General features: G+C 39.4%; 3 pseudogenes; 2 read left to right on the plus strand and 1 right to left on the minus strand.

Annotated features, from left to right (window-relative positions):
• The window catches only part of LOC138382427 (protein phosphatase inhibitor 2 pseudogene), a 10578-nt pseudogene extending 9099 nt beyond the window's left edge, over positions 1-1479 (plus strand).
• A 3919-nt stretch (positions 1480-5398) lies between these two features.
• On the plus strand, positions 5399-39565 carry LOC138382429 (zinc finger protein 98-like; annotated as a pseudogene).
• Positions 29199-33218, minus strand: LOC138382862 (UBX domain-containing protein 7 pseudogene; annotated as a pseudogene).
• Positions 39566-72089: the final 32524 nt, after the last annotated feature.

The raw sequence follows: 72089 nt of genomic DNA on the forward strand, positions 1-72089 counted from the left end.
TGTTTTTTTTAAAAAATTGAATCTGGTTTTCCTAAATTCAAAGGAAAATTGAAACAGCATTGATTAACTTTGCAACACACAAACCATGAGGTAAGTCACTTGTCACTACTACCTATACTATTCTTTATTCTCCTTCTCAAGTTTGATTTATGTAGTATAGTATTTTTAGACCCATATTATTACCTTTATATTAGAAATCTTCTCTTTAAAAATGTTCTGATATCTGTAGTGATTTTTATAATTTAACTTAATCTGTACATGATGGGCTTCATGCCTTCCTGTATATTTTGATACTACTTTATTCCGATTTATGAATTTAATGTAGTCCAGTTTCTGCAGTACAATTCAGAATAACCTCTTCTACTTTAGTATGTGGATGACATCCTTTCTGACCCTTTGTCGATCTAAGTGTCTTCTTGCTATTCTTACGTACACACTTAGATGTGTGCAGAATTCTGGAGCCACGTTTTATCTCAAAACTCTGTGGATATTGTTCTACTGTCTTGCAGTGTTTAATGTTGCAAGGAAGTTCGATGTCATTCTGATCAATCCTTTGAAGGTCATTGTTTTTTCCATCTGGATAACTTTTGGACATTTTATTTGGCCTTAAATTTTTAAAAACTCTGCTACAATGCCTTTGACCTTGACTTTGTGGTGTGTAGGCGTGTTTCATCTGCAGTCTTATGTCTTACTTTGCTTTAGAAAATTTTTCTTCTATAGTTTTAAAAAACATATTATTGTTCTAGTCTACTCTTTACTCTAGGGACTACTATTAAATATATTTTGTATGTTCTTGTTTTTTTCATGTTTCATATCTTATATCCTATTCATTTTTCTCATTTGTTCTGTGTACTTAAAGAAATTCTCAAGTTATCTTCTACTTCACTGATTAGATCTTCTGTAGTATCTACTTAGTATTCAATACCACATTTAATCTTCAAATTCAGAAGTCATAGTTTTCATCACCATTTTCTTTTCTGGTCTCAAATAATTTCATTTTTTTATATATACCTGATATAATCTCATATCTGCAGTGCCCTTTTAAAACTGAAAAAAAGATTACACAATTTCTTTTAAAATGCCTCTGTTTCTGAAAATAACTGTAGATTTCAGAAGGTGACATTTGCTCCTCTTGCTATTAAATGTGGTAGTTTCAATGGCTTTCTGTTTATTCCCCCTGAAGGAAGGAGGTCTAGGCTTGGTGTATAGAGTTAGGATTTAATGGGGTTTTCTAGTGTGGGTTTTGTTTAAGAATGGATGGTTCTAGTCTCTTTCTGAACCTTTCAGTTGTCCAGTTGGAGGGAGATGGGGCAGCTGGGCTTTGCTGTGGTTTACTTCACTGTAGTGCTGGACTTCCGGATCACTGTGCAGCCTCTGGAAGCTGGAGCTGGGGCTGTAGGACGTCTGGGCAGGGAGCGAGCCCTCCAGGAGGCAGTTTCTTCCCTGATGTGCCCCTTCCATGCAGCTGCGGCTTGGTAGAACTTTCCACAGGTGCAGCAGAGTGCAAATATTTCACCACCCACACCCAGGTTCCTCCGAAGTACCCCAGGGTTCGTTAGCACCACATGTTTCCTCCCCTATGTTACAGGATTTTAATGTAGGTTTGCTGGATTCCCTTGCACTTACCTTGTGGGCAGACAGCGCGGTAGTAGGTCCTTCTTTCTTTTCATGCAATCCCCTCTCACTTCACTATTTCTAAATGATTTCATGAGTGATGCTTCTGGAATGTGTGTGTGATCTTTCCTTGAACTGCAACACTGGATATTGATTGTTTCTTCTTTTCATAATCTTTGTAGTTATTTAATTAGGAATTGGGGAGGGGCAATGCAATGTTCACGCACACACCATCGTCTTGGCTGGTCTGCACATTGTTTCGGAATATTTTCTGTGCATCTTGTTTATATCTCCAAGTAGAGAGCAGAGAGCCAGGCTTAGGTTTCCTTGTACTTCCCACAGCCTAACCAGTGCTTTGAATATCATTTACATTTTATAAACACTGGTGGAATTGAATTGAATTCCAATGCACTCTCCCCCACCTCCCAACCCCCACATCCAGGCTTTAAATATCAATATTTTGCTGGCAGAGATTCTTCTAAAATAAGAATTCTTTCTCCAGTTTTTTCTTTTTCAGTTTCAGGAAGAAAAAAGGTCATATTAGAGCACTAGATAAGAGAAATTTTCTGTAATTCATTAAATAAAATAATTGGGTTAATATGCCTGGGTCTGTAGCATTACAAGGGAAATCCATGCTTCATTGCTTTCATATTGGGAGAATTACCCAGGAAAGCCGAGAGACTGAAAATGAGAATAACAGCCTATCTTTCTCCATCTGCGCCTGCCACCACCACCTTCATAGCCAGCTTGTGCCCAAAGCACAATACAACAGCAGAATACTGCTTAAATCTCTTCTGAAATGTTCACGTAGATATGATCCTGATAGCTGTTATAAAAGTCAAATCTAAGCCACTGAATTAGTTGACCAAGTCATCTGTGAAGGCTGTGTCTGAGAAGGTTAGCTGACTAAAGATGGTTAGCCACAGGAAAGACATCATGTATAGCCCATTTTCCAGTTATCCTTATTTCCCTCTTAGAGATTGATTTATCCACCTGGCTGTGCAGATGAGCAGTTTGACTCCTGTTTATAAGGGCCTGTGTGATGGGAGGGTCGGCTGGGCTGCTATAAAGTAACAACAGACCACGGGCTAGGCAGCTTACGCAGCAGACATTTAAATCTCACAGTTTTGGAGGCTAGGAAGTCCAAGGTCAAGGTTACAGTCAGATTTGGTTCCTGGGGAAGCTTCTTATCCCAGCCTATAGATGACAGCTTCTCCCTGTGTCCTCACATGGCAGGAGAGAAAGTGCTTTCTGGGGTCTCTTCTTCTGAGGACACCAGTCCTATCATTGTATCAGGGCCCTACCCTTACTCATTTAACCTTAACGACCTTCTCAAAGGCCCCATTTCCAGATACAGCCACATTGGGAGTCAGGGTGTCAACATATAAATCTTGGGAGAATATTATTCAGCCCATAGCCGGTAGGCTGGAGGATATGGGTATATGTGAAGAGATTTGGACCAGGAATCAGAAAATTCCTTCTCTTACCTAGTTGCTATGTGAATTCAATGAGTTTTTGCAGGTTTTTGTCTTAATGCTCTCCTCTGGAGCATGTGCATGAGAAAATCGCAAGACTTCCGCCAGCTGGTTCCCCCAGGGTTCCATGGTTCACACTAACATCGCACACGTTCCAGCATGTCCAGTGAGGCCAGTGGCCGAGCATCCCACATGCACGCTGTCCTTGACCAGCCAGCCTCCCTTTGCCCATGGACATCTCGATGTCCAGAAAACCCTTCTGTTACCAGATTACCCGATGAGATCCCTCTTGCCTTTCAGAATACTTCCGCACATCATTCATTACTCTGTACTTTTCTCCATCATTTTGTTCCAGGTGCTGTTCTAGGTGTTGGGGATGTCCCTGCTCTGATGCAGCTTAAGCTCCAGTGGGTGTGCATGGAGACAAGGAAAATAAACAAACAAAGAAATATATAGTATGTCCAGATGGTGATAAGTTCTATGGAGAAAAATAGAGTAAAGGGGTGGGCCATCCTGGGCAGGGTGCAAGAGTGGAAGTTGTTATTTATATCTGATGGTCAGGAAAAGTCTTTGTGCAGGTATGCAAAGGACGTGAGCTACCCAAGCATGTGTCGGGTGAAGAGGGCTCTGGGTGGGCAGGGCAGGAAGTATCTAGAGTGTGCTTGGTGTGGCCAGAGAAGAATGAGCAAGGCGGGGCAATAAAATAAAAATGAAATAAGGTCAGACAGGTGATGGGGCCCAGAGTCAGCCAGCCTTTGTTCAGTCTTCAGAGACTCAGGTAGCGCCTTTTCCATTTTGACCAGAATTTACACTATTCTTTGCAGGAGGATGGTTTGTTAGGAGCTCACTCCTCTATATCAAAAGCAAAATTGTCTAGATTGATATTTTTTAAATGTAAATTGAATCATGTTAGTCACTTGCTTAAAACACTTCATTTTTTTTCCATTTTATTATATATATAAAAATCAAAACCTCTCACCATGACTCCACATGGGCTGTTTCTTACCATCCTAACCCCATTTTGCCTGCTCCCCCATCCAATCCACCCACCCGTGGCTTCTAAAGCTCCAGTCACTGGGGCCTCCTTCCGGTTCCGTGAATCTTGGGATTTTATCTTCCCTGCAGCTATTGATGTTAAAGGTTTCCCCATCTGGTCTTCGCTTCCTACCCTACGGGGCTCAGCTTCAATGTCCTCTTCTGAATCAGGCTGAAAGCATCTTTTTACTGGAATTTTGAATAATCTGTAATTACTTAATTTGTTGCTTTTCCACTTGCTTTTTCCACCCCCTACTAAATTTACACTTCATGAGGGCAGGGACCAGTTGCAAGCATTGTTTCTGGAACATCACGGGTACTCTAAATATTTGTTGATTACATAATCCATGACTAGATGAATTCGGTATTTGATAGCACTGCCTAAAGCAGACTGGAATTTTCTGTGGGTCTCCAGGAAAGCTGAGGAAATAGGTGAGTTCTCTGCCCTCATCTTCCTTCATTTCTCAGCTGCATGTTACTCAGCTGATCATAGCCTCCTCTAGATCTGACATTACTTAGACTCATTGATCGACCTTAACATAAATAAATTTGGAAAAACCAGCTGTGTATCCAAATGTGCTTTCTGAATCCAGCTGGGCTGGAAGCTTAAAATACAAAGAGACTTTGAGAGATTTAATACCAAAATCAAAAAAATACTTCATTAATAATATTATATTGATTACATAGAGAAACAATATTTTAGATATATTGGGTTATATTATCACAATCAAATGCACGTGTTTCTTTGCCTTTTCTTTTATGTTGCCAGTAGAAAGTTTAAAATGACACAGGTGGCTCATATTTTATTTCTACTGAACATTGCAACCTGAGAGGATCACATCCGTCTTTAAAATTTAGAGTGCGTCTTCAAAAGACCAGAGGCCAAGAAGGTTAGAAAATCTGAAATTTAAAAATAATTTTATTATATTGTTTCCAATTTTGAGCATCATATATGTTATACATAGATGGATGTAACCATATATACAAGGTTAAATGCAAACATCTTCAAGGAAGGGGCAGGTCCCAGCAGAGACAGGAAGCTCTGGTCACAGCCATGAATGTGTGGGATCCCATCACCTGTCACTCAGGGCCCAAAAGGGTGGGCTTGGGGCCTTATTCAATGAGGGCACCGCTGCGGGAACTGTCCAATCGGCGAGCAGCGGAAGAGGCGGGGTCTTCCACCATCTTGGCGGGGCCTTTTTCTCTTGCGTCAGGTCGTTAAGCTTCCTCCTGTTCACTGCTCCTTCGCCGTTGCTCTGGGAGGTCGGGGTGGCTCTGCTGCAGCTTCTCCTCTGGGGGTTACTGGAAGGCTCTGTGGAGGATGGCGGGATACCCCCGAATCCAGGAACCGGTGAGTATGCAGGCCAGGTGTCCTGAGGGGGGCGAGGGCTAGTTGGAACCCACTGGAAGTGGCTGTGGTGGACCTAGGCTTCCCCACAGTCAGCCGCGTTGTCTGCGGATCGGAGTCCCTGCTGGTACAGCTCGGTGCTCAGTCCCCTTCAGCCAAAGGGTGGCGCTGGGCCTGGGCCGGCAGCCGGACCCCGAGCGTCCTGTCCATCCGCTGAGGCGTATGTGGCCCAGCAGGAGCCGTGTGTGGGCCGGTCTGCGCCCGCGGCTCCGCGTCTTCCTCAGCGTGCGGTGAGGACGCAGGAGGGTCGTCATGGGAGGATGCTGCTCGGTGTGCGGGGGCTCGTGTGTGGGAGGAGCTATGCTCATTGGGGTCCCCAGTCCTCCTCGCATTGAAAATTAGACTAAGGCTCTGTTAAAACATTAAAGAGTTCATAAGGGCAAACGGCACTTTATGAATCCGGAATCAGCCAGCAATGGTTTGTGCTTTGGGGTGATCGGGGGCCTTGAAGGGAAGGCTTTTATAAGGTGCATGAAGAAGAAAACCTAATTCAATAATTGGTTACAGTTTTGTAGTCACCTCTCTTGGACTATGACAGTGGCTATTTTCTTGTTTTGTAATCAGAGGTGCTGTTACATGTAATTGGTTCTTTGTGGTTGGTTAAGCCTGAATTTTGCTTCGCACTAAGGTAATAATTTATAAAAAAATACATTTGAGTTACATTTCTGTATTAGGTAGGAACCCAGGGCACTAGAGTCACTTCAGTCTAATTGCCTCCTATTTAGTTATTTTAAAACTCCACAGAGGGACTGGTGTTTTCGTATGTTTTCCAGATGTATGGCATGCAGGGTCTCAAATCCAACACTATGTCCCCAGTGTTAACTCTTCTAGGGCTTACAGTGAAATCCTAAATTTCCAGTTCTTTCCCCAGATTCCCAAATGCCAGCTTCCCCTCAGAAGTCAAAAAATTATCAATTATTTATTTTTTTCCTTGTGTTGTCCAAGGGGAAAGAGTATTTTAATTGTTTAATATTATTTCACAAAACAGTAATTGTCTTTTAAGAACATTTGTTTTCTCTTGCTGAAAATTTCAGATCAGAGGAAATCAGAAAATATTCACTTGACACCCCTTTTAAAACCTCTTTGTGCCTCTCCTGCTTTTATCTTTCCTAGGCACAGACATCTTACCAGCATGTCTTTAGGTTGAGTTTCTTTTTTTTTTTTTTTTTTTTTTTTGAGACAGAGTCTCACTCTGTTGCCCAGGCTAGAGTGAGTGCCGTGGCGTCAACCTAGCTCACAGCAACCTCAAACTCCTGAGCTCAAGCGATCCTCCTGTCTCAGCCTCCCGAGTAGCTGGGACTACAGGCATGCGCCACCATGCCCGGCTAATTTTTTCTATATATTTTTAGCTGTCCATATAATTTCTTTCTATTTTTAGTAGAGGTGGGGTCTCGCTCTTGCTGAGGCTGGTCTCGAACTCCTGAGCTCAAACGATCCGCCCACCTCGGCCTCCCAGAGTGCTAGGATTACAGGCGTGAGCCACCGCGCCCGGCCAAGGTTGAGTTTCTTCTCTGGAGACTTTACAGGGTGATGTGTCCTAAGCCACCGTCCTGTTTTTTTCTGGTCATGGGTTCCACAGCTATCTGAGGATGAGCCAGGACACCCACGGAAGCCATGTGTCCTGGAGTGTCTAGTGAATATCATGAGCCCTGGGTCACCTCCTTGCACAGGACAGCCTTAGGTATGGGGCTGGAGCCTATGGGGACCAGCTTGCTGGATGTCCTGGGACTGAGAGAGTCTTCTGGTGTACCTTTCACCTGAAAAGCTAACCCCTTGAGATTTTAATATTTTCTTCTCCCAGCCCTAGTTTTCATTTCTTGGAGACACGTTGGTGGCCAACCAATCAGTTGCTGGTTTTAAGGGAAAAAGACAAAAATGATTCCTGTTCTTTGGATTTTTCTAACACTTGTGAGGGATAAAACTATCCCCAAGGACAAGAAAAACCCTCCCCAGTGAGCTGGTACAAGAACCTGCAAAGCAATTTGCACTTCAGGCACTCAGTGTGGTGCAGGAATGGTGCAGTGGCTCCTGAGAGGGTGGTCTTTGAGCAGTATGGTGAGCAGGCTGGGTGTGGGAGTGCGTCCCAAGTGATAGGACGGCCTGACTTGTCACTTGAGTCAGACATGACTGTGTTTCTGTCATCACTGCTCTTCCCTGGGCGTGTCACCTTGAAAAGATTTGTTCCCTCATTGCAACTTCGGTTTTTCATTAACAGTAAAATCAAGTTTGGCAGTCCAGCTTGAAAGATAAAAAATACTTTCAAAGCGGCATGAAAGTGGTGGGTTTCAGAAAATAAATACTACTCATATATTCCATTTGTTAAAAATTATTATTTACTTATTTTCTTCCCTAGAGTGAGTGTAGTTAAGTTTCTCAGGTCCAATTTTGGTTTGTTGTTGTTTGTTGTTGTTGTTGTTGTTGTTCATTTGTTTTAGCAGAGTTTCAATGTTTTGCACAGGCCAGAGAGGGCAGTGGCTGATTGTAGCTCACTGCAGCCCTCAGTGACTAGGCTCAAACAATCCTCTTGCGTTGGCCTCCTTAATAGTAGAACTATAGGTATGTGGCATCATGCTGGATAATTTGTAAACATTTTTTGTAGAGACAGGTCTCACTATGTTGCCCAGACTGGTCTCAAACTCCTGGCCTAAAGCAATCCTCCCACCTTGGGCTCCCAAAGTGCTAGAATTACAGGTGCGAGCCACCACTCACTCTGGCCTCACTGTGGTGGCTCTTATTTAGAGATCTGTCTTATTTGGCAGTAATTTTCAATAGAATTTCAGGACTTTGTTTTGGGAATGCTACTCAGGGAAGGAAATAGAAAAAATCTCTTCCATTTTTGTTGCAGAAAAATTAATATATTTCCACAAGAAAGCTCAGTAGAAAAATTGGTGAATTACAAAGATTTACCCAGACATCAGTTTCTCTCTTGTGCTTGGTGGAGAACTTGTGACAGTGGGTAATTCTGTTTTGTATCCTGTTAGCTGGGTGTTGGAGTTCAATGATAAATCCTAGGAGATAGGATTTGGCAAATCCTAGAAGTATTCACACATGATTGTTTACAAAATAATTTTTACCATGAAGATAACAATTAAATGACCTGTTTATTTTCTGAAATGGCTAGGTACTTTTGATTTTCCTGTTGAGGTATAAAATTTAAATGCCTTACAATTTCTGTGATATTATAATACATACACCCTTTGTTTTTGTCCATGTTTCCTGGCTCTCAGCTCCTATAAGCCTTTTTATTTGCTAAATGACTAGAGCAATAAGAATTTCTTTTCATTAAATATTTGGTCTTCTGTTCTTGGTTCCTGAAGGAGCTCCTGAATGGTAAATGTGAAAGGCAGTCTTTTGTTATTTACAATAAGCCTTTCAAACCCACCTTAGCTTATGTTCATGTGTGGTTTGTTTTGCAAAGCCCCTAGAAACAAACCACTGGATGGGAGGCTTGTTGACAGGGGAAGCAGCCATGTGCTTAGAGGGATGGAATTTTCAGTCTCACCCCCAAACTTTGGGCTGAAGGTTAAGTTGATTGAAAATGGCCTATTGTTAAATTAGTTATGCCCATGAAATGAAACTTCAATTTAAAAAAAAGAACTGGGTTTGGGCAGCTTCCAGACAGCTGAACGCATGGTAGTTTCTGGAAGGTGGTGAGCCTAGCAAGGACTCAAAACTCTGCACCCCTTCCCCCATACCTTGCTGTATGTATCTCTTCATCTGGCTGTTTGTGTGTATCTTTTAATATGTCATTCATAATGAACTGGAAATATAAGTGTTTCCCTGAGTTCTTTCAGATGGTCTAGCAAATGAGTCAAATCTACAAAGGGAGTCATGGAACTGTGCATGGAAAAACGCAAACTCTAAAATGTTTGAAAGAGGTTTATTCAGAGCCAAATTTGAGGACACGGCCTGGAGTCACTCCAGGCTCAAGAAGCCTTGAGCAAGTGGACTCGCTGTGGTTGGGTTATAGTTTGGTTTTATACATTTCAGAGAGGCAGGGGTTACAGGTAAAGTCATAAGTCAATATGTGGGAGGCATACATTGGTTTGGCCCAAAAAAGGTGGGACACCTCGAAGCAGTGAGGGTGCTTACAGGTTATGGGTGGGTTTAAAGATTCTTTGGCTGAGTTAGGCTTTATCTAAAAGACCAGAAAGGAAATGCTTAATTTAAGATAAAGGTGTGAACACTCTGGGAGGTCCAGACAGGAGAATCTTTCAAGATAAGGATCTTCTAGGATGCTTGAGTTAAGATGGGGGGGTTTTCTATCTTTTAGGTGATGCTAATGCTATACCAAAGTCAGTTTGGGAAATAAACTACACTGTATTTGGTTCACAAAACCTGCCTAGTGGGATTTTACCATTTGTGAGCATGACTTATCAGGCCACCTTAGGAAGGAATTTTGAGCAAAAGAACAGATCAGAGTTCAGTCCTCAGACCTGTTATTTGAAGCTGGTTACTCAGACGTTTTGGAGGCCTGGATTTGCAACTGGTGTCTGAAGTGGGGACAGTTTTGTAGGACTGAGTCCTCATTCTGTGTGATTTGATGCTATGTCCAGGTAGATAGTGTCACAATTTAATTGTATTTGAAGATATCTAGCTGGCATCTCCTGCAAAATTGATTGCTTCTGTAGTGGTAGGGTGAAATTGTACATTTTTTGTCAGAGAAGTCTTCTGTGCTGATTGATGTTGTGTGAGAGAAGAGAAAAAATACTTGTGGTTTGAGATTTTTTCCTTCAGAATTTCCTTCCCTTTTATAAACATAAAATCTGAGTTTTAGTGATTTTGCTGGATTCTTGAAACACTCTGTATTTTCTCATTTGCAATTAAATGAATAACCCTGACTGAGAAGCAGAGACATAAGCCCAGTGACTTGAAGCCAAAGCCAGTCTTGAGTTTGCAAGAGGAGGTCTGGAAGGCCCAATTATTTCTCCTGGGGAGCCACCCTGGGAGGTGTCCCTGCCTGCTCAAAACGTCATGGAAGGAGCCCTTTATCCTGAGAAGCTATAGAGCCCTGGAAATCTGGGGATCCAGAGGAAAGTTTGGTTGGGTTTGGGATGGCAGGAGTGTGTGATGCCCCATCTATGATTGCAACTCATTGTCTTGGGGCTGTTTTTATACATTGACAAGTGAAACAAATTCAGATTTAGGTGGGAAGTGACTATGTTGTAAAGTAGTATTGCAATATGAGAAAAGCACCAAATAGAAGATCTACAAGCTTCTTTCACAGGCAGGAGTAAATAAGTTTGGAAGACAGGTGGGAGAGGGAAGGGAGAATATGGTGTAGCAAAATCAGAAACTGATTTACTGAGTGACCACTGGTGAAAATTGAGAAAATGGAAGAGGGAGCATTTCCATCCTGTGAGGAGGGGCAGTAGGATGTGTGGAGCTCCCAGAATTAAATTTCCCAGCTTCTCAGGTTTCTCTTGCTCACTACCTAATAGTGAGCCACACTAGACTGTATCTCCCCAGTAGGAGTGGTCCCCAAGCTTGAAAATGTGTTCAACCTACTGAATATAGGGTCCTTGTGAACTGTGGATGCAACAGGCTGCTTGTCTGAGCTGTTTCCCTTTTGCTTCCTTTATAAAATCTTCCTACCATATAATTCCAGTTTTCCCAAGTATTTGTGAATTTTATTCAATGATTTGAGTGTAAGATTCTTATTTTCTTGCCGGAAAATCAGAGTGGATTGAGTGATATGATCTGAAGAAGTAAAGAGTATTCTTAAAATAAATAGTTTCATGCAGAATTTAAGTAATAAGAATATGGACATCCAGGTAAATAAACAGCCTCAGGCAGCTGTGGTGTGCCCCCTGATCTCACCTCCCTTCTGCACCCAGAGGCCGCTGCCATCCTGATTGTTTTTGTGACCCTTTGTAGCTTAAATATCTATCATGAGCAGAGGATGGCTCAGTTTTGCTCTTTGAGCTCTCATAATTTAATGTTACCTTTAATATTCTGTTAATATTATGCTGTAAAGGTTTTTCTGTGGCTTCTGTGCCTCAGTTTGTGGCACTTGTACTGCTGTCTGAGGCTGTGGCTCACCCAGTTTGCTCACACATTCCACTGTTAATGGGACTTTGTTTCAAGTTCAGTTTTTGATGTTGTAGACAAGACCATTTTTGGTGTTGTCCCCCAGGCATTAACACTTTGTAAATTTTTGAACCTAAAAGAAGAAACTGAGGCACAAAATATAATTTTGAAGAGTTTACCAGAGCCAGAGTAAGTACAGACCGAAGTAACCTTGGCTATGAGATCCTTTTGGTATTTGTTATAAGCAGGTTTTTAAAGGCAAAAGAGGGGATATGGAGAGGGCAAACGCAAACTTGTTTGTCAGGAATTCTTATTAATTTACACAAACATTGATTAGTGATTGGCTGTAAGTTGTTGAAGTATGCGGTGAATGATGTTCAGCATGTGGCGTTTTAGGTTGATTTATAGATACTTGTGTCATTCTAGAGGCCACATAGAGCAAGCAGTTTCCAGAGATGATTAATTAGCTTAATACTCAAGGTGGGGAGTGGAACATGACTGCCGCCTCATTTCTGTGCTTCTCTGAGCCTGATGATTTAGAGGAGGCTTGCATTTTTCAGACAGAAAGTTTCTTTTCTTTCATATTTCTCCCCTTTAATCAAAATATTTCACTTCAGGAGCTCTGTGGCTCAAAGTGTCAGTGTCTAGGTGTCCCTCATCACCAGGTATTCTCATTCTTAGACAGTCCTGTCCCACACTGGGAAAGGAGGAAGAGGATGTAGCTTAGTGAGATATTTTAAGAGCACCCAAAAGCAAAATTGAAATGGCATCACAGAGTGCCAAGAATGAGACTTCAGTCCAGTCATTGGTTTATATAGCTGCTGTTGCTTGTTTTATTATGTCTAATCTTTGGAATACCATGATTTTGATTTTCTTGGAAGAAGTAAAACCATGAGATCCATAGCAGTAATAATTTGAATAGTAGAAACATAATGCTCATAAGGATAATCAAAAGAGGATTTGTATGCCAGCACAACAACAAAAACCTATCCCATTGTGAGCCAGTTAAAAACATCAGGAAGAAAAGTAAATCTAGGTTCTTTCTTAGAGACTTGTGTCTAAAAGTGTCATCTTTTATGATTTTTCCTAGATTAGTTTTTATTTCATGAGAACTATTTATGTATACATGAGAGGTATTTTCCACGGTACATATGTCTCCTTGCTCAGATAATATATAATCTAAAGCAACATGATGTCTAATACAACCTCTGCCAGCAAATCAGTTGCTTTTTGTTGATGTGTGATAGAGGTAGCACTTTGACCTACCAGCAATTTTTCCTAAGGTTACAGGAAAATGTCTATTTATGTGTTCATGGGAAGTGGCACCTTGTTAAGGCAAAAGCACTCTAAATTGCATGCAGCTATCTTGATGGCCAGGCAGGCAATTGATAGTTTTCCCCCAAATAGAATCTCCATCTATAATAGATAGGTGGTCATTCTTAGAGAAAAATTTGAGGTAAATAGTCCAGTGTTGGGTTTTGTCAGAGCCATTTTTAGATGGAGGGGTGACAAAATGTTATGAAATAGTGACCTTTAATTTAGCATTACAAAGATTGGTCAGCAGTACCTGATATGGTTTCTACCACCAGGGATAGAGGGAATGTGTTTTTGATGGTATTTTCAATAAACATAATTTCTAGGTTGAAGTTGTGATAATGAAGACTATCACCTTTAAGGAGATCTTGTTTATGTGCTACTTAATGAAGGTGCATGGGCTTTTATGTTGTTATTTTGAAGGGAGAAAGCTAATGTTTTCCAAAGGGGGTAGAACATTTTTTTTTTCTTAATGAGACAGAGTCTAGCTCTGTCACCTGGGCTAGAGTGCCGTGGTGTCAGCCTAGTTCACAGCAAACTGAAACTCCTGGGCTCAAGCAATCTTCCTACCTCAGCATCCTGAGTAGCTGGGACTATAGGTGTGCACCACGACGCCTGGGTAATTTTTTCTATTTTTGGTAGAAACGGGGTCTCACTCTTGGCTCAGGCTGGTCTCAAACTCCTGACCTCAAGTGATCCTCCTGCCTCGGCCTTCGAGAGTGGTAGGATTATAGGCATTAGCCACCACGCCTGGCCTAGAACATATATTAAACATACCAATAGGAGAGCATTAGTCCAGAGAAGGTTAAAAGTTTCTGTAAACTTTGTCAGTTGATGTGGTAGTACCTCATTTATATATTCCATTGGTCTGGAGGACTGAGGGTAGTGTCCCCAATAGAAATGCTGAGAAATTGGTCACATGTTGCAAATAGACTGAATTATTTGACCAGTGAAAGGAGTTTCTCAGTCTCTGTGAAGCTCAGAAGGAAATCCCCAAGAAGGAAGAGGAAAAGAGTAGAGGGTCATAGTTAAACAAAAATTGAACTAAGGAATTTGGTCATTTTCTTTCTTCCTTTTTTCTTTTCTTTTTCTTTTTTTTTACAGTTTACTGAAAAGTTGAAGCAAATACTTTTATTATCTCCAATTAATACTTCATGAAAATCTTGTTGAAATGAGAAAGCCAAATTTTTCCCTTGAATTTCTGTATTATCAATATTAAAGCTAATTCTAATAAAACCTTATAAACAAATGTATCCAATCTCAGTCAGTTTTGGCCACACAAGATAAGATCTCTATACACCTTTTATAATGTTATGTTTCCATTCTCTTTTTTCTCTAACTTTCTATACCCACTGAGTTTATCTCTTTCATTTTTTTGTTTTATTCTTTCAATTGAATTCAACCTTTAAATAACTTCTAAACCAGGCAAAGTTACTTTTTTAAACCAGAAATCACATACTTATGTATATTTCAGTAACCTTTTGCACACTCAAAAACATATATCTTATTTTATTTATACACACTCGATGTAGAATTGTTTCTCTTTTCTCTAGTTTTAGTTACCATATGTTAGTAAGAATTTTAAGTCTTAGTAACTTAAATTCATAGTGAAAACATAAGATGTAGGGAAGTTTAACAGTGGCTCACCTGCTAAAAATTTATGAATATGTATTTTATAATGTTTAGAAGAATAGCCTTTGTAATGGAATAATTTTTCAATGTAGAAAAGAACATATTTACTACCATATCTAAATATATTTTATCTGTGAAATAAGAAACCAAAAGTGTATAAGCTTAAACTCATATTTAGTAATTAATGTCTTAGCATTATATCTTATTTGGAAATGATCAATATATTCAATGAATATTCATCATTTAATTTACCATTGCAAAACTCTAAGAGTATAGTTGCCAAAAATATTTGAAAAACATTTTTAAATAAACATATTATGAAGCATAATTATTATTATAGGTTCATTTATTAACTTCCATTCCATTTATGTCTGCTTTATTCATTGTTAACAATTATGTTTATAAAAATTCATGAGACATAAAAAAAATCTAGCCATCATCTCAGGTTAAACTTTTTATTATAACCATTTTTGTACTACTCTTAGGCAAATATTATAAAAGCAATAATCTTAAAGTTAAGTAAATGAGTATTTTGCTGATATATCAGAAGACATGATTGTTTTTATTAAACTAAACATATTAAATAGTCATATTCACCAAAATATTTATTCAAGTCCTGTGAAATTGGAAAATATTTGTTCTTATTTATTTAATTATGAGCACTCATTCATTTTTAGGTTAATTGGGTACCACGTAGACAATATACAATCACATGTATAAATGTATGGATACATGTAGTCACAATATATAACTTACATATGTACACATGCATGCATATAAAAGAAGAGAATGTGGAGTTAAACATAAAAGACAGTAGAACTTTAGACCGTGGAGGAGGAGTGATGGGAGACAGTGAGTGATTTGACAGGAGGCAGAACTCAGGTGGTGATGCCAATGATGGGGAGCGGCACCTGCATGAACTTGAGCAAGTCATTTCCTTTCCAGGCCTGTTCCTTTTTCACTGAGAGCCTTTCCACTCCCCTGTCCTTCTAGTAGTCATGAACTTGAAACTCTCTGATTTGGTGTCCACTCCCTTTAACTATTTTTACTGAGCTTTCCTATATTCTCCCTTCTGCCAAGGGGGAAATGGAACTGTGTGAGATGTATTTTCTTTTGCAGGAGAAATTTATATGTAGTGTAATTATTCCTTACATGTGTTTTGGTCTGTAAACTGGTTTATAGAGTTACCTATGTTTGTATTTTAAACTGTATGTTAGGAAAATCCATCGAACTTTTCAAAATAAATAATACTTTTGTTTACATAAAAGTAGGAATACCTTTAGTATCATAGTAAGCTTCTTGTGGGCTTAATGTGCTCTTATCTGAGAGGCTTCATGAGTATTCACAAATAATTGCAAAATACACCAAACAAATGAGAATGATTACCATGAAATCAGGTTTCTGACTTATGTTTTTGCAATTAGTGGGGAAGCATTACATGTCCATTCATATCATTCAGACTGGGGAAATTCTTTTTAAAGTGTAAACCAGATTATATACATTTTCAAGAATTACTCAGTAGGGCTTCTTGAAAAGATATTATGAAAAATAAGTAAAATTAGGTTTGAAAAAATTGGACCAGGTATGTCTATAGATTTCGGGCCCAAAAAGGCCACAGTGTGGAGAGTACCATATTTTGTTAGAAAAGAATGATTCTTATGTTTGTTTTTCTCCAAGTCATAAAGGAGAGATTTTTTTGTTTGTTTCCACTTCCTACTTCACAGATGGAGCAAGTTTTTTAACAAGAGGCTATGTGCATTGGGGCATATAGGTTGTGTTAAAATAGATGAGGTGCTACATGCATTGGAGCAGGTTAGTGAGGGATGGTGAGTCTTGGCATCAGAAAGTCTGCACAGGGGCCTTTGGAATCTCAACTCCTTTGTCTTGCGGAAAATCTGCCATTTCTGGGAAACAACTCAAAAAGGCTAAGTAATTAAAAATTACAGGGTTCTCTTTTTCAGGCCCCACTGGACTGAGAATCTATTATAAAACGAGAGAATAGGACTATAAAAACATATGGAGATCATTGAAATTTGTTCATAGATCCAGTTATACAATAGCACAGAGATATTTATTTTTGAGATCATCTAATTTATTAGCCTTTTCAATGATAGTTTTATATTTTGTATCTAGTTTAAAATGGGCTTCTATTCGCCATGGAAATGAACATTTTCTCCCACATCATCAGGTCATAACCGTAACTATAGCTTTTTTTGCATATTCTCTTAAATTGTCTGAAAGATTTGAGGAAATAATCTCATTTTATATTTTCTCAGTTGATATACAAGTCTCTGGACACTGTGTAATAATCTAACTTCTGTCATACATTTCAAATGTATCTTTTATCAGACACTCCTATTTTCTTTAAGTGGATTCTTTCTCATACATCTTATGGATGTATGGATAGAAAATAAATAAACAGATCATATGTAGATATAAAGAGGTATCTGCTTAGACAATGCTCTTTTCACAGTCATGAACTATGATCACTATTTTCATCTCCTAAACTAACTTAACAACAGTTTACATCTTCAAGTATGTTTGCATTTCAATATGATACATATATGTATTATGTTTTTAATGAAATTTAATCTTATTTTATTAGAAATTCAGTACCTATTTTGACATTTGTGATTAACTTCAAGTTGTATTGTGCTGACTTTTCCGTTTTTTTGTCTGATATGCTACATCATAGAAACACTGAAAGCTTTCTATACTTGTATGTTTAGCATCAGTTTCTAGAACTTGGAAATTACATCATTTTAATGTCTCGTACAAATAGAATATGTATACTCCACTAAAGATCTCTTACTAGTGTACTGTGCTTTAAAGTCATGACAACTAAACTTTTCTCTTTGTGGTTATATTGATATGATATATAGTTTTCATTCATTTTAGTTTGCTTTTAATGATGTTGTGTCTGCATCCATTGGCTCCTAATGTTAATTTGTCCTATTATAGTTCATGCTAATTTTATTCACTTGATTAAGGTTCTCTGTGATAAATTTTTCCACTTTAGAGTTAATTATTTTTCTCTTAACTATTAATAGGTAACTTGTGAGGATTTACCAACTGATGTGCATAAACTATCACATTTAATCTGGAAGCTCCCTTTCTGTTTAGATTTTCTTTGCACATAGCTTGCTTTGGAAAATGAAGGCACTCATATTTATTTTCCAGTCAGATGAACTGGAGTAAAGCCAGGCCCTGCCACTTACTGGATATTTGAAAGACATTCCTCTTGGACCAGAAGCATTGACGTCACTAGTGAGCTTGTTAGAAATTCAGAAATTCAGGTCTCACTCCATATCTCTTGAAGCAAAATCTGCATTGTCGTAGACACTAAAGTTTGAGAGGTACCTTTTACCTCAGCATGACTTTTCCATCTGAAATATATACACAACTTATCCTGCATGATGTAATGTAGAACTTAAAAATGTAAATGTCTGTTTTGGTGCCTTGAGTTTTATACTGTATCATCCAGAAAACTATAATATCTACACTGGATTTGTTGATCTTATGTCAGTTTCATTCCTCAGAGTTACTGAATACATTACAGAATATTTTTGTGTTAAAATTGTCTTTTTGAACAACTCCAGTCACTCATATAATTAAGAAACTGTTATCTTCCCTCTCTCATTTCACCTGGAGCCAAATTAAGAACTCTTCCCATAGCCACTTTGCAAATATGTGCTTTTCTTTCAGGGACTGTTGACATTCAGGGATGTGACCATAGAATTTTCTCCAGAAGAGTGGGCATGCCTGGGCACTGTTCAGCGGAATTTGTATAGAGATGTGATGTTGGAGAACTACAGAAACCTGGTCTCCCTAGGTGAGGATAACTTCAATACACAATTTGTATTCCACACTAAGGATTTCATATCCTTCCTTTGTAGGAAGTTTTCTGGGAGTTTCTGCTTTATATGAATTAATTTTAGATCTTTGTTTCCAAGGAAATCTCGGGGATTTGTTGTACAGGAAAAATCTTCAAGATGTTTTATCTTGACTTTAATCTTACCCATTCTTGAGCTGATCTGTATCCTTCATTCTAGATGAGTGGTAATTTCAGAAATTTAGTGGCATAAAATATTATCTACACCTTAAAATTGAATTTCCATCATCAGTTTTTGATTCACTAGTGCTGGGTAATAGAGATAACAACCCACACATTTTGTTTTCTTTTATTTTAGTTTTGCTTTTGTGACAGAGTCTTCCTCTGTCACACTGGCTAAAGTGCAGTGGTGTCAACGTAGCTTACTGCAATCTCAAACTCTTGGGATCAAGCGATCCCCGTGCTTCACCCTCACTAGTTGCTGGGACTATAGGTGTGTGCTACCATGCCTGGCTAATTTTTTTAATTTTACTAGGGGTGGGGTCTTGCTCTTGCTCAGGCTGGTCTCAAACTCCTGACCTCAAGTGATTGTCTTACCTTGGCCTCACACAGTGCTAGGATTATAGGCATGAGCCAACACACCTCGTCAAGACCCACAAATTTTCAATATTTCCTAAGTATTCTAAAGTTTCCATCAGGGAATAGTAGTTTTTGATTAATTTTCTAAAATCTTATATAATCTTCTTTCTGTTCTACTGAGCACAATACTAGGTTGGTAATTGAAGAATCCTAGCAAGAGTGATATCATTTTTTCTCTCATGAAACAGGTCTTGCTGTCTTTAAGCCACACCTGATCGCCTGTCTGGAGCAAAGGAAAGGGCTCTGGACTGTGAAGAGGCATGGAACTGTAGCAGAACACCCAGGTAGGTGGGGGTGAATGAAGCAGATGACACAGGTGAGAGGTCAAGGAGAAAGCCAGACTTTAAATTGTGGTTTAGGCAGTTCTGCTCCAATGGAAATGGTTTCTGAGAAGTCTGTGTTTTTTTCTCTTAATCTCAGATATTGGCATCTCTGCCCTTTGTTATTATCTAAGGACTTGACTTAGTGATCTTCCTTCACATTTACAGTGAGAGTCAGAGTCCTTTTCAGAGTCAGGGTCCCTAATAAGGGACCACAGGATGTGACTGCTCTTCCATTACTTTTCAAGAGATGGGCATATCTGTGTATTTCTGAGGAACTCTATGACAAACTATTTTTTAATTTCCCTTTTTGCATCATATCTGAAAATGTCTTAATGTAGTGATGGTATTGGTACTTGGTTCAGAAATCCCATAACACCACAAGCAAATGTGTTTTCTGCTTTATTGTTTCATATCCTATGGAAGTGTTAAATGTGATTCTATAGAAATTCATACTCAGTAATATTATCAGAACACTGAGTATCTCCATAAATGAAATCTAATGTTATTTTACTTCTAAATTCTGTTTTAATGTGGACTATGATTAATAATAAACTCTACACACCCCAATTCCTCAACTTTAATGTAGTTCAATATATCTACTCCCTACATTTCTTAAATATTCTATGTCATTGGGCACCTTAGAATATTGCTCAGCCTATATTCAACTTCTGCATTTTACCTTTTCTTTTTTCAATTTTTTTGTTTTTTAATTTCAGCTTATTATGGGGGTACAAAAGTTCAGGTTATATATATTGCCCATGTACCGCCCATCCCCCCGAGTCAGAGCTTCAATCGTGTCCATTCCCCAGACAGTGCGCATCGCACTCATCATGTAGTTATTCCCCCATCCCCTCCCTCACCCCCCATCCCCCCGAGTCAGAACATTCAAGCATGACCATTCCCCAGACGGTGCGCGACGCACTCATCATGTAGGTATACACCCATCCCCTCACCCCACCCCTCATCTCAGTCTGATACCCAATTGGTGTCGTTCCCAAATGTGCATTTAGGTGATGATCAGGGAAACCAGTTTGCTGGTGAGTACATGTGGTGCTTGTTTTTCCATTCTTGGGATACTTCACTTAGTAGAATGGGTTCCAACTCTCTCCAGGAGAACAAAAGGGATTCTATATCACTGTTATTTCTTATAGCTGAGTAATTACTCCGGGAGAAATCAAGGGGAAACAGCTTGGACTCTAGGTGTTCTGCCAGGAGGGCACTTGGCGGGGCAGGGACGGAGCTGCGCTAAGGCGAAAGGCAGCGAAAGGCAGCTTGGAGATGCTGAATTACAGCTTTTATTCGGCGGCCCTCTAGCCAGGGAGCTAGTGTGGGCTCCTGAGCTCGCCAGGCCCCTGGCTCTGGTGCCTGCCAGAACCTGAACATTCACCCCCAGCGCTGGCAATCTGCGGGCAGGCAATTGCCATCGTGGGGTCCACAGCCTAGCCTCTGAGGAGCCATAGGGTGCGGAGCCATAGGGTGCCAGGCAGCTCCCTGGGCGGCTCCCTCCCCTAGTCTGTTGACCCTCTCTAGGAGTCCCACACTTGTGTGAACACTGAGTGCTTCCAGAGTGTGGAGTGCCAGAGTGTGGAGCCTGGACCTTGGGGACATTGGGGCGGGGCAGACTTTTGCCCATGGGAGCTGCAGCAGCTGGGGCCCTGAGCCAGCAAGGGCACTGCCCCCTCCCACTAGCCAGTGTCTTTCCTGCAGAAAGAGTCAGAAACCACCCCTCAAGAGGAAGAGCCAAAAAAAAAAAAAGAGAGAGAGACTTTTTTTTCAATTTTAAATAATCTTTACCATCTTCTTTATTTCTGAATAACTATCATTTTATAATTTTCTCTTGTTTAGTATGAAGGTTACTGGGACTGTGTCATTCATATATGTGTATACACATTTATGTATATATGTCTGTGATATGGACTTTCTTCACAAATAAAAGTTATATAACTATACAATTATTGTATACAATGTAATGACTTGATATGTGTGTCCATTGTGAAATGATTGGTACATTCAAGTTAATGGACACATCTAGCACTTCACAGTTACCTTTTGTTGGTAGTCAGAACACTTAAGGGCTACTGTCATAGCAGATTTTTAAGATAAAAACTATTATTAGCTATAGTCACAATGCTATACATTAGGTCCATAAAACTTATTCATCATATTATATAAATGAATGTTTGTATCTTTTAAACAATAGCTCCTCATTTCCCCACCTCAGGGCCTGGCAACCACCTTTTCACCTTCTGCTTCTACCAGTACAACCTTTTTAGATTCCCCATATAAGGGAGATCATGCAATATTTGTCTTTCTGTACCTGACTTATTTCAGCTAGTGTAATGTCCTCCCTGCCCGTCTATGTTGTTGAAATGGTTGAATAATATTTTTATAACCAAATAATATTCTATTGTGTATATATACCACATTTTCTTTGTCCATTCAGCATTCACAAACATTTAAGTTGTTTTCATTTATTGGCAACTTTGAATAATTCTGCAAATGAACTTGGGCGTGCATGTATTTATTTGAGATGCTGATTTTATTTCCTTTGATTATATACACAAAAGTGGGATTGCTGAATTGTACGGTAATTGTATTTTTTTTTTTAAAGATCCTCCACACTTGCTTTAAAAATGAATATACCAATTTACAACTCACCAACAGTGATTTCTTTTTCTTCACATCATTGTCAAAACTTGTTCTTTTTTATATTACCCGTTCTAACAAGTATGAATGAAGTAATATCATGATTTTGATTTGTAATTCCCTGATAACTGGTGATCTTGAGCACCTTTTCATATACCTGTGGGCCACTTGTATGTCTTCGTTGGGAAAATATCAGTTCAGTCTTAGGCCTATTTTTCCACCAGTTATTACAGTCATTATTGTTATTGTCTTTGCCTTGATTTATGTTTCTTACATAATTTGGATATTAACTTCTTATCAGACATATGCTTTACAAATGTTTTCTCCCATCCTATAAATATTTTATAATTTGCTGTGCAAAACCATTTTAATTTGATGGAGTCCAACTTGTTTATCTTTCTTTTTATTTTTATACTTTTGGTGCTGTTTTTAAAAAAAATCCATTAGCAATATCAATATCAAGAAGGTTTTTTGGCCGGGCGCCATGGCTCATGCCTGTAATCCTCACACTCTGGGAGGCCCAGGTGGGCGGATTGTTTGAGCTCAGGAGTTCGAGACCAGCCTCAGCAAGAGCAAGACCCCGTCTCTACTAAAAATAGAAAGAAATTATATGGACAGCTAAAAATTAGCCAGGCATGATGGCACATGCCTGTAGTCCCAGCTACTTGGGAGGCTGAGGCAGAAGGATCGCTTAAGCCCAGGAGTTTGAGGTTGCTGTGAGCTTGACCCCATGGCACTCTAGCCCAGGCAACAGAGTGAGACTCTGTCAAAAAAAAAAAAAAAGGGGGTTTTTTCATACATTTTCTTTTCAGATTCTCAAGGATTCATATCTTACACAAGTCTTTATTTTATTTTGTGTTAATTTGGAGTCATGGTGTAAGATAAATGGTCCAATTTTATTCTTTTGACTGTGGATATCCAGTTTTTCTATTGCCCATTATTGGAGAGACTATACTTTTTGCATTGTGTATTCTTGTTGTGTCTGTCAAAGATGAGTGGACCTTGTAAGCATTGGTTGATTTCTGGGCTCTCTATTCTGTTCCATTGGTGCTGTGTCATTTTTAATATATATACCATTCTGTTTTTATTGCTATAGTTTTGAAATATAGTTCAAAATCAGAAAATATGATGCTTTCAGCTTTGTTTTTCCTCAAGATTACTTCAGCTATTCAAAGTCTGTTGTAGTTTGGCCAGGCATGGTGGCTCATGGCTGTAATCCTAGCACTCTGGGAGGCTGAGGTGAGAGATCGCTTGAGGTCAGGAGTTCCAGAGCGCCTGAGCAAGAGTAAGACCCTATCTCTACTAAAAACAGAAAAGATTAGCCGGACGACTGAAAATATTAATAGAAAAAATTAGCCAGGCATGGTGGTGCATGCCTATAGTTGCAGCTACTCAGGAGACTGAGGCAGGAGGATTGTTTGAGCCCAGGAGTTTGAGGATGCTGTGAGATAGGCTGACACCACTGCACTCTAGCCTGGGCAACAGAGCAAGACTGTTTCTAGAAAAAAAAAAGAAGAAGAAGAAAAGAAAACAAAGCCTATTGTACTTCCATAAAAGTGCTAACATGGCGTTTTTTATATTTATAGAAAATGCCATTAAAATTTTGGTAGGGAGTTAATTGAATCTATAGAACACATTGGATTATATGGCATTTTAAAAGTATTTATTCTTCCAATCCATAAACATGGGATATTTTTACATTTATTTGTGTCTTTTTCAATTTCTCTCATCAATATCTTGTATTCTTTCAGTGCAAAGCTTTTTCATCCTGGTAAAATTTATTGCTAAAAATTAATATTTTGATATTATTATACCCGAGATTGTTTTCCTTTTTTATTTGTTGTTAATGTATGGATTCACTGATATTTTTATGTTAATCTAATATTTTGCTCACCTGCACTTCATCTGAGTGCATATTTTAGTTTAAACCGTTTTTTCATGTACTATTTATAGTTTTCTGTATATAAGATCTTGTCATCCACAAACAGTGACAATTTTACTTCTTTCTTTATTTGGACAGCTGTTTTTTTTTTTTTTTTTTTCATTTTCTTTCCTAATACTTCTGCCTGGGATTTCCAATATTGTGTTAAAATAGAGGCATTGAAAATGGGTATAATATAAACTTGCTTTGTTATCTGAACATTTGAAGGAACACACACCTCTTCTAGTTTTTATAAGCCAGTTGCAGCAGGTAAAAATCTTCATTTTGGGGTACTAGGCTTATGGGGTCTCCTCTGGGTCAGATCAGAGGGGTGGTAACTGGGTTACAAGTCTGCCGCTGGGTATGCAGTTAGGTCTGCCTTGAGTGTGGGCCTGTTACCAGGGGCTTGGCTAGTTGAGAATTCTGTCTTATTCATAAGCAGGCTGGATTGCCTTCATGACTTTGATCTTTAGGGCAGGGACTTGCAGTTGGGTCTGCCTAGGGTGGACCTGACATCAGGCGTATGGACGAGTGTGGCTCCCACTGAGAAGTTTTCTCCATTTCACTGCATAGGCCCTTGGGTGGGCAGAACTGGGCAATAACTGTGTCTAAGAGGGCTGGAACTGGGTCACAGAACTGCTTCAGAGACCACAGTGAGTACCAAGTTGTGCAGGCTTGTCTCCATGACCACAAGTGGGCATCTCTCCCAGTTCTCTTGATAGGCAAGAGTACCACCAGATCATGGCTGGGAGAAGTTGGAGACGCCTACATGGTCACTTCAGAATTCTCAGTGGGACCAAGTTGACTGGGCCATTTCCTGGTCTGTAGCCAAGAACAGAGGTCCTCAAGTTTGGTAGCTGAATTAGGGCCTGTCTTTTTAAAATTACCTTCCTTGTTCTATGGCTTTAGTAGCTTTGGACTCCTCCTCCCTGGATCCCAAAGCTCTCATAAAAGCACTTTTTTAAAGATATGGTCTCGCTATATCACCCAGGCTAGTTTTAAGCTGCTAGACTGGAGTGATCTTCTTACCTCGGCCTTTTAGTAGCTAAGAGTACCAGCATGAGCCACTGTGCTGGGCTGTCATAAAGGTACTTTTTTCGATGTATGGCTGCAAAATGTTGTTGCTGCGGGAATATAAACAAGCAGGGGACTTCATATTCCATCATCTTGCTAATTTCACATTCTCCATGTATTTTCACTTTCTGTTTTGTTCTATATTAAAGTTTTTGTAATTTTAGATTCAATTATTCAGAACAATATACTAGAATTTCACATCATGCAAGATGTAAATTAGATAATTAGTAGGTGTCCCATATTTACTAAAACATTCACTTGAAAGTTTAAGTTTACTGTAGGCAAAAGGGAATCTTTAGAATTGTCGTCTACTTTCCTTAATTTTTCAGTTGCTAGTGGCTCCCTCTGGTATTTTTCCTAAGTGTATAAGTGAGCTCTCTGCTAGATAATAATCTTTAGTCCTGGGGATCAATAATCCTTTCCTACTTTGAGAGTTGTTATTTATTATTGACAAACTTTATGCCCTAAATCTAGTAGTTACAAAAGGTATGGCTGGGGAATATAGGTGAGTCAAAAGAAAGTTTAAACTACCATATTTGCCACCTTTCAGTCTTATGTCTTTGTGAAGACTTTCCTGACTGTACAGTTCAACCTCAGAGAGGTGAACATTTACATGTTCTCCGATTATCTCATCTATAGTGTGTCTTGTAACTGGATAAAACAAGAATCCGATCTTATATTTAAAAATATTTCCAACTTTGATTAAGGACGCGATAATTGTTGGTATATGAAGTCAAGGAAGCAGACTTTTATAAAAGATTGTAAAACATACTTATATAGGGTTCAATAATCAAGTATAGATGTTCACAGAAAAGGTCATTTTATCTTTTCTGAAAAATGGTTTAAAGATAAAATTCTTTTTCATCCCTTCCATTTATTCTTGGCAAATAATGCCACAGAGTTATTTTTCTTTCACATTTTCATGAGTGCATCATTTTTAAAAGCAATTGGTAATCGGCCTCTCAAAATAATGACATAAATAAGAATTTATAGTCATAGTGCAAATCCCACAAGCTTTCTTTCAACTACACTCCTTAGATTTAAGAAAACAAAACTTATGATAATTTACAAAGCAAAACAATGGGAAAACAATCGTTTGGGTAAATTGATTCTTCTATTGTAGGAGAACATACTATGGAAATAAAAAATAGCATGGATTCTGGGTTCCCATTCTGATTTGCCACTTACTAACTGTGACATCCTCAACCAGTTCTCTACACTTGTTTTATTCCTTATCTATAAAATGGGGAAAATATACATTTTGTAGGGTTTTTAGAAAGATTAAAGGAGAAAATGCACATAAATCACCTAACACATGGAAGTTACTTAAAATTAGTTCCCTCTTCTTCCCTCATTGGACACTGTTCTTTCTCTTCTCTTCTTCCTTTCTAAATCAAATTCAAAAAAAGTATACCTCTCATTTTCCCCCACTAGTTTTCATTCTGTCTCCTTGTAGTTTTCTCATCACTCTCAAAGGCTACCTTGTTCTTTTCCTCCCTATCTTTTAAACTCTCTTCCAAGGTGTTTAGAGCACCTGTAAGGAATGATTTTTAACTAACCTTACTGATTTCGTTTAATCTATTCAATAAAACCTCTCTCCCAAAGAGCAAAGGAACCTGCAGGAGAAATAAGGCAAACTGGAAGAAGTATACTCCATAAGTGGTTTAACTTCTGGATCAAGTCAATAATCCTTATTTACTCTTCCCATGTACAATCCATTACTCCTCCCCATGGGCCTCTATGTCAACCTCAAAATAATTATACTGCCTCAAAATAAAATGAAATCCTCTACCTTTGTACCCTAAACATCCCAGTTGTATCTAACTTGGATGAATGTCTCATGTTGTGTCTTGAATCACTTTATATATATTTAATCATCTCACAGTAACTCAAGTTGAAAAAGTCACTTTGGTTTCTCATAAATGAATATGGAAGTGCTGAGGAAAGCAAAAAGAACTATATTCTGATTAATGAACATGTTGTCTCAGGTTTTCTTGATATGTTTTTATCAAGAGAAGCTAGTAGGCAAGAGAATGAAATATAGAGAACTACAGGAAAAATTTTTGACTTCACATTTTTTCTTTATTGGGCTTCAGCTGTGACTTTGCTGGGAGTGGAGATGGATGCCATCAGAGCTGAAAAATGAGCATAACCTTCTTCACAATGTGCCTCTCTTAATTTTTAGATTTCTGATGTGTCCACTACCAACAAATTTTTTACCCTCCAATGCACCTTTGATAGCATATAGCTCTATTCCTCAAATAGCAAGTCTGTTATCCAAGTTCAGAGATACAATTGAGGAATTAACATGAAAACCATGTTTCCTCATAAATCAGAAACTGCTAATTAAGCCTCCAGACCCTATGAAAAGACACCAAAGTGGTATTACTCAGTCACCAATCTAAAGAGAGAACTTTGACTCAAGGTATAAATGAAACTAATTATGTAAATATGTTTATAATATTTATACAGTTACATACTTACACATAAGCACTTAAACAGACTTGGGAAAAAATGTAAGAACATTAAATCAAAATGACTCACTGAAGAATAAACAGAATTTTCTGTGATCTTCTTAAAGAAATTAATAACTCATTCTTTAGGGAGGATCCTTCAAAATCCAGCCATTAGAAACCATATTCTGTAACTGTGTACGAGCAACACGTAGCCTCTTCCCCCACCCCAATTCCCTAGTTGCCAAGAGAGGAATCTTAAATTAGATGGGAACTTAAAGGTCTCTGTGCAGTCGCAATTTATGTTCCTGAAGTAGAAGATTCAATCTAAAGCCCCAACTGACAAAATAGGTACATTCCATATTATGATTTTACAACAAGTTAAAGTTCCGATTTTGTCGCCAGAATTATACTACCCCTTCAGAGGACTCTATTTTAAGCACAAAATAAGAACTGGGCATATATAGAGTGAAACTGGTATGCAAATAGTATTATACAGATTCAAGATGGCCTCTTCTAAAAAATACTGAAAAAACCTTTCACTAACTACAATTTGAATGTGGCTTTTATTGGCAAAAGAAACTCAACAACATCTGAAGATTACTGGTAATCTCCACAAACCCCCTTAATTATGTTTTCTTATGAATTGAGTTTAAAGATCTTGCCCTCAGAGAGGCTTTCAGTTTTGATACCTTTAAAAAAAAAAAAAAAACACCATTTTTCAGGAATTATGCTCTTTCAGTCAACAGGGACTTTTAGAGACTATTCAACCAGGAGGAAAGAGTGAATCATTATTTCTAACCAAAGGCACTTGGTTAGCAACTCTCAGCTGCACATTTTCTTTTTCCCCAGGGGCATATCTAGTGTGCCTTAAAGAACACAGGACAATCAATAATGAGAGTGGTTACAATTATAAGCCACTGTTGTGCATGATTATTGACCAGCTGCCTTCCTATGGATCACTGGACCCAGACAGTGGAGGGGTCAAAGGAGCTAATATGTCGTACTGGCAGAACAGCAAGCACCTTCCTTTTCCGGTCACCACAGTTTGCTCACTGGATGTTCATTGTAGGGCCAGCAGGGTCAATATAGGTAATAGAGTAATAATAAAGAGAACTGTCTCAGGTTAGAGCACTGAAAGGTACCCCATGCTACACACTCCACATTTAACACTCATTCTGCCAATAACAGATGCCATGGAAATAATTCTTACAGCTGGGAAGATGGGAATCCTTTAAAAAAATTTAAATATGATTAATATTGATAAAGGATGCTTTTTCTATGTAAACCAAAGCCTAGATATTTTGTTATATGATATTTCCTACATGAAGAACAAAAGAAAACAAAATATGTTAGAGAATTTCTTCTCCCTACTGAAAATGGGAACTTACAAAAAAGGGAGTTTGTTCATATGCTGAATTTAGCCATTCCTTTGCCAAAGGAGTCTGGAGAGTAACATTGGATCCACAAGAAGTGCTGTGCAAGAGACCACTTATTGGAACACACATTTCCTGCTGATAGTTCTAGGAGAGATCTTATCCTTACACTTCTACACTTCTATTTGGTCACCGTATTAGGTAAGAAAAAAGTAAGCTGCGGATGGGGGAAGAAAAGAGAATAGAAAAGAAAAAGAGGTAGAAACAGACTGATCATAGGAGAGGACAAGAAATAAAAAAGAAGGCAGGTGACTTGTCTGCCCAACTTTGGCTCCATGGTCCTATGAGCCAAAATGCATACTTGGTGATATGGTATCACAGGAAAAGGGAAAAAAGGGGTAAACTGAAAGAATTCAGGCCATGGTGTTAATTTCTTTCCTGTACAAAGACAGTCTTTTAAGGACAAAGGTCTGCCTCTTGTAAGATAATGTCATAGTTCAGATGAGATAGTTTCCTTGGAGGGAAGTTGGTGAGAAGTTCAACATGTTCATTCGGGTATCCTTTACACTGGACATGCTTCACCAAAGCTAGCAGTTTAGGTTGCTCTGGATGAATGGTGTCTTCCCTTTTTTGATCTGGATACCACAACATCAGCTGTGCTTTTGGTGCATTTACATCTACCCCTTCCACTCCATTCCATCTGATTTTTCAGGTGACATCTCTAGTATATCTGAATTCACAACTGATAATGCTTGGTGGTTTGTGGCTGTTCCTGGCTGAGTTCTGCCAGGGGGCTGAGTTAATGGCCTTCTGTTCTCTTTTCTCTGCCCCAAATCTTTATGGGGAGACTTTCTGGACTTGGCGAGGTTTTCTACATTATCTTCTTCATTGGAGCCACAAACAGATATGAATTCCTCACTGCCAGAAAAAAGTTCAGATTCAGATTCTTCATCAGAGTGGCTTCCCTGTTTTGTCTGTATTGAATCAAAATGTGTCTCTTGCAAGGAGCCTCTGATAGAAGCTTCTAGCTGGCTGTCTTCACTTGCATCACATCTCTGGGCTGCTTCACTGTCATGATAAACCTATCCTGGCTGATTTTCAATGGTTGTTTTGTCTTGACTGGGTGAGTAGTCATGGAAATATTCTTAAATTTACCATGTATCAATATGTGTTGATGAATCTATATTAGCTTGGTGTGAGAGAAGCACTTTTGTGGTTTGAATGTAATTTTTGAAAAGCTTGACATCTATTTTGGTTATTCTTTTAAAAAATTTTAATTGGTAAAACATAAAATTTACCATCTTAAGTTTATTTACATGTACATTTTAGGAGTAGTAAGTATATTTACATTGTTATGCACAAGATCTCTAGAAATTTACATCTTGCAAAACTAAAACTGAATACCTATTAAGTAACAACTGCCCATTTTACCCTCTCTCCAGCCCTTGACAAACTTCATTCTACTTTCTGTTTCTATGAGTTTGACTAAAGATACAGCATATTAAGTGTAATCATACACTATCTAACATTGTTACTGGCTTATTTGAGTTAACATAGTAAACTTAAGGTTTGCTTTTATCATAGAATGTGCCAAGATTTTCCTTTTTTTTTTTTTTTTCCTGTGATTTTTTTTAAGACAGACAAGTTCTCATTCTCATGCCTGGGGTACAGTGCAGTGTGTCATGTTAGCTCACTGCAGCTTCAAATGCCTGGGCTCAAGTGTTTTCCTTCCTCAGCCTCATGAGTATCTGGAACTGTAGGTGCACATTACTATGATTAGCTGATTTTTCTATTTTTTTTGTAAAGACAGGGTCTCACTGTGTTGCTCAGGCTGGCCTTGAACTCCTGGCCTCAAACAATTCTCCTGCCTTGGTCTCTCAAAGGACTAGTATTACAGGTATGAGCCACTTCACCTGGCCTAAGATTTTCTTTTTGGATGCTAAATAATAGTGCATTGTCTATATACCATATTTTTTTAATGTGTTCATCAATTGAAGGCCATCTGGGTTTCTTGTGCCTCTTGGCTTTTGTGAATAATGCTGAAATGAACATGGGTGTGCACATGCCACTTCCAGATTCTGCATTGCATACTTTGGATAGATACCCAGAGTTGGGATTTCTGTATCATATACTAATTTTTATTTTTAATTATTTAAGGAACGCTTATATAGTTTTCAAAGTATCTGCATTATTTTTCAACACCAATATTGCAAAAGAGTTCCAATTTCTATACATCTTTGACAAGGTTTTTATATTGCCCATTCTGAGTGTGAGGTGATATTTCAATGTGATTTTGCTTTGCATTTCTCTAAAAATTATTAATTTTGAGTATCCTTTCAAATGTTTGTTGGCTATTTGTATATCTTCTTTGGAAAACTATCAGTTAAATTCTTTGTCCATTTTTTGATCAAGTTATTAACTTTATTGTTGAATTTTCAGAGTTTATATTAATATATTCTGAATATTAACTCCTGTAATGTGAATGTTTTACAAATATTTTTACCCATTTAGTATGTGGCATGCTGTCTCCACTAAATCTTTCCTTTGATGTATAGAAATTCTGAAATTTGCTGAAGTCCCATTGTTCTCTTATTTTCTTTGTTGCTTTTGCATTTGATATGATATCCAAGAAAACAGTGCCAATACTAATGTCATGATCTTTTTTCCTATATATTCTTCTAAGGGTTTTATTAGTTATATTTCTTCTATGTATTTAATCTATTTAAAATTTTTTTTATATCACAAGGGATTGATCCAACTTTATTTTTTATGTAGGTAATCCAGTTTTCAACACCATTTGTTGAACAGACTCTCTCCTTTCCCCATTGTGTGGTCATGGCCAGCTTGTGGAAAATCATTTGATCATATACACAAGGATTTATTTCTGGGCTCTCTTTTGTTTTCCTTGATCTGCTTACCTGTCTTAGTGCCAGTACCACATTGCTTTTATTTTTGTAGCTTTGTAATATGTTTTGAAATCAGGAAGTGTATTGTCTCTGTGTTCTTCTTTTGAAAGGGTATTTGGCTAGTCATAGTTGCTAAACAAGGTCTAGCATTTTTGCAAAAAATGTGCCAGTGGGATTTTGATAGATATAACATTGAATTTGTCCATCACTGTGGGTAGTATTGACATCTTAATAATATCAAATCATCTGATCCCTGGGCTAGAATATGTTCAAGAGTGTGTTTAATTTCCACATCTTTTTGGATTTGTCAGTTTTTTTCTGCTTTTTATTTCTGGTTTTATTTCATTTGGGTCAGAAAAGATACACTGTATGATTTCAGGCATCTCAAATTTGATTAGACTTATTATGATTATGTGTCCTAACGGAAGGCACCAGGTGTAATTGAAAATATTGTACATTTTGCTGCTTTCCACTGGAGAGTTCTGTACCTGTGTGTTGGGTCTAATTTGTGTATAATATTCAGGTTTTCTATTTTCTTATTGATCTTCTATCTGATTTTTCTATTTGTTATTGAAAGTGGAGTCTTAAAGTAAACAGTGACCATGTTGCTGTATATTTCTTGCTTCATTTCTGCCAATATTTGTTTCATATATTTGGAATCCTGATGTTATATATACATGTAATGTACACATTATACAACATAAATTATATAACATATATAATGTATATGTGTTTATATATTTTTATATATATAGCATACATATTATATGTGTTATATTTATATAATATATATTACTGTTATAGATTCCTGGTAAGTGGACCTATGCTGTCATTTTTTAACATCGATTTTTGTTTCTTGTGACAGTTTTGACCTAAAGTGTATTTTGTCTAATATAATTATGGCCACTGTACCCACTTGTGGTTACTATTTGCATGTTTTTTTTTTTCCATCCTTTATTTTCAGCCTACTTGACTCCTTAGAGGTAACATAAATTTCTTGTGGGCATAATATTATAGAAACTCAATTATTCTTAATCCATGCAGCCATATTATCTTCTTTAGATTTAAGAGTTTAATCCATTTATATTTAAAGTAGTTACTGAAAGAAATGAAGTTACTCTTCATGTCTTTTAGACATCCCTCATTTCTTCTCTTATAGCCTTCATTTTTGTTTTGCTGATTTTTTAGTTATGTGCTTTGGTTCCTCTCTCCTCTCCCGTTTTCTTTAGCGTAACTTTTTTTTTTTTTTGAGACAGAGTCTTGCTCTGTCACTCCACGTAGGATGCATAGAATGCAGTGGTACCATCATAGCTCACTGCACCCTCGAATTCCTGATATTAAGTGATTCTCCCACCTCAGACTCCCTAGTAGCTGTGACTCCAAACTCGCAACACAACATGTGGCTAATTTTTCTATTTTTGGTAGAGATGGGGTCTCGCTCTTGCTCATGCTGGTCTCAAACTCCTGAGCTTAAGCAGTCTTCTCGCCTCAGCCTCCCAGAGTGCTAGGATTATAGGCGTGAGGTGCCACACCTGGCCATGACTTCTGTAGATAATTTCTTTCTGAACACCTTGAGAAATAAAGAGTACAGGTACATCTTAAAGTTATAACAATATAGTTTAGTCTCATAACAAGTTAATTTTAATTTTATTGAAAAACCATACCTCTTTATATCCCTCACTTTGTTATTAATGTGACAAATTATATCATTTTATATTGATCATGTATTAATAGAGAACTTTTAGAAGATCTAAAATAATATGCTTGAATTTATATGTTTTATAAAAACTGAATTAGGGAATTAGTATGCACACCACATTTACTAAACTGATTGGTTTGTATGTTTCAGTTTACTGCATGTAAATAGCATTTCCATCCACTGAAATCAACCTCTATCTGCATGATAATATAATTTATTCCTAATTGTTCATTTTATGCATCAGTTTCACAACACATTTTACAATGTTGTTTCTGTATTTAGAAATGTAAGACTTTTCTTTGTTTCTGATAGCTGGATTGCTGTAGCCTTTCACTTTTGTGTAAGAAGAGTACCAACATACTAATAAGAAAGAAGTTTCTCTAGTATCATTTAAATGCCTAATGATTAAAATTTTATTATCAGTGCTTTTTATGAATGACAATAATGTGTTTTGTGAAATATTATTGCTCTAAAGTAGGCCACCTCACATCAGTCAACTAAGTTTTTAGGTTTATCTATATGTTATAATTTTGTATGACTGTATTTGACTCTGTATACTTTAAGACACGATGGGCAAAAGTCAAAGATAAATCACCTATGTGTCTATTGCCAGTGTAATTTTCTTTGTGTTTGCTTGCCTGTATAAATATTACTTCTGTTTTCTTTATGAATAATATATTTTTTTCTTGGTTGATGGTCTCAATGGTTATTTTATTCTGTCTAGGTAAATAGTCATAAAATTATCTTAATTTCAAAGTATATTTATTGATGAATATATATTGTCTTTGTGAAATATTTGTGTGACTTGAAGATAATTTTTGAATAGCTTCAAAAATCTATGTTTGGTATTATTTTTCATGTAAAAACACAACATTTAGAATCTTAAATATTTTAATTAGAGTTTAGTCATGTTAAGTGTATTGACATTGTTATGCAACATATATCTCTAGAATGTTTTTATCTTGCAAAGGTAAAACTCAACATGCATAAAACAGATACCTCTTTTTTTTGCATTTTCTGGTCCTTTACCAACATTATTGTATTTTTATTTTATTTCTAAAGCTGTAACTACTTTAGATATTTTGTATAACTGGATTCATGAAGTTTCTGTTTTGGGGGGTGGATTGGCTTATTTCATTTAGCATGTCAAGATTTATCTTTGTAGTAGATGTTACAAGATTTGCTGCCTTTTTTTTTTTTTTTTTTTTTTAAAGGATAAGTGAAGAGGCTTTATTGGGTCGCTTCCCCGGATGAGGGTAACAGGTCCCAAGGCTGGGGCCTGGGCGAGATTCTCGGGTCCTGGGAGAGAAGATTTTCTGCTTTTTAAAAGCTGAGTAATACTCCATTATTTTTATATCCTGAATTGAACCTATTTGTTCATTTTGTGAGGCAAGTTTGGGTTGTTTTCACCTATTGGCTTTTGTGAATAATGCTGTAATAAATATGGATGTGCAAATAAGTCTTCATTTGACCATACATGCAAGGGTTTTATGTCTGTCCTGCATTTTGTTTCATTCGTCTACATTGTCTGCCTTTATGCCAGTAGCAAACTGCTTTGATTACTGTACCTTTGTAACATGTCTTGAAATCAGAAAGTGTGATGCCTCCAACATTGTTTCTTTTTTTGAAGGTTGTTGGCTCTTCATGGTACTTTGCCTTCCATATAATTTTTGAGTTGCTTCTTGTTTGTTTGCATAATATGACATTGATAATTTTAAAGAGATCACTTTGAATTTGTAGATGAGTTTGGGCAGTATGGACATCTTCACAATATTCAGACTTCCAACCCTTGATTAAGACCATGCTCAAAAGTGTCCCATTTAATTTTCATTTATTTGTAGATGTTCTGGTTTTCCTTTTGTTATTGATTTCTAGTTTCATTCCATTTTGGTTATAAATAATAGTTTGTAAGATTTTAATTTTTAGAAATTTGTAAAGAATTGTTTTGTGGCCAACAGTTATACTATCCAGGGGAACTTTTTATGAGCTATTGAGAAGACTGTGTATTCTGTTGTTGTGTGGAGTGTTTTTCATAAGTCTATTAGATATAATTGTTGTATAGTGCTGTCAATTATTCCCTTATTAATATTGTCTTACATTGTTATTTATTACTGAAAGTGAGGTTATTGAAATATCCTAGCATTATTATATTGCTGTGTATTTCTTGTTTCAATTCTGTCAATGTTTGCTTTATATATTTGGGAAGCCTGAATTTAGACACACACGCACACACACACACACACACACAATGTGCATATATATATTTCAGATTTTACATATATTACATATATAATATGAAAATAAATCATAGGTTCTGAGTGAATCAACACTTATTTAATATCCTTCTGTGTCTTTTGTGACAGCTTTGACTTAAAGCATAGTTTATAAAATACGACAAGTTTTCCCTCAAAATACATTGTGCCTAATTGTGACCTCCCCGGCTCTCATTTGATTAATTTTTCCATGCAATATCTTTTTTTCTCCTGCCACTTTTAGTCCACTTTTGTTGTTTGATGTAAGGTAAGTCTCTTGGAAAGAGTATATAGTTGCATCTTGTTTTTTTTTTTTTTTTAATTTTATTTTCCTAAATCCCTATCTTTATTCAATTTATATCTTTTGATTGTGAAGTTTAGTCCATGAATGTTTACATAATTTTTTGAAAGGAAAGGACTTACTATTGGCATTTTATTAAATATTTTCTTTGATTCTTGTAGCTATTTTACCCACTCTTCCTGCCTTCCTTTGTATCTCACTGATTTTTGTAGTTATATACTTTGACTCCTTTCATATCATTTTAGTGTATCTCTATGATAGGTATTTTTATGGTGGTTACCATGGCAATTATACCAAACTTATAGTTAAAACATATTTTAAATTTTAGTTACATTTAAAAATTTGTCCTCATTACATCTGTCCTCAACTTTGTTATTGATATCACCAATTACATCTTGTTATATTCTGTACCTATTAACAGAGTTTTAGTATTATTTTTCTGTTTTTGTTTTCAAATTTTAAACCATGATTAACAGTGTTTTCTGCACCATTGTTTTAATACTACAGAATTTTACCTAGGTGTGCTTATACGTCTTTCCAAGAGATTCATTTATTTTCATATGATTTTGTGTTGTTTTCTAGCATTTTTAAATTTTTAATGAGAGGGAGTCCTTTTGACATTTCTTGTGGGAAAGGTCTATTGATAATAAAGTTTTTCAGCATCTAGTTATCTCTAGTCTCCATTTTTCTTTGCCTGGAAAAGCAGTTTTGATGAATATAGTATTTCTTTGAAGTTTTCCTTTCAGCATTTTGACTATATCACCCAACTCTTTTTCTGGCATGCAAAGTTTCTATTGAAAAACTCACTAATAATCTCATAGGAGCATGCTTATAGATGACACATCACTTTTCTCTTGCTGCTTTGAAGATTCTCTTCTTTCATGTGATTTTCATAACTTTGCTTATTATCTGTCTTATTAGAGCTCACTTTATGCTTACCCTAGCTGAAGTATGCTAAGATTTTAATTTTTTATGGCTTTTTTCTTATATTTGAGAATATCTCAGTCATTTCTTACTGTATTCTTCAGCTCAACAATGTATGTTTTCTATGACTTTATTTTTTGTGATATTGTCATTTTCCTGATTTTATTTTGCTGTTTGTATTGTTCCCACTTGGCTCATTCAGCCTCATTCAGATGGTTATTTTTAATATTTTCAGGTAATTTCCACCTCTCCATTCCTTTCTGGCTGATTACTGGTCATTTATTTTGTTTCTTTAATTGGGCTATATTTTCCTGAAATTTTGTGTATGTTGTAACCTTTAGTTGGGATTTGAGCATTTAAAAAAGCCACCTTTCACAAACTTTATAAAGTGCCTTTGTCCTGGGGGACTCTGACACCAATTGACTTTCCTAGAGATTTAAGGGACCTCAAATACATTCTGAGGATTTTCTTTCCTTTTCTTTTCTTTTCTTTTTTTTTTTTTTTTGAGACAGAGTCTCACTGTTTCCTGGACTAGAGTGCCGTAGTGTCAGCCTAGCTCACAGCAACCTCCAACTCCTGGGCTCAAGCAATCCTTCTGCCTCAGCCTCTCGAGTAGCTGGGACTATAGGCATGCACCACCATGCCCAGCTAATTTTTTCTGTATATATTTTTAGTTGCCCATATAATTTCTTTCTATTTTTAGTAGAGACAGGGTCTCACTCTTGCTCAGACTGGTCTTGAACTCCTGAGCTCAAACAATCCACCTGCCTCGGCCTCGCAGAGTGCTAGGATTACAGGTGTGAGCCACTGCACCTGGCCCATTCTGAGGATTTTCTTTTGTGTAATTGTGTGTTTAATTTCTAGTTAAAGTAATTTCACCACATTTCATCTTAAGAAACTGTCATCATTTGCTACACATGTTCTCTGTTTGTGGTACTGAAGGCTCTCTGTTGCTGTAATGACTTTTTACCTTTGGTTTCAGTACATCTACTCTGTCTTTGAAACTATAGCACCATTCCTTTCAGCACTCTGTGTTATGAGACACAGAAACTGGGGTCTTTGGAAGGACCCCCAAAACCCAGACTGATCACACGGGTATTACTATTTTCTTTCTCTATTGAGGGAGAAGCTGGGGGTTGGGATTTTACTTCTATATACAACATTCTGTATTAAGGAAGAAAAGCCATGTTAGGCAAACATAACAAACATTTCTTCCCTTTCCATATGACTCTTGGTGTTGTGCTCTCCTGGTGTGTTGGAAGCTCTTACCTGCTTTTTAGAATTCCCACAAAAGCAATTTGGTCAGTATGGTTTTGTTACTTTTTTTTTTTTTAATCTAAAAGAGAATTATAGGATCTATATCGTATTATGCCATTTTGCTAATGTGCTTGGTATAATTTTAAATATTAAATTTATAATATATATTCATCAGATTGTAAAAAAAGAAATAAGTGGGATAATTTTTTATTTTTGAAATTTCTTTCAGCTAAGCCCTCTCATTCCACCCAGGACCATTTGCCAGAGCAAAGGATAAATGTTTCATTCCACAATGTGGTACTAAGAAGATATGAAAAGTGTGGCCTTGAGAATTTAAACTTAATGAAAGACTGGGAAATTGTGAGTGAGTGTAAGGAGCAGAAGGGATGTAATGATGGACTTCACCAACATTCAACAACTACCCATGCTAAAATCTTCCAACGTAATAAGTGTTTGAAAGTCTGTAAAAAATTGTCAAATCTAAATAGACATAAGATAAGACATACTGTAGAGAAATGTGTTAAATGTAAAAAATATGGGGAAGCATTTAACCAATGCTCACACGTTACTGAACATAAGACAATTCATAATGGAGAGAAACCTTACAATTTTAAAGAATGTGACAAAATCTTTAAATCTTGTTCAAGCAGTTCTAATCATAAGATAAATTTTACTGGTGAAAAATGGTATAAATGTGAAAATTATGGCAAAGCTTTTAACCATAGATTAAGTCTTTCTACACATAACAGAATTCATACTGAAGAAAAACTCTACAAATGTGAAGAATGTGGCAAAGCCTTTGCCCGGTACTCATACCTTACTAAACATAAGAGAATTCATACTGGAGAAAAACCCTACAAATGTGAAGAATGTGGCAGAGCCTTTGCCCAGAGCTCATACCTTGCTGAACATAAGACAATTCATAGTGGAGAAAAACCCTACAAATGTGAAGAATGTGGCAAAGCCTTTGCCCGGTACTCACACCTTACTGAACATAAGACAATTCATAGTGGAGAAAAACCCTACAAATGTGAAGCATGTGGCAAAGCCTTTGCCCGGTGCTCAGACCTTAGTAAACATAAGATAATTCATACTGGAGAGAAACCCTACAAATGTGAAGAATGTGGCAAAGCCTTTGCCCGGCACTCAGATCTTTATATACATAAGAGAATTCATACTGGAGAAAAACCCTACAAATGTGAAGAATGTGGCAAAGCCTTTGCCCGGTACTCGAACCTTTATATACATAAGAGAATTCATACTGGAGAGAAACCCTACAAATGTGAAGAATGTGGCAAAGCCTTTAACCTATCCTCAGACCTTAATAAACATAAGGGAATTCATACTGGAGAGAAGCCCTACAAATGTGAAGAATGTGGCAAAACCTATGTCTCATACTCAAGCCTTCGTAAACATAACGGAATTCATACTGGAGAGAAACCCTACAAATGTGAAGAATGTGGCAAAGCCTTTGCCCAGTGCTCACACCTTAGTTCCCATAAGAGAGGTCATATAAGAGAAAACCTACAAATGTGAAGAATGTAGTAAAGTCTTTAAATATTGCCCCATCCTTTCCTATCATATGACAATTCATATAGTAGGGAAGCCCTTCAAATGTGCAGAATGTTGGAAATCCTTTAAGTTATGCTCATGTTTCTAAACATAAGATAATACATACTGAAGAGAAACATTATAAAAGTGAACAATGTGGCAAAACCATTTACTAGTGCTTCAATATTTATAAACATAAGAAAATTCATACCAGAGAGAAAACATACAAATGTTAAGAATGCAACAAAGCCTTTACCTGGTCCACTTCCCTTACTGTACATTAGAGAAATCATACCTGAGAAAAGTCCTACTAAGGTAAGAAAAGTGAGAAAGCTTGCTCACATATTACCTGCCATCAGACAGTCATTCTGGTTAACAGCAATATAGGTGTTACAACTGTCAAAATACCTTTCATAAAATAAAAGTCTTAGAGTGTACCAGACTGTTTATGCAGAGAAAAAAATATCACAACTATAAAAAGTGGTACAACACCTTTACTTCTATCACAGACCTTCTTGTGCATGGGAAAATTTATACTGATAGGAAACCATATATCAACTGCTCAAACTTTAAGTTCAGAGAATTTGGATTTGAGAGGAACTCTACAAATGTAATGAATGCAAAAAACATTTGTTCATAAAACACAGTTTGTAAAACAGAACTTGTACTTTACAGATGCCATAATATGAAAAAAACCAATAAAAAATCAACTCTAAAGATCTGAGGATTCACAGTAGAAAGCATTAAGGCAATAATATTATCAGACATTACCCTAAAGCAGTGTGTAGATTGTATAGAATAATTTAACATTATAATTGTTAGATAATTTAAGTATATGTAAGTCTAAAAGGAGCATAAAATTGATTTTTATCTCACAGAGCTTGGACAAATTACTAACTCTCCAAGCTTCAGTTTCTTTATCTGTAAAATGGATCAACTATGGTTCCCTTCCCATAAGTATTGAGGTGTTAAATACAATCATTACTAGCTCTTGTTGTGCTCCATGTTGTGTTTTGTTCTATAGACTATGAAGTAGACAGATGATGGCTTATGGTAGGGCAAGGAGAAAGATTAGGTTCAAGCCAAAGATATTTCCAAGGAGAAGTATAACAAGTAAAGATCAGAGATGGTGCTGAGGTGCAAGAAGGAATGTCAAAGGCCTTCCATTTTAACTCTGGCGTCATGTGTATCTATAAATAAGAAAGACAACCTAACCAGGTGATCTCATTCATTGTTCCTTCCAGCTATGACATTGTCAAAATAGAGGGGAGAATGGAAATGTCATCCAAAGCCAAACACAAATGTCCACATTTGAACCAATTTTACACACAAAGGCCCAGAAATATGGAAGTTAAGAGAGATAAATTCTTGGTGGTAGGATTGTGAGTTAATTTAGTTTCTTCATTGATTTTTTTTCTCTTTTCTAATTTTTTTTTTTAAAGACTGAGTCTCACTCTGTTGCCCGGGTTAGAGTGCTGTGGCATCAGCCTAGCTCACAGCAACCTCAGATTCCTGGGCTCAAGTCATCCTACTGCCTCAGCCTCCCAAGTAGCTGGGACTACAGGCATGTGCCACCATGCCGAGCTAATTTTTTTCTATATATTTTTAGTTGTCCATCTAATTTCTTTCTATTTTTAGTAGAGATGGGGTCTCGCTCTTGTTCAGGCTGGTCTTGAACTCCTGAGCTCAAGCAATCCTCCCGCCTTGGCCTCCCAGAAAGCTAGGATTACACGCGTGAGCCACCATGCCCAGCCTTCTTTTCTAATTTTCTGTAATAAGTTTGTCAATCAGAACAAAACACTTTACAAAATATATCAATTTGTTCATATTTTTATCCACAAATTTAGGGTTATAAAGAAGGAAAAGAGGGAAGCAAGGAAAGAGAAAAGACACCCCAAACTGACACATGTTCTCAGAATAAGAAACCAGAAATCATCTGGGCAGGAAAAACACTGTTTCTGATGCACAAGGCCTAAGCTAGAAGAGCATTTTGAGATGGGACAGAGCTATCGTAGATTGTGAATGATTCAGAGACATTTTCTAGTTTTATTGTTTTTCATCCCTTCCCTCAGTTACCTACAGTTTCTCTCTCTCTTTTTTTTTTTTTTTTTTTTTTTTTTAGCTAAAGCTAATTTAATCTTCCTTTTAATATTTCATCTTGTTAATAAAACCCTGGACAAAACAATGGGATTAAAAGGGTTTTCTTCTTACATTTTCTCAACTTCAAAAACTAGCCTGTATTGAATGATCGCTTGATCTGGAATTTGGTATACAAAGCAGTTATTAGCATTCTGAGCAGGAATCTTTGTTTCAAGAATCTAAGTACTACAATTATTTGGCAGTGCAATTCCATTTTTGTGATTGGTCTTTAGAGAATTAGTTGTTAAAAAGGCTCAAAGATACAAGAAGATTCACAGAGAACTGTTTGTAGTGTTTAGAAATTGGAATAAATGAAGAAAGATAATTAGGGATTAAGCATTATAAATCATCCATATTAATTTATTCTTCATGATCATTTAAAATTGAAATATATCTGCAGTTACAGAACAAGTTGCATAGTATGATCCAACATGTATTTAAACAACAATATATGTGTGAGTATCTGTGTACATGTCTCTAAAAATAGTTCTTCAGGAATAAAGAAAACATTTATGTTTGTATTATATATCTTAGCTTTTCTCCTTTAACAATTAGCAGGTATGTTCAAATTTTTAAAAGGGAGGTCCATGGTCTTGATCTTTAAACTACAATGCCTTGTGTGGGGACAAAAGTGACTTTATTTTAAATGCTAATCCACCATGTAACTTATGACCAGCCCTGAGTCTGAGAATGCCTCAGAAATGTCTGGTTGACCTATTTCTCTTTATGTAGAAACACCTATTCAATGTAAGTTTTACCTCTCATCCAAAACAGCCCTGATGTTGCTGCATACATTACACACTGTGATGTCCGTAGACAACTGCACATTCCTTTCAGAGCATGTATACTTTCCCCCCAAGATATTACTATAAGCCCTGGGTCTGGGAGTTTGCAGTCTCAGGACTGTCTTGTGGCCTCCCTAGACCAAGCTTCTGTCCACAAATTTCCATCAAAAGTCACTCTTTACAAACAAACTGGATTTATTATCCTCATTCTTTGGTTTCTTGGCTCCTTTGGTATTAAATGTACAACCTTTTCATGGAACATCTTGACACCTCCCTCCACAACTTTTCAGTATTTCCCCTGGAAGTGTCTGTGTTGGCTGAGAGCACAGATGCAAGGAATCACCACACTGTCCAAGGTAGAGGTAAAACTTTCATCTTAACCTTGCTGGGCCCAACCCTGGGCTCCTGAGCAGACTGACTGTGACCTTGACTATGAATTCTAGAGTCTGGTTGGCCTACCTGGGTTTCATGTTCTTTATCAAATCCTTGACCTTTTCCAGGTGAATCTTCAGTGTTTCCAGGTGGCTTTGCTGCCTCATCTGGTCCAAGAGCTCATTGAGATGAACCTCTGGGACTGTTAGCTGCCCTCACCACAAGAGGAAGCAGAAGCAAGTCACCATATCTTGTAGACAATAAATGATATGCAGAGACCCTGTCACTGGAAGTGAAGCCCTGGCTTCCAGAAAGGCCCAGGGCTTTTTTTTCCCCCCATAGAAGGAGCTGAACCTCTGCCTACACACTTGTTTTTTCAGGGCCAGGACTCAGCAATCTCCTGTCTGGAATGTTGTTCCCTGCACACCTTGTACTTCCAAGACCCAGCTCAGAGGAGACTCCTCAGGGACACTCACCCACCTGGTCAGTCCCCTGCTACATTTTCCCATGACACCTGCTCCTCACTCTCCTTCTTACCAGTCATACTCAAAATCAGATGCTGGATGTGTCCCCACCCACACCCCAGACTGTGTCATCTTCTGCGGGGGGGTGTGACTGCCAGAGACAGATGCCCTATACCCACCTCCTCAGCCTATTGATCTTTCTCTCACACACATGATTTTCCAGACATGATTTGTTCCCAGCACACAGCTGAGACCAGGATGGGAACAAATTTCTGCTACTTCCCATCCGGTCTCATGACCAAGATAAACCTGTTTCCCATCAGTACAAGTTTTACAGCTTAAGCTTTTACATTTGGATCTAGGATGTGTTTTGAGTTAATTTTTGTTTCTGGCATGAACTATGGATCAAAGTTCTCATCGCTTTATTTTTCTTTTTGCATCTGAATCCTGGCTGGATACATGGGCCGCAGTGCGGGGCCCTCGGGGCTGATGACTGCCTGGGTGTGGCCCGGCCCTCATCCCCCTTGAGGATGCCCCAGTGTGGGGCCTGCACCTGCTTCTCACACTGCGCTTCTGCCCACGCTGCTGTGTCTTCCACTCAGGCTCCAGCTCCTGCAGCGACAGCACACTGGTGCCTGCCCGAGCCACGCAGCCTCCTGAAAGTAGCTGAAGGGGTCAGGGCTTTACCACACCGTCCACTTCACCAGGGCCTGTAGGGATTTCTGCAGTGGCAGAGCCCAGAGAAGGGGCCTGGAGGGCTGAGCTGCCCAGGGTGAGGAGGATGGCCCCACTCACTGGCCATTGATGGGCTCATTCAAAGGCCAGTGGAGGCCCCACATCTCAAGTACTTATTGTCACTGCCTGGGCACCATCCCTCAAGGTCAGCTTCTGGGCCCCCCCTTGGCTCATGCCCCTCCCTTTGGGGTAGTGTTTCTGTTCTCTCCAAGGACACACCCCTGATCTGGCTGCCCCTGAAGTTCCATCTCTCCACTTGTCCCATCTCCCACTGATGTGACTGAGGGAAAGAAGGTGGAGTTTTCGGCCTAGAAAAAAGAATGACCAGCCGTAGAAGCCAGCCTGAGCTCTCAGGTGGGCCATACTGACCTCTGGGTCATCTCTCCTTCTTTGGCCCTCACTGACTCACAGCATGTGGGCCGAAAGGCAAAGCTGTTGTGAAATCCACACTCCACCTCCCTACCATTTAAAAAATATATATGTATGTCATAATCTGGGTCAGGGGTCTGCAAACTGTGGCCTGAGTGCCAAATTGGCCCTCTGCCTACTTTTGTTTGGCTCTGTCGGCTAATCACAAAGTTTACATTTATAAATGGTTGAAAGAATTAAAATAACATTTAATGATGTGACAATGATATGAAATTCAAATTTCAGTGTCCATAGACAAGTGTTTATTGGAGCACAGCCACAGCCATTCGCATCTGCACTGCCTAGAGCTGCTTTTAGTGCTTTGAGTGGTTGCAACAGAGACCTGAGGGCCCTCAGAATCTAAAATATTTACTACCTTGGCCTTGACAGGAAATATTTGCCAACCCCTGCTGTAGAGGGGAGCATGGTGAGGTGGGGACTCCTTGCTCTGGTGTGGCCCTGCCGTGCCCTGACTCAGCAGGGCCTCCAGAGCACTCACTGCCTGGGATCCTTCTGATTGTCAAGTGAGGCTGAAGGAGGCAGCAGAATGAGCCTGGAGCCCAGCGCAGAGGGACTGCTGTGACTGGGGCTAGGATGACTAGGATGGTTGGATACACCAGTGACACTCAGGGTGGGTCCTCCAGGGGTGCACTCTGCTCACAGCCCGGGGACCAAGAGGCCCCTCCCAGCCTGGCTCCCCAGCTGCGTGGGTCCCAGGTTCCAGCTCCTCCTGCACCTGCCCTGGAAGAAGGACGCCCTCCCCACCCCACCTCCCCCTCCTCCCAGGGGAAGCCTTTGCCATCCAGCAGTTGCTTCTGGAGGGGACACCAGGACATGGCCTGCTCAGGGCTGGGGACTGGATCTTCACTCCAGGGTCTGGCCCTGCCCACTGAGCTCCACCCCCCACCGCATCCCTAAGAATCTCAGGGAAGCCCTAACCGCGGTGGGGACTCCGCCTTCCTGTGCAGGAGCGGAGCTCTGCCCACCCGCGCTCTCGCTGGGTCCCCCGGATTCACACTAGCCCTGCCTGATGGATGAGGAAACTCAGGCTCACAGAAGGGAAGGAACTTGCTGGAAGCCACAACCGGTGGAAATTGGTGTGGCAGGATCTAGGCCTGAAACCAGAACCGAGAAACTGCAGCCCTCACAGTCCTAAACCGCCTGCTGCACAGGCTCCGCCTTGCCGCCCCTGGGACTTGGCCTCCTATTTTGTGCAGAACTTTGAAACGGGCTCAGGGGCCAGCACGGAGTGCCAGCGGCTGGCAGGCTGTCGGGGGAATCTGGGCAGAAGCCAGGTGGGGTGTGCCCTGGGTGGGGGTCAGTGAGCCCAGCCCTTCAGCGGGAGCCCCCTGGGGGACACGGTTTCCTTCCCCTCCCCAAGGCTTTGCTTCTGAGGTTGCCGCTGCCCTAAAGAACCGCCCAGACTGCCCCAAAAGCCACCGAGCAGCGGGCAGAGCTGCGTGGCTCGGGGTCTTTCCAAGCTCCGTCCCCTCATCCCCGTGTGGGGCGGGGGCTCCAGCTTTGCAGCACTGGTGGGATCCGTGGGAGTCCGTGCCAGGGCGGCACAGCGTGGGGACAGCAGCCCGGCCTGCACCGCTGCGAAGCGCTGGGTCCGGATCTGCTCCCCACGGGGCCCAGGCGCAGGGCAGAGGCCGGACAGTTGCGGAGGAGCTGGCGGGGCCACAGAGCCTAAGACCCTGAAAAATGATTGGGCTTCTGTGGCAGTTTGGTTAGTTTAGTTTTGCCATGTATTTTACTTTAATTGACAAATTATGATTGTATATATTTGTGGGGTACAATGTGATGTTTTGATACATGTATGCAATATGGGATGATTAAATCAAGCTACTTACCATATCAGCCATCTCTCACTTATTTTTGTGTGTGTAGTGTGAATGTTTAAAATGTACTTGCAGCAATTTTTGTATCTACCTTCCCTTATTACCTGTAGTCACTCTGCTGTGCAGCACATCTCAAAGACCTATCCCTCTTCTGAGTTTCTCATCTAAAGTTTGACCAAGGAGGCAGGGAGGGCACGTTTTGTCAAAATATTTTCTTCTACATAGAACACCAGTTGCTGTCATCAGGGGGATTTGGAGCAGACCCAAGGTCTCCCCCGTCCCTAGACTCCAGGTGGAGAGAAAAGGGGCCCTGACAGCAGGGGCAGCTCTGTTTATAGAGGGAAGCATCACAGTAACCCTGTGGTGTGATTCCATTAAACCAATACCGTCAAGGACTATGCCAAGGACAGAGTGTCCAGGGTGAAGTCTGAGGTGAGCTGAGAGCCACAGCTTTATCACACACAGGCTTCCTGGAGGAGGAAACGTTGAGCTAAACCTGAGGCATGGACAGGATCACTGGGAGGGGCCCTGGAAGAGGGAGCAGCTTCAGAATGCTGAGGCCAGTGAGCCCCTGGGGTATGTGAGGAAGGAAGAAAAGCCATGATGGAGGCTGAAGGGTGCGTGTAGGGTGTTGGGGGCCAGAGAGGAGACATAAGGCCACCTCCATGTTCTCCTTCTTGAGTCCACAGGGAGTGGTGCCCACCTTGCAACGGGGCACATGGGCAGGCACCTCTGCCAGGTCTTCTCATACTGCAAGGGGACCCGCATCCTGCAGTCCATGTGGTGGGGAAGAAGCTCCTCCCCAGCAAAGTGCCTACATTTTGCCTGCAGCAAAAATGATGGACTCATGTCAAAACTTAACCTTACTCTTACAAGTTAAAAGACTGGTGACTTTCCTTTCAATTTTATTCTCTCTTGAATACCTCTCTCTCTCTCTCTCTCCCTCTCACCCTCTCTGCCCCCTACCTCCCTCTGTGGTATACATTTCTCTGGGGAAGCAAGCTCCAATCTTTTCAGCTTCCCTATTTGTAGACCCATGTGGCAAAGAAGGAAAGGGTCATCCTGACCAATAGAGAGAAAGGAATTCAGGCCTCATCCCAAACTGATATACACCAACAACACACCCGATTCAGCTGGGGAGCAACTTCTCTCCCAGTTGAGCCTCAGTTGAGACCACAGCCCAGCCTCATAAAAGACATTGAGGTAGAGACACCCAACTAAGCCATGGCCAGATGCCTGGTCCACAAAAGTAGGGACACAATCAACATTTGGAGTTTGAAGCCACTCCATTTTGAGATAATGTTGTCAGAGAGCAGCAGATAATGTCAGCCTGTCAGGCCACAGCATCTGACCCTGCCTTCTTCCCTCCTATGTCATCTCCTCCCAGGCTTGCCACAGCCACACCAGCTGCCTTTCTAATCTCCTCTGGCCACACTTCTTTCTGTCTGCACACTCTGCACGAGGGGTGCCTTCTCCCCGACACACTGTATCAGGGTTCTCCAGAGTGACAGAACCAATAAAATATACACAGATATGTAAGATGAGATTTATTGTGGGAATTGGTTCAAGTGATTATGGATACCAAGCAGTAGCACAACATGCCCTCTGCAAGCTGGGGAACCAGTAAAGCCAGTGGTGTAGCCCAGTCCCTGTCCAAAGGTCTGGGAAAAAGGGAAGCCAATGGTGTAACTGCCAGTCCAAGGCCAAAGGCCTGAGAACCAGGAGCTCTGATGTTCAAGCGTAGGAAAATGTAAATGACCCAGATCTAGAAGAGAAAATTCACCTTCCTTTACATTTTCCTTCTATTTGGGCCCTCAACAGATTGGATGCCTGCCCTAATGGAGACGGTGGATCTTCTTTGCTTAGTCTACTGACTCAAATGCTAATCTCATCAGTAAACACCCTCACAGACACAGCCAGACATAAGGTTTTCCAGCCATCTTAGCAGCCCTTAAAGCACTGAAGTGAGCACATAAAATAACCCTTACAGTCTATGTCTTGTCACCTTGGTACCCATGTGTATCTCCTTAAGCCATACTTGATCTATAAGTATAAACAATAACAAGGTCATGATTCCATCTACTATGATACAACTATCCTGTGTACAACTGAAAACCCAATTATCACTTCCCCAGAAGAAGATGTAAAGTTGTTGAGTGCTGTTTACTTTTCTCCTGATAACCGGTAATTTAAATACTATGATGTAAAATTAACAATACTTAAGCAATGATATAGGCTTGGTGTAGCGTTTCACACCTGTAACCCCAGCACTGTGGGAGGCCTTAGCAGGAGGATCACTTGAGTCCAGGAGTTTGAGACCAGCGTGGTCATCACAGTGAGACCCTCTTCTACAAAAAATTTTTAAAAACCCAGGTGTGGTGGTGCTTAGTTCTAGCCCCAGAAACACAGGAGGCTGAGACAGGAGGATTGCTTGGGGACGGAAGGTTGTGTCTATAGTGAGTTATGATAGTGCTACTGCACCAGCCTGGGTGACAGAACAAGACCCCATGACAAAAAATAAATACTGAGATGAGACAATACATCATATATTACATGAAAAGGGAATAAGAACAAAAGGGGACAGATATTTGCACAATGTATGTATATACATTCACAAAAGTACTCATAATGAAACAAGAAAAAAATGCTCATGACAATCATAGTCCTCCTTTCTGTAACTGATACCACGACTGTACCTGGCATCTATAACTAGTTTCTTCACTACTCACTATGCAGTTTTTTTACCTTCAGCAAGAACCTCACATGCTCATAGTTCTTTACCTGGCGGGGTGGACCAGTTCTTTATTCCAGAGGTGACTGGGCCATTTGTAGTCCTGCCTGGACTGGGTTTCCATTAACCATAATCCCAGGCCACGGTAATACTCACAGAAGCCCTGAGACATCTCCTGTGTTACAGACACACTCTTCCTTTCCTCCAGTGTGGGGCAGCAGTCCAGTTGCTGTTTGGTGGTCAGCACCAATCACTCAGCCAGCACCATCGCTCCCTCTTTTACTGTCAATTCAGAAGCATAAGGAGCCCAAGTGGCCAGGTGCAGTCTTAACCTCCAGGTCAATAAAATCATAGTGTCTCCTTGTAGGAGCAGTCCTCCCTCTATGGCTAGTACTTTTATGCCCGAAGAGTCTAAAGTTATGGAAATAGAAAGCAAATGTTTGGCTGGTGGGTCACAGGGTAATACTGAGTGGTGCCCCTCCCATTTCCACCCCTTGATTGCTGCACCCAGGCATCTTGGGTATAAGACAAATGACACCATGTACTGTTTGCTGATTAAGAGCATGTACAGCCTTCTGGAGAACCTTCCCTAGCCATGCAAGAATTGCCACCTAGCTTGTTCTGTAACCATGTCTTAAAAATGTGTTTCCACCATTCTATCAAGCCAGCTGCTTCAGTGTGGTTGGGACGTGGCAAGACCATGAATTCTATGAGCATGTGCTCACTGCCACATTTATCTGGCTGTGAAGTGATTCCTTGGTGCGAAGCAATGTTGCATGGGGTATCATGATAATGGAGAAGGCATTCTGTGAGTCCATTAATGGAAGTTTTGACAGAAGCATTGTGTGCAGAGAAGGCAAATCCATATGCAGAGTAAATGCCTGTTTCTGTAAGGACAAAATGCCGTTCGTTCCATGACTGAAATGGTACAATGTAATCAACCTGCCACCAGAAACCTGGCTGATCACCCAGGGCAATAGTGCTATATTTGAGGCTCAGTATCGGTCTCTGCTGCTGACAGACTGTGCGTTCAGGGGTGTTCAGAGCCAGGTTGGCTGGGTGAGTGGAAGTGCACCTTGCTAAGCCCAAATATAACCTTCATCCCTGCCACCATGGCCACATTCTTCAAGATTCTTATGGGCAATGATGAGGTGGCTAGAATAGAGGCTGAATGGTACCCACAGAATGGGTCATCCTATCCACTTTGTCATTAGTCCTTCTCTGCTCTCACCCTTTGATGGGCACTAACGTGGGAAACATATATCTTCACAGTTTTCTTGCCCATTTGGACATATCTATTTTCATAGCTCTTCCCCAAATTTATTTGTCACCACTTTTTCTAACAATGTTGCTTCCAAGTGCTTGTCCCTCCAGCCAAAACTTTGGACACAGCCCATGAACAGGTATATAACTGCACATCTGGCCACTTATCTTTCCAAGCAAAGTGAACACCAGGGACACTGCTTAAAGTCCTGCTCACTGGAAGGAATAATCTTCAAAAATGTCTTTCAGGGATGTCCCAGAGAAGGGCTACAGTCCTAAACTGTCCACTTTGGGGTACTATCTGTATGTATTGCAGAACCATCTGTGAAGCAGACCTGAGTCTCCCCTTCCTCTGTTAACTGATTATCGGGAACTCCCCATGAGCCCTTAGGGGATGGGAGAGAGAAGACAGTGTAGCAGGTTTGGGGACCATGGCATTTGGATGACTTTTTCATGTAACTTACTTGTGCCTTCAGGGCGCAGTGGGGCTCAATCATGTGCACACCACTGTCATTTGATAATGGGGTGGTGCTCTGCAAGTACAACTTCATGGCTTGGTGGATCAGATTACAGCCTGCACATAATGGACATCTGAAGTCGTATGGCAAGTAGGTGGCCCATGGATAACCGTTCAGTACCTACTAAGGCTGAGTAGCAGGGCAAGAGCTGTTTCTCTAAAGAGGGGTAGTTATCTGCAGGGGATGGCAGGGATTTGTCCTAACATCCTGAGGGTCTTAGCTGTTCTTCACCTATAGGGACCTGCTAAAGGCTGAAAAAGTATTCTTAAGTGTTACTGATGCTTCAAACATAATTATATTTGATAGGTTATATGGCCCAAGTGTCAGAGCAGCTTGCATGGCAGCCTGGACCTGGTGCAGGGTCTTCTATTCTGGCCTCACTAAAAACTAGCAGCATTTTGAGCCACTCAGTAAGTGGGCTGGAGTTACACACCCAAATGAAGAATATATTGCCTCCAAAAAAAAAAAAAAAAAAAAAAAGCCCACTAGGTGCTGTGTCTCTTATTTGATTGTAGGAGGCTTCAGATACAACCACTTATCACTCACCTTAGAAGGCCTATCTCAGCACACCCCACACCAATGGGCCACTAACAGTTTTACTGAGGACGAAGGTCTCTGAGTTTTAAGCAGATTTATTGTCCACTTCCTGACACATAGATATCTTAACAAGAAGTTTAGTGTAGTTTCTACTTCTTGCACACTAGGTTCACTCAGCATAATATCGTCAATGAAATGGTCCAGTGTGATATATTGTGAAAGGAAAAGGTGATCGAGGTCCCTGTGAACTGCATTATGACACAGGACTGGAGAGTTGATATGTCCCTGAGGGAGGACAGTGAAGGTGTAGTGCTGCCCATCCCAGCTGAAAGCAAACTGCTTCTGACGGGCCTTATCGACAGGCATCAAGATAGACACGTCAGCCAGAGCAATAGCTGCAGACCAGGTACCGCAATATGCTAATTTGCTCAAGAATTAATCCCCATCTCTCACAGCTACATCTATTACAGCCATATCTGCTATCAGCATCAGCATTTGTTTAAGCCAAAAATAATCCACTGTTATTCTCCAACAGTCATCTGATTTCTGCACAGGCCATATAGAAAAGTTTCATGGAGATGCAGTGTGCATCCACCCTGCATCTCTTAAGTTCTTGACACCTTGGATAATGGCACTAATCTCTTCAATCTCTCCAGAAATGCAGAATTACTTTTGCTTTACTATTTTCCCAGGAAGAGGTAGTTCTAGTGGTATCTTCTTGGCCGTTCCTACCATAATAGCTCTCACTCCACAGGTCAGCGCACAAATGTGGAAATTCTGTCAGCTGCTGAGTATGTCTATTCCAATTGTGTATTCTGGAACTGGAAAAATAACCACAGGTTGGGTTCTGGGACACACTGGCCTCACTGTGAGATGGTCCTAAGCAAAAACTCCATTGATAATCTGCTCCCCTTAAGTTCTTGCTGTGACAAGTGGCCACACTGATATTGAGGATTTTCAAAATTAATGTCAGTTCACAGCCAGTGACCAGTAGGCCCTGAGATATCTGCTTGTTTACTTTTCCCCAATGCACAGTCACTCTGGTAAAAGAATGTTGGCCCCTTCGGGGAAAGCTATGAAAAAAATTAACTATATAAATGTTTTGGCAGTGTAACAGGGCGCTACCTCAAGGATACTTGGCCTCCCCATCATTTAAAGGGTTTGGGGTCTGTAAACTGGCTTGAGCCTCTGGAATGTCTGAGAGACCATGGTTTTCTGTTTTTATGATTCAGTTAGACTTTTGATTACTCAGCTTAGCAGTTTGCTTACATCAATAAGAATTTCTGAATTTCTTAAAGAGCTTCAGCTCAGGTTCTTGTCATGGCCATTGATATTCTATTGCAGTTTTCTACTCATCATTCCTTGGCCCCAGGAGTCCACAACTCTCCAGCTCCATTACAGTGTTCAAGTGCTATGAAGTCCACCCTGCCTTCTGCAGCTCCTTCCAGCCTGAGATCCACATGATGCCACCACTGCCCATCTGAGCTCCAAGTGAGGCAAGACAAAAGCAGCCCTTAGGGCAGCCCACAGACAGGTGGAACATTTCAAATATATTCTATTCTCCTTCTGTCCTGGTACAGGGAACAAAGAATTGGTCAGCTTTCTCCAGTCCATGCTGTGCTGTGCAAGGAAGGTGGTGGGGAAGGGTGAGTAAAAACCCATGAAATTTTCTACTGTGTTGCATATGGCTTTTTTCTTGATTGGACATTGGCTTGTTTGCTGTAAATTTTTGTCTAGGTTACAGAGCTCCCTATAAAGTTTATTCAGTCCATTGTTTGTTTGAATGTTCATGTCAGGGAATGAAGCCTGGTGCTAACTAGTTTTCTGTCTTGAAGATGTCACTCAAAGTTATTCTTATCTTGACGGTGATGTTATTATAGCTTCTTAACAATCAGTGAGTTGCAGCAGTGTGTCTTTTATAAATTGATATTATTTATTTCATTTTTGTGGCTTCATAAAAACAAACAGAGTTCTGTCCCTTAATGTGCCTTGCAAACTTCTGTTTTTATTTCATGTGTGTAATTTCTAAAATCAGTTTTTGTATTATATCTCTGTCACTGTTATCAGTCTAGTAATGCATTCTCTTTCCTCATGTATAGGTCTATTCCTCCATGCTGTACCTTCTGGAGGTAATTTTATCAGTGCCTGTCAGGGAATTTGTTTATACTTTGCAGTATTCCAAGTATATAGATTTGCATGGCAGTAGTTGGAAGAATCAGAAAAAATAGAGTAATGATGCTTTGGAGCATTTCATAATTCTCTAAGTTCTAGAGTTCTCTACTTTAGTGAGAACAAAATTAATATATATGCCATTCTTACCACTCATATTTAGTTTGTGAGACAAATGCTGTACAGTATTCAAAGTAAATTAGGAAACTCTTCCATTTGACTTGGATTTTATCAAGGTGGCACACTGAACCATCCTCCTCTTTTGCCTCGATATGTAGGTAGAGAGAAAGAAGAATTTTTGTAGGAGAATATACAACATAACATTTTAAGATGGTAATTGTATCAATAGATGAAAATTTTTTAATCAGAGGAGTTAATATTTACCAAGAAAATTCAATATATTAGGTATTATTCCAAGCCAATTTCACATATAGCATAATGTAAGAGTTACAATGTATAACACAAAGATTCATGGAAAAAAGAAATTGAAATATTTATAATTGAAATATTTATATTCACTTAGAAGAGACATTCTTCTAAGTGAAGTATCACAAGAATGGAAAAACAAACACCACATGTACCAACCATTAAATCGGAACTAATTGATCCATACTTATGTGCACATATGGAAATAACATTCATCATAAATCAAACAGGTGGGAGGGGGAGAAAGGACAGGTAAATTCACATGTAACAGGTACAATGCACTGTATCTGGATGATGGGCACACTTTGACTCAAATCGTACAAAAGAAATTTATTTAACCAAAACATTTGTACCCCCATAATATTCTGAAATAAATTTCAAAAGGAAATATCCTACTGTATGCTTCCTTGTTTCAGAAACATGTAAATATAAGTAATAAATATATGCACTTGATACCTTAAAAAAAGAAATATTTATGATAATGTTAGATGACATTAAAGCAATCATAAAGGTTAACTGTTTTGACTACAACAAGTAAGCATAAAGGGTGTGAATAACTTTATTAGTAAGTTTTACTAGTTATGCAGATAAGCAAATAGACAGCATTTTAAACCAGAGAGCACAGGATACACATTACTTTCAAATATATGAAAAAATATTTAGAAATGGAAAAGTTTTTGGCCTCAGAATACCATTAACTTACTGAAAACAAAATCATATTTTCTAGGTACCATGAATGACAGTAGAAACTATCAGTTGAAGAGTAACCAGCAAGTAAGATTTAAACATGTGCATATTTTAATTAAAATTCTTAAAAACTGCTAAGTCAAGTGAAAAACCCAAACTGATATTACCTTTTAAGTGTCAGAAAAATGTTAAGAAGAAACCATGGTGCCAGGAAAAGATTCTGAACTCAGGTAATTAATCCTATCAACCACAAGAGTATTGTTACAGAAAAGCAGTAAGTATGTATATATAGTTTTCACAAAGGGTAAGGAATAACTCCAGAAATCTGTTCAAGGCATAAGAAAACTTTTCAGTACGAAAGAGAAATCATCACACTCTACAAATATCAATGCCATATGGTATAATGTGAGAGGGTGAGGTGATGAACCAAATCAAGAAAATCAGTATCTATCATAAAACTCTGTTTTATTCCCAAAAAACTGTGAAGTATTTTGCCTGTGTACTTTGTGCATATTATGCTTTAAAATTACTACATATTCTAAAAATCCTTGCAATGCACACAGCAAAAAAATAATGAAGAAATGACAAGGATCCTTATGATGCCCCACAGAGTTGAAACCCAAATATGGCAGCACAGGTGCCAACAGTGTTTACATAGTTTAAACGTGTCATTCCACACATCTTAATTAAACCAGGTGGCAGAGCCTGTGCTACTTACGTTATTTAACTGGTAGCAAAAGAATGTACTTTTTAGACAATTATTTTCATAATTAATCTGTTAAAAATTGATGAACTTTTTGCCACATAGTTTGGAAAGCCTTGATTATTCTTTTATCAGAACTGAGTAGCACCAAAGGACTCACTGTGACATAGATGTTGGCCACAAGCCTCTGGCTACCCAAGAGAACTGGGTCATATGCCCATAACAGGGTGGAGGAGGATGAGATGATGAGGTCCACCCAGTACATGACCACAAAGAAACTCACAAATAGCAGGATGGTCTGTGTGGCCCTTTTCTCTGGGCAGGCTCCTGGGGAGAGGCTGGTGCTGTGAATGTCCTGGTATTGGCTCTGCACAAGAGAATCACCATGTAGGCACTTGGGAAAGCATAACTCCTATTAGAAGGACGTCCCTGGATACTGACAGAGTGACAATCAAGCCCCTAATGATGTAGCTCATGGGTGAGAGGGAGCAGTGCTGTGCGAGTTTCTAGAGGCTGCCTGCAGTTCTGGGCTCCTGTCTTCCTACCACTTGCAAAGCCAGCAGGGGCTGGTCGCATTGTTCTCACATGCGTCAGACACTGAGTCTCTCACCTCCTGATTACACATTTCAGGACCCTGGTGATTACATTGGGCCCATGTGGACAACCCAAGATAATCTCCCTTTCTTAAAGTCAGCTGATTCGCAGTCCTCGTTTCATCTGCAACCTTAATTGTTCTCTGTCACACTGCCTAATATATTCACAGAAGCTCAGGACTAGAAGAAGGGATTGGGATGTGAACATCTTTGTGGGCCATTATTCTGCCAACCACAAGTCCCTTTAACAATATTTCCTCAAAATTATCCTGCTCTTCCCAGTTTACTTTTATTCCAGATAATCCTTACAGAAGCTTTCTAGACGCAGGAGGAAATCACTGACATCTGTCTCTCAATTATATGGGGAATAATCCACACAATTCTCCATTTTCCAACATCTAGGAAGTAGGATAAAAAAATAATGATCTGGTGCCTCTTCGTTGAAGCTCCACTCCATGTGGCAAATTTTACCATTACTCATTCGAGTCATATTCTATGGATACAAACATATTTTTTTCAATCCCGGTTTAAGAAAAGCTCATCTGTATGAATCTAACAATAAAAAGCACCCACCTATCTTTACATTTCTCTTCTGAGGTTAATGAATGTTTTTGTTTAAAGGAACATATAGCTTTGTAGCCCCAAAATACAAATTAAAAATAAAATGTTGACAGTTATTGTTCCTGGCTTATATTCAGAAATGCATGATTGAGGCAGAAAACTTCTCTAAAACAAATGAATATATATGTGTTTATAATGGAAAATTTACACAGTGATTAAGTGTTACTCTTTCTACCAGAGCTTAATATACCTAAGGTACACATTTATCTCAGGTGCCAGAACCAAAAATAGTTTTCACCAACATACATCTCACCCTCAGCACACTTTTCTACAGTCATGCTGAACCCAGGAGAAGCAGCAGGATAATACTGTGTTATAGGCACAATGATCTCCACTTCTTAAAGATGACATTCCAGTGTCAGTAAAACAATATTTGGGCAATGGTCACTAATGTGTGTATAATTATTTTGTAAATATATGTCTGAATCATATTGTTAACATATAGTAATTATTAATACAAGCCATGTAACAAAGAGATAATAAAAATTGTTAGATAACTGTACATGGATAAGAATTTTATTTTCTTATGTCTTCTCAAGGGACATTTGACCCACTTCCTCAGACGCATGTTCTCTCTCTGAAAGTGACTATCGCATCCTGCAAAGGACTCCATTCTGAGACTCTTGAGAGTGGTGGGGCAAAGTCTGGATGGGAAAGGCCCATCATCTCATAGACCAGGACTGCCAGATAAAATATGGGAGAAAAGCGAAATATAAAATTATATAATTAATAAATTTATTATAAGTATGTCCTAAATATTGAAATATTGCATACAACTACGCAAATATTGAATACTTATACAATGAAATTATCTTTGTTTTTCTAAAATTAAAACCTACCTGTGTATTATTATTTGCTTAAACTGGCTTTCCTATCCATGGGAGAATCATGGGATTTGTAGTAATATGATACAGAACTCTGAGACATGAAATACAAAAAAATCATAGAAGCCATAAATGTTGGTCAGAAGGTAAAGGAGAATTGGATTCTAACTGACTCATTAAAATCTGACAAGTATGAATGCAAATCTTAGCACTCACAGTGAAAGTATTACCCAGGCTGTCCTGGGGCTGAGGGTGAAGCCCGTAGCACACTCAGAAGAAACATAATGCAGATCAAGTTCATCCTCACTATACTAGATTCTACCTTAGGCTATTTTAAATACAGTAGTCCTCAAAGTATATACATAACCATGGACAGTCCTTGTAAAATAGCACCACTTAATGGAGCAGGTACAAAAGACTGTGGGTTATATCAGTCACCTGAAGATAACAAGTATAATAAAAAGAAGCTATTTACAAAATTCCAAGTGTTGTTTTGGGAGAAAAAAATGATATGTTGGGGAAAATGAAGTTTGATAAAATGCATTTTCTCACCTGTATTATAACGTCTAGTTTTTAAAGTTGTGTTATTTTATAAAAGATACAATATTCTAAACAGATCTGTTTTACTAGGCTCAGCTTCGATAGCATTATGTAATGTAATCACAAAATAATCTGTTTTCTTTTATATTAACAAAAAATGTAATTTTTGTCATCAATTTTATCGTATTCTAGAAAAAGGCTTCTAAAACCTATGATTGATTTTAAACAGCATAAAGCTAGTATGAGACTTGCAGGTGAAAATATTAAAGGTTAGTTTGGCTCAGTGGTAAGAGCTGGTGATCTGTGAAATGCAGCAGATAATTTTATGGAAGAAAAACACCTTTCCTTCTAGTTCAGTTTGTAGGGAGACACATCTATGAAAAGTACAAATGTCAAAAGAATACATATGAAGAGCATAATATATCCTTGAATAACTGAAAGAAGACTGCTATTCTTTGGCAATTGAACTTAGTGGAGGGTGTATGGGAAGCAAAATACCGGCCGTTGTGGATATTCACAATCGGAAGACCCTCAGTTCTCACTCTCCTGAGAAAAAGCAAAGGCAGGAGAAATGTCACTGAGAGGTCAGAGTCAGAAAGGGAAGGTGTAGTTTGAATAAAAATCATGTGCTATGGATTTTGAGAAACTCTAAAAAGTCATATTTTGAGTGAATTTGTCTCACTGCTGGAACTGATCAAATATGAGCAAAAACAAGTTTTTCAAAAGGCTTACAAAGTCTTTGACCATCACATCACTCTGCATCACAGTAATGTGAAGCTGAGAATCAAAACAATGGTGTGAAGTATCGATTTTCTAGGGCAATGAAGAATGTGCCCTCTGTCGTGCAGGCACCCTGTCAGGATGAGTGGTGGTTGGCCCTCTCCACAGTCCCCTTCCTAAATGCATGCGATGTAGAACTTTGAACAGAACTGCTTTTAAGACGATCTCAAATTCTCTGGTGTTCTGAGATACAGAGGTTTTCTATTGATCCATGGGGTTTTCATGGCCTTATGGCCACAAATGGATAATCACAATTATCATTTTATTTTCTTTTCCATATTTAAGCAATCCTGACTCTGTACTCTCTGTTTTTCACCTTAAAGTTACTTAGATACTAGAAGATACTATTTCTACTAAGTGTAGAAAACTTTAAGCACTGGTAATGAAAAAGTAATTAGGCCGGGCGCGGTGGCTCACGCCTGTAATCCTAGCACTCTGGGAGGCCGAGGTGGGCGGATCGTTTGAGCTCAGGAGTTCGAGACCAGCCTGAGCAAGAGCGAGACCCCATCTCTACTAAAAATAGAAAGAAATTATATGGACAGCTAAAAATATATATAGAAAAAATTAGCCGGGCATGGTGGTGCATGCCTGTAGTCCCAGCTACTCGGGAGGCTGAGACAGGAGGATCGCTTGAGCTCAGGAGTTTGAGGTTGCTGTGAGCTAGGCTGACGCCACGGCACTCACTCTAGCCTGGGCAACAGAGTGAGACTCTGTCTCAAAAAAAAAAAAAAAAAGAAAGAAAAAGTAATTAAATTGTAATTTATTGAGAATGTTCATGAATCCTGTCTTTATGAGCAAATTACAACTTGAAACATTCTGAGGAAATAAAAGTGTATTAACTTTACAGGATATTTTTATAATAAAACAATGTGATTTCCTTCAAATTTTGGCACTTTTGTTAATCTCATGACTAAATAATAATTATCCCCCATCTAATATATGAAATATTGTTGTAAGTTTTAGTTTATTCAGATAACCTAGATTCAAAACTAATGTTATTTTAAGACTATATCTGAACTCATGCTAGATATTACCAGCTCTAATTTACCAAAATTAGTTATTAATTTTGCAAAAATTTGATAAATATTAAAAGGTGATATTGCCTAACAGTTATTTCATAGCTAGAAAATAAACTCATCTCTCATCAATTACTATAAAACAATAAAAGAAAATAATGATCATTGTCATTCTAAAATGTCATTTTTGTAAAATGTCTTAAAATTATGTTGTATGATTTTCAATAATCCTACAATATTTGAAAAATTTTAAAACAGGACTAAAGTAGAACTTTGAATTAGTTCAGATATAGTGTGCTTAAAAGATAAAATTTCACCTAATATGCACACAGAAGGTTAAAACAAGAAAAAAACTGGTTAAAAAATCACATACAATTCCAATTCCAATTAAACATCACAAAATTATAGATGCCCTTCAACAAACCTATTTTTATGTTCTCACATGTTGTGTAAAATTGATCCTTCCATCTGGAAAAATATGTTGTATTGAATTGTGATTCACTGAGATATAAAATTGAATTTATGTGAAGACAATATCCAAAACACTTCACTGAGAAAATCATGCCTTATCCTACCATCATCTCAGAGTACCTGCAACTTACCCATTAATTCCACAAAGACTTAGTGAATGGCAGGAAGGGATATTTCTAGAGAGTTTTATGAAAATAAAAAAATCCTCCATTAGCAATTACTACAAAAGAAAACAAAATAATCTTTATGGTAATCTGATGAAATACAATTAATATAAATATTGAAAACATCTCATTTTATTACATCATAACTTTGGCAATAAAATATTGTAAATATACTAAAATGTTCTAAACTTAAAAGAACAAAGATGTATAACTAAGTAATGTTGAATTCACTTAGATTTCTTGTATTTGAAAACGTAAAATTTTACCTAAGTACATGGAGTAAGTTAAATTGATTAAAATTAGTAAATACAGTCAAACAGAATTCTAATTTAAGTATATCACAAAATTATAAATTCCCTTTAAAAATCTATGAATTTATGGCATCATATGATCCATGAAATTTATCTTTTTATCTGAAATTATCTACTGTATACAGCCACAATTTATTGTGAAATTATAAGTAGTGAATTCTCCCACTACTTCACTGAGACAATCCTGCCTCATCCCACAACCCACCTGAGTCTCGAGCGCTCACAGTTAATGAAGCTGAGAAACAGACACTCACACAGCTGAGGCTTTGCAGGGAGTCTGTCTGTGTGAGATGAGGCCCCTAAGACATGGCTATATGGAAGGGGTGCCAATCAGCTCATCTCCCAAGTGGAGCATAATTTCTATGTCACCTGTAAAAGCAGGACAACCAGGCTTTGGGACTGTTAGAAAGGGAAGCCAACAAGAGAAAAACTAAACTTAACCTAATTATTGGAAAACAACGGGTGAGGAGCTACTGGGTTGCAAACATTTCCATGTGTGAGCTCATCTTTCTGGTCCCTTTGGCCTGCTGGGTCGTATTGCATCAGTCCTAGCAACAAAGTAGAACCCTCCAATTAATGTTAACTTCAAAACTGAGTAGATGCCATATTAAGTTTCTCAATGTATGTCCACTGGTGCGAATAATTCCTGGTGGTCTTCACACATATCCCCAGTGATCCCTGGTATTCAGGGTCACAAATAAATTACAAAGACCTTTGAGGGAATTAAAACAGTACCCTTTCTGCCAGACCTCCAGAGGACATGGCTTTTAGTTAGGGCATCTGTCATGGGTAGCAGAAGGCAGGACAGTTTTTGCTCAGAAGTATCCGGCAGTTGCATTTAGTGTGGGCAGAAAAGACAGCTCCATTCCAAGCAGCACTGATGATTGGGATATGCACTGTCCTTCTCCATGTATCTTTTGTGTGAAATATCAGGCTCCGGTGGGGGTGTGTTCTTCATCCCATCCCTCAGTCTCCTCTACTGTTTCTACTCACAGAGTGTTTTATTTCACACACTCAGCATTCGAGCACCCACTCACTCATTGGCAACTGCCAAACTTTTTGTTTCTTTGACACTCACCATCCACGTCTTTGCTATAACTAACTCTAACTTAGCCCTGATTCTAAAGGCCACACTTGTGATCTTCTTTCTTAATCAAACACCTCCTGTTGTAAAAATGGTGACTTTCCTTGCTATAAACCTATGGATTGTAGCACAGGGCTGGGCATGGTGTGCTCTTGTGCGTCATCCTTGATCCTCTAACAAACCAGCCCTTTGGCCTCAGTCAGGACCACCCCTGTCCCCGGACATCCAGGCTCTGCAAATACAATTCTGCCTGCTCTCTCCTCCCCATCCAATCTATTGTCAGCTGCCACTGCTACTACCTCATTGCTCAATCCAGGTGGTGGCTTAGGCCTTAATCTGAGTGCCTTTTTGGAAGATAGTTCTTCTTTTTAAACTTTTGTGTTTGGAGCTCAAAGAAAAGTACATCAAGAATTATGTGCAGGCCGGGCGCGGTGGCTCACGCCTGTAATCCTAGCACTCTGTGAGGCCGAGGTGGGCGGATCGTTTGAGCTCAGGAGTTCGAGACCAGCCTGAGCAAGAGCGAGACCCCATCTCTACTAAAAATAGAAAGAAATTATATGGACAGCTAAAAATATATATAGAAAAAAAAATTAGCCGGGCATGGTGGTGCATGCCTGTAGTCCCAGCTACTCGGGAGGCTGAGACAGGAGGATTGCTTGAGCCCAGGAGTTTGAGGTTGCTGTGAGCTAGGCTGACGCCACGGCACTCACTCTAGCCTGGGCAACAGAGTGAGACTCTGTCTCAAAAAAAAAAAAAAAAAAAAGAATTATGTGCAGAAAAGAGGAGAGAAGATGGTGGAGTGGTGGTGACGGCCTGGATCTGCACTCCGGAGAGGAAATTGCGGATCCGGACCTACCACAACGCTAGAGGACCACTCCCACACAAGAACAGTGGTGTGAATCCATGGAAAATCAACGTGGTACAAACAGAGCAAGTGAAGTCTGAGGTGAACGAAAAATAAGATCGCGAAATTCTGCAGAACGCGGGACAGACAGTAGACAGCAGAGCGTGGGTCGGCTACACCCGCCCCCAGTTTGGGTGGGGGCAGCCTCCTAGGAAAGCGGCTTGCTCTCCTCACTGACCTCCACTCCCAATTATTTAGAGACCTGCCTCAAGCCAGTGCAGAATCACCGAGGGAGACGTGGGGCATTTCAGACAGGAGGCTTTTTCGGGAAAACAGCTTAGAACCTGGGGGGGGGTCTCAGCTGAGACCGCGGTTAGCGAGGAGGGACGGACCTGCGCCAGGGCGGAAAAACGCAAAGGATCCCCAAACAACGAATTACGTTGTACCTCCTTGCTGCCTTTTTCGGCGGTTCTCCAGCCGGTGGCTCCCGGTGGGCCTCTTTGCTCACCAACCCCCTGGCAGCGGCGGTGTCTGCGTGCCGAAATGCCAATCCCCTCCAGCCTCGGAGCTCTGCGGGCACGTGGGTGCCATCTTGAAAACAAAAGCGAAACCGCTCGGGAGCCATAAGGTGCCGAGTGGCTCTCTCTGCCTGGCACCCTCCGCTGGTCTCTGAACCCACGCCAAGAGCGCGGGATATACATAAGCACGCTGGGCAGGAGACAATAAAGGGTGATTAGCTTGGACCCTGGGGGAATCTCCACCGGGGCCGCGCTCCGCGTGAAGGGGCAGAGCTGCACTAAGGCATTAAAAAAAAAAAAAAAATAGGGTCACTGAACTATATATTTTATTTTTGGTGTATTTTTTTCTGTTTTTTTTTTTGCGGCGGCTCACGAACTGGACAGCCTCAGCGGGCACCTTTGCCCTCCAGGCCTCTGGCTGCCGCGCGTTTTGAACACGGAAGCTAGATCCCCACCAGCCCTAGAGCTCTGCGTGTGCGCAGGCACCATCTTGAAATCGAAAGAGAAACCGCTTGGGACCTAAAAGGTGCCGAGCGGGCGTGAAGGGGTGGAGCTGCACTAAGGCGTAAAAACAAAAACAAAAACATAGAGTCGCCGAACTATATACTTCATTTTTGTGTATCTTTCCGTTTTGCAGTGTGGTGTGGTGTTGGATAGTTTTGTTTGTGTTCTTTTTTGTTTGTGGTTTTGGTTTGGTTTTTTGTGGGTTTTTCTTCTTCTTTTTTTCTTTTTTCTTTCTTTTTCTTCTCTTTTATTTCTTTTCTTTTCTTTTATTTCTTTTCTTTTCTTTCTTTCTTTCTTCTCTCTTTTTGCCTTCTAGCTGGGGAGCCACAGTGAGCTTCGGAACTGGCCAAGCCCCTGGCTCTGGTACATACCGGAACCTGAGCAGTCACCACCAGCACCGGCGATCTGCGGGCGCGCAATTGCCATCTTGGGGCCCACAGCCAAGTCACTATGGAGCAATAGGGTGCCAAGAGGCTCCCTGGACGGCCCCCTCCCCTGGTCCACAGACCTTATATAGGGGCCCTGCCCATGTGTAAACACTGAATACTTCTCCAGAAGCGAGAGTGTGGAACCTGGTCCCTGGGGACATTGGGCCAAGGCAGACTTTTGCCCGTGGGAGCTGCAGCAAATGGGGCGCTGAGCGAGCGAGGGCACCGTCCACTCCCCATAGCTAGTATCTTTCCTGCGGATAGAGACAGAAACCACCCCTATAGAGGAAGAACCAAAGGGAAACAAACAAACAAACAAACAAAGAGAATTTCGGTCTACTACTAGTGTGGACCCTGCCTGCCTTCTGAAAGACCACAACACAGTGTCCTAACTCGCTAAAGCGGTCTTGGATCACTCCAAGCCTCTAGGGTTGGATCCATCAGAAGCAGTCCCCCAACTGAAATAGAAAAATCTCTAAACAATACACAACAGTCTCCCCCTCTTGCCAAAGGAAGCAACATACCTAGACTGCTTCACAGCCTAAGAACAGAGTACAAAGAGTGCTGTTAACCAGACTAAATCTATAAGAAAACATCCAATGATAAATCTAGATGGGGAGGGCCCAGCAAAAAAACAAGGGGAGCACAAAGAATCAAATGGAAAGCTCACCCCCAAAGAGAAATACCAGCTCTCAACCATTTGACACAAACCAGACACAAAACACCAACATGTCACAGGAAGAATTCCAATTATGGATTATAAACAAGCTGAATAATATACAAGAATCAATGGATAACCAACACAAAGAAACCACAAAAAAAAAAAAAATACAGGATTTGGAGGAAAAATTCACTAAAGAAATTGAAATATTGAAGAAAAACCAAACTGAACTCCTAGAAATGAAGAATTCACTTAGAGAGCTACAAAACACTGTGGAAAGTCTCAAGAGCAGGGTAGATCAAACAGAGGAAAGAATCTCAGAAATTGAAGATAACTCTTTCCAACTAAATAAGTCAGTCACAGAGATAGATCAAAGAAGTAAGAGAAATGATCAGAGTCTTCAAGAAATGTGGGATTATGTGAAGAAACCTAACTTGAGAGTTATTGGCATTCCTGAGGGTGAAGAACATAATAAGCAAGGGTTGGACAAGCTATTTGAAGACATAATTGAGGAAAATTTTCCAGGCCTTGCTAATACTCTAGACATACAGATTCAAGAAGCTCAAAGGACCCCTGGGAGATTCATAGCAAATAGGAAAACACCACGCCATGTAGTCATCAGGCTGACCAAAATATCCACTAAAGAGTCCCTTCTCCGAGGTGTAAGGAGAAAGAAACAAGTAACATACAAAGGAAAACCCATCAGAATTAGGCCAGATTTCTCAGCTGAAACCTTACAAGCAAGAAGAGCTTGGGGCCCCATTTTCACTCTTCTGAAACAGAATAATGCCCAGCCTAGAATCTTGTACCCAGCTAAGCTAAGTTTTCTATACAAAGTAGAAATTAAGACATTCTCAGATAAACAAAGGTTGAGGGAATTCACCAAGACAAGACCAGCCCTCCAAGAAGTACTCAAAAGAGAGTTACACATGGATCAGCACAAGAAAGATCCACGAATGTAAAACTACTCAAGAGCTAAAGATCAAATTCCAGATACCACAATGGCTCAGGAGAGAAAACATCGCAATGAAGTTCTACCCAACAAGCTGAACAAAAAACTGTCTCACTTATCAGTTTTCTCAATAAATGTGAATGGCTTGAATTCCCCGCTCAAGAGACATAGACTGGCCCAATGGATAAAAAAACACAATCCAAGTATCTGCTGTCTTCAAGAAACTCACCTAACCTGCAAAGATGCATTTAGACTGAAAATAAAAGGATGGAAATCGATATTTCAAGCAAACGGTAACCAAAAGAAAGCTGGTGTGGCAATCTTAATTTCCAATAACTTAGCTTTCAAACCAACAAAAATAATAAAAGACAAAGATGGCTACTACATACTGGTTAAAGGCACAATTCAACAAGAAGACATGACTATACTCAATATATATCCACCCAACCTAGGTGCACCTAGATTCATAAAGCAAACCCTACTAGATCTGAACCAAATGATAGATAACAATACTGTAATAGCTGGAGACTTTAATACCCCACTGACAGTACAGGACAGATCCTCTAAACAGAAAATAAACAAAGACATAATGGACCTAAATAGAATGCTAGAACAAATGGGCATGGCTGACATCTATAGGACATTCTACCCAAAGTCCACAGAATATATATTCTTCTCATCAGCTCACGGGACATTCTCTAACATTGACCATGTCCTAGGACATAAAGCATGTCTTAAAAAATTCAAAAAAATAGAAATTATACCATGCATCTTCTCAGATCACAGCGGAATAAAAGTAACAATGAACCCAAATAGAAACCCTCACTCTTACTCAAAGTCATGGAAGCTAAATAACTTTCTCCTGAATAATTATTCTATAAAGGAAGAAATCAAGATGGAAATCAAAAGTTTCTTTGAATTAAATGACAATGGAGATACAACTTATCAAAATCTATGGGAAGCAGCTAAAGCAGTCCTGAGAGGAAAATTCATATCCATAAATGCCTATATCAAAAAGACAGAAAACCTGCAAATAGACAACCTAATGAATAGACTCAAAGAGCTGGAGAAAGAAGAACAGAATGACCCCAAACCCAGCAGAAGGCGAGAAATAACTAAGATCAAATCAGAATTAAATGAAAAGGACAACAAAGAAACTATAAGGGAAATTAATAAAACAAAAAGTTGGTTCTTTGAAAAGATAAACAAAATAGACACAACTCTGGCTAGACTAACCAAGAGCACAAAAGTAAAATCTCTAATAACCTCCATTAGGAACATGAAAGGATAAATCACAACTGATGCTACAGAGATACAAGATATCATCTATGAATTCTACAAAAATCTTTATGCACACAAACTGGAGAATGCGGAGGAAATGGACAAATTTTTAGAAACACATAGTCTTCCCAGGCTCAACCAGGAAGAAATAGAGTACCTGAACAGACCAATATTAAGAACTGAAATCGAAACAGCAATAAAAAACCTTCCCAAAAAGAAAAGCCCTGGTCCAGATGGGTTCACACCTGAATTTTACCATACATACAAAGAAGAACTGGTGCCCATCCTACATAAACTATTCTCCAATATTGAGAAGGATGGAATTCTCCCCAACATGTTCTACCAAGCCAATATAACATTGATACCAAAACCTGGAAAGGACGCAACAAAAATAGAGAACTACAGACCAATTTCTCTCATGAATATAGATGCAAAAATTTTCAGTAAAATACTAGCAAATCGAATCCAAGTACTTATCAAAAAAATAATCCACCACGACCAAGTGGGCTTCATCCCAGAGATGCAGGGGTGGTTCAACATACGTAAATCTATAAATGTAATTCACCACATAAACAGAAACAAAACCAAAAACCATATGATACTCTCATTAGATGCAGAAAAAGCATTTGACAAAATTCAACATCTTTTTATGATAAAAACGCTTAACAAAATAGGCGTAGATGGAACCTACCTAAAAATGATACGAGCCATATATGACAAACCCACAGCCAACATCATTCTGAATGGGGAAAAATTGAAAGCACTCCCACTTAGAACTGGAACCAGACAGGGCTGCCCACTGTCTCCATTACTTTTCAACATAGTATTGGAAGTCCTTGCAAGAGCTATCAGGCAAGAGAGCAGAATCAAGGGAGTCCAAATAGGGAAGGAAGAGATCAAACTCTCACTTTTTGCTGATGATATGATGTTATATCTGGAAAACCCCCAGGATTCAACCATGAGACTCCTGGAATTGATTAACGAATATAGCAAAGTCTCAGGCTACAAAATTAATATAAACAAATCAGAGGCATTTATATATGCCAATAACAGTCAATTGGAAAACCAAATTAAAGACTCAATACCCTTCAAAATAGCAACAAAGAAAATAAAATATCTAGGTATGTACCTAACTAAAGAGGTAAAGGACCTCTATAAGGAAAACTATGAAACACTGAGAAAAGAAATAGCAGAACTTGCAAATAGATGGAAAAATATACCATGCTCGTGGATCGGAAGAATCAACATTGTTAAAATGTCTATACTACCCAAAGTGATCTACAGATTCAATGCAATCCCTATTAAATTACCAACATCATTCTTTACAGACGTAGAGAAAATAATTATACACTTTGTATGGAACCAGAGAAGACCCCGTATAGCAAAAGTAATTTTAAGGAACAAAAACAAAATGGGAGGTATTAATTTGCCAGACCTCAAACTATACTACAAGGCTGTGGTTCTTAAAACAGCCTGGTATTGGCACAAGTTCAGGGACACAGACCAGTGGAACACAACAGAAAATCCAAATATAGAACCATCCTCATATAGTCACCTAATTTTTGACAAAGCGGGAAAGAATATACTCTGGGGACAAGAATCCCTATTCAATAAATGGTGCTGGGAGAATTGGTTAGCCACTTGTAGAAGACTGAAACAGGACCCACAGCTTTCCCCCTCACAAAAATCAAATCACGGTGGATAACAGACTTAAACCTTAGGCATGATACAATCAGAATTCTAGAAGAAAATGTAGGAAAGACTCTTACAGACATTGGCCTAGGCAAAGAATTTATGAAGAAGACCCCCAAGGCAATCACAGCAGCAACAAAAATAAATGAATGGGACATGATTAAATTAAAAAGCTTCTGCACAGCCAAAGAAACAGTCACGAGAATAAACAGACCACCTAAAGAATGGGAAAAAATTTTTGCATACTACATATCAGATAAAGGACTGATAACAAGAATCTATTTAGAACTCAGGAAAATCAGCAAGAAAAAATCAAACAACCCTATCAAAAAGTGGGCAAATGACATGAATAGAAATTTCTCAAAAGAAGATATAAGAATGGCTAAAAAACATGTGAAAAAATGCTCAACATCCCTAATGATCAGAGAAATGCAAATCAAAACCACAATGAGATATCACTTAGCCCTAGTGAGAATGGCCTTTATCAAAAAATCCCAAAACAACACATGCTGGAGTGGATGTGGAGAGACAGAAACACTCATACACTGCTGGTGGGACTGCAAACTAGTGCAACCCCTGTGGAAAGCATTATGGAGGTATCTTAAACAGATTCAAGTAGACCTTCCATTTGATCCAGCAATCCCATTATTGGGCATGTACCCAAAGGAAAAAAGGTCATTCTGTAACAAGGACACATGTACCCGAATGTTTATAGCAGCACAATTCACAATAGCAAAGATGTGGAAACAACCCAAATGCCCATCAATACATGATTGGATTAGTAAGCTGTGGTATATGTATACCATGGAATATTACTCAGCTATAAGAAATAATGAAGATACGACATCTCTATGGTTCTCCTGGAGAGAGTTGGAACCCATTATATTAAGTGAAGTATCCCAAGAATGGAAAAACAAGCATCACATGTACTCACCAGAAAATTGGTTTCCCTGATCATCACCTAAATACACATCTCGGAACGACACCAATCAGATATCAGACTGAGGTGGGGGGTGGGGGAGGGGATGGGGGTATGCCTACACAATGAGTGCACTGCGCACCGTTTGGGGAATGGTAACGCTTGAAGGTGCTGACTCGGGAAGAGGGGAGTAGGGAAGGGAGGGATATATACCTACATGATGGGTGCAACGTGCACTATCTGGGGAACAGACACACCTGGAGCTCTGACTTGGGGGGAAAGGTGGTACATGGGCAACGTATGTAACCTGCAATTCTGTATCCCCCATAACAATAAGATGAAATAAAAAAAAAGAATTATGTGCACATCAAAGCTATCTATGAAAAATAAAGGCAACATAAAGACATTCCAAATAAAGAGAAACTGAGAAAATTTTCTGCTATACTTTCACCTTTTTTTATTTTAATTTTTAGCAAGGCCTGTCAGTTTAGGAATCTTTACCTTATAAAAAATGTTAAAACAAATTCAAATAAAGACCAGGTCTAGGCCAGGCGCGGTGGCTCACGCCCGTAATCCTAGTACTCTGGGAGGCCGAGGCGGGTGGATCGCTCGAGGTCAGGAGTTCGAGACCAGCCTGAGCAAGAGCGAGACCCTGTCTCTACTAAAAATAGAAATTATATGGACAACTAAAATATATATACACAAAAAATTAGCCGGGCATGGTGGCGCATGCCTGTAGTCCCAGCTACTCGGGAGGCCGAGGCAGTAGGATGGCTTAAGTCCAGGAGTTTGAGGTTGCTGTGAGCTAGGCTGACGCCACGGCACTCACTCTAGCCCGGGCAACAGAGTGAGACTCTGTCTCAAAAAAAAAAAAAAAAAGACCAGGTCTGAAAAATTCCTGAGCAAACAAAACAAACTAGACCTTAAAAATGACCTTAACCTTGCTGAAATTACAAACATAAGTCAGATTTCACTAGACTTATTTTTGGCAAAAACAAAACTTAGCCTCAGACCATCATAAGCAGCCAACTCTCATATGGTTATATGACTAGGAACTAACCAAAGAGGTAAACCAAAATAGGCAATTTTATAACTCAACCAATCAAATGATTTATTTATTTTCCTGTTGTATGCACCGTAAAAATATGTGTCTCTAACACCATCACAGCAGTAAACATTTTGGTTTGCTGTTTCCCAACTCATGAATTCTAATGAACTCTCTAAAAGTTTTTCTAGTTCATATTAAAGGAAGTTCTTTAGTCTGAAAGCAAGTGACCATACAGAGTAAACTGAAGTCACAGAAAAAGACAGAGTGCCAGTAAAGGAAACCTTGTTGTTCTAAAGGAAAAGTATAAATGCATAATTCTTTCACTTTCCTTCATTTTCAGTTTTATATCCTGCCTTACTTTTATATCTTCTTAAATTCCTAGTGATTAAAACATAATATATGCACTGTACAATATTACAAATGATAATGAAATGTGAATACATAGACAACAAAAATCCCCAGAAATTTAACAAATAACCACTGTTGGCTGTTTAGCTTATACACACCGATCTGGATCTTTGCTTAAATACATGCAATTATACATGTACATTTACTTGTGTACACAGATGATCTTCAAAAACAAAAATGGGATCGCACCGTCCCTATTCACCTGCAACATTTCTATTTCTAACATATCCCGGCATTCTTCACGCTCACATGTACACATGTGCCTGGCTCTCTGAGTGACATCGCCGTCATAGCTAACAGTACACTCACAGAGACTTTCCCAGTAAGAACATCCTGTGAACCAGGGGCAGGAGGGAGCATTCTTCCCTAGGTCTCTGGTTTCATAAGTTTAAATTCTCCCTAAAGTGGTCTGGCCTCTTGTCAGACCTTTTTTGCTTCCCAAAAGGGTGGAATGCATTGGCAGAATGGAATGCTTGGGAGGATCACAAGGAATTGGAGGCCACCTTCTCCCAGCCTCCTGAGCGCCAGCTGTTTCAGGGCCCCCATTCTGCTCTGCTCCTCTGTGCCTAGAGGTGTACGTGGGGCAGCCCATGGGGAGAGACTGCAGCATCCAGGGCTGCCTGGGGGTGGCCCTGACATCTCACTGGCATTGGGTCTGAGGAAGCCCAATGTCACTCCGACCTTGCCTTTGCCCAGTCGTCAGGTGACCATTTGCTCTTCAGGACCCTTAGTCCTTGGCCTCCACTGGCTCAGAATTAGGGAAAGGCAGAGAAACACTGTTTATCAGGCCCCAAAACCTCAGCCTGGCACAGCCCCGAGTAACAGCCTCACGTTATCTCACCTGCTCCTCCAACCTTAGGAGGTAGGTGTTATCCTGCTATTTATTCTACAGATGAGGAAATGGAGACAGAGGGAGAAAGCAAATTCCCCAAGGTCACTAAACCAGTAAGGGGCAAAGCTAAGGTTCAAACCCAAGTCTGCTAGCCCTCA

The sequence above is a fragment of the Eulemur rufifrons genome, chromosome 4, assembly GCF_041146395.1.
Source record: "Eulemur rufifrons isolate Redbay chromosome 4, OSU_ERuf_1, whole genome shotgun sequence".
NCBI classification, from domain to species: Eukaryota; Metazoa; Chordata; class Mammalia; order Primates; family Lemuridae; genus Eulemur; species Eulemur rufifrons.